Genomic DNA, 72089 nt, shown 5'->3' on the forward strand with positions numbered 1-72089 from the left:
CTCCTTCAGTTGATGTTATTGTTGCTTTGCTTCCACTGCGGAGAAGCTCCCCTTTACCACTGCTTCCACTCTTTCCTCTGAGGGTAAGCTTTTGCCACCACTTTAGGTTAATGTGTTAGCTAGTTTAGGTTAGATTAATCTAGTTAGATTAGGTTATGTTTAAAGTTTAGGATATTAATTTATGAATTTTGTTAGATTAGGATTGATTAGGGTTAATTTGAATTCAATTAGGATTGATTAATGTTAAATTAGGGTTTGTTGTCGAAATAATTTAGACAGATTAATTAGAGTTTTAATATAGGTTAATTAAATTAGCATAGAGTAACTAGATTTAAGATAATTGTTATAATTATTTTATTTAGATTTAATTAGTTTAATTTGTACATTAGGCTCATTGAACTGATTTTTATTTAAAAAAATTATTATAAATTGATGTGGAGTATTGATGAGCGGATATTTTATACGCTTTTTGGGGGTAATTTCATGTAGATTTTAGCATGTTTTAGTTAGTTTTTAGTAAAATATTATTAGTTTTTAGGCAAAAATCATATTTCTGGACTTTACTATGAGTTTGTGTGTTTTTCTGTGATTTCAGGTATTTTCTGGCTGAAATTGAGGGAGCTGAGCAAAAATCTGACTTAGGCTGAAAAAGGACTGCTGATGCTGTTGGATCCTGACCTCCCTGCACTCGAAATGGATTTTCTAGAGCTACAGGAGTCCAATTGGCGCGCTCTCAACGGCGTTGGAAAGTAGACATCCAGGGCTTTCCAGCAATATATAATAGTCCATACTTTGCGCGAGGATAGACGACGTAACTTGGCGTTAAACGCCAAGTTCATGCTGCTGTCTGGAGTTAAACGCCAGAAAAACGTCATGATCCGGAGTTGAACGCCCAAAACACGTCATAACCTGGAGTTTGACGCCAAGAAGGGCCTCTGCACGTGGAAAGCTTTAGTCTCAGCCCCAGCACACACCAAGTGGGCCCCAGAAGTGAATTTCTGCACCAATTATCTTAGTCTATTCATTCTCTGTAAACCTAGGGTACTAGTTTACTATTTAAACAACTTTTACAGACATTTCTTGTACCTCATGACATTTTCAGATCTGAATTACATACTTTGTGACGGCATGAGTTTCTAAACTCCATTGTTGGGGGTGAGGAGCTCTGCAGCGTCTCGATGATTTAATACAATTCCTTTGTTTTCCATTCAAACACGCTTGTTCTTATCTAAGATGTTTATTCGCGCTTAACTGTGGAGAAGGTGATGATCCGTGACACTCATCACCTTCCTCAACCCATGAACGTGTGCCTGACAACCACCTCCGTTCTACATCAGACTGAATGAATATCTCTTAGATTCCCTAACAGAATCTTCGTGGTATAAGCCGGATTGATGGCGGCATTCTTGAGAATCCGGAAAGTCTAAACCTTGTCTGTGGTATTCCGAGTAGGATTCCGGGATTGAATGACTGTGACGTGCTTCAAACTTTAACCTGCTGGGCGTTAGTGACAGACGCAAAAGAGTGATTCTATTCCAGTAGGAGCGGGAACCAACTGGTGATTAGCCGTACTGTGACAGAGTGCATGAGCATAGTTTTCACTGCGAGGATGGGAAGTAGCCACTGACAACGGTGACACCCTACATAGAGCTTGCCATGGAAGGAACCTGCGTGTGAGAAGAGGATTTCAAGGAAGAGTTGAAGTCAAAGGACAAAGCATCTCTAAAACTCCAACATATTCCCCAGTACTGCAAATCAAAGTAACATTGTTCCCTCTTTTATCAAATCCAGTAATTTCACTTTTAATCCAAATAATCCTATTGACATCCTGACTAAGATTAATAGAATAAATATCAATTGCTTCAAACCAATAATCTCTGTGGATTCGACCCTTATTCACGTAAGGTATTACTTGGACGACCCAGTACACTTGCTGGTTAGTTGAACGGAATTGTGAAGTTGATTTTGGACCAGGCTCTATTATCATATTCCATAAAGAGATACAATTTCGTCCACCAAGTTTTTGGCACCGTTGCCGGGGATTATTGAGTTTGGACAATTGAAGGCTTATTTTATTTCTTAGATTAGGAATAATTTATTTTTATTTTTATTGTTATAGAGTCATTAAATCAATATTGATAGGATAGTTTCTTTTCAAAAATTTCTTTTCAAAAATATTATTTCTCTTAATTAGTTGTTAATTTTTCGTGAGTTTTAGTGTCTTGTTCTAAGTTTGGTGTTTTCTTGTTAATCTTTTCATATTTTTCAAAAATTTATTTTGATTTTCTAAAAATTTTAAGTTTGGTGTTCTTCCTTGTGTTCTTGGTGTTCTTGTGAATATTCAAAGTGTTCTTGAGTTTTTCTTGTGTCTTGATCTTAAAATTTTTATGTTTGGTGTTCCTTGGTGTTTTCCCTCCAAAAATTTTCGAAAATTAAGGAGCATTAGATCTAAAAATTTTAAGTCTTGTGTCTTTTCGTGTTTTTCTCTTTCATCATAAAATTCAAAATTCAAAAAAAAATTTATATTTTCCAACTACTTTTTCGAAATTTTTTTTAATTTTTAGATTTTAATTTCATTTTTTTCAAAAAAAAAAAATTTATTTTTAACTTCTTTTTATTTATTCCATTTTTATTTATTCCATTACTATAAAATAAATAATTCTCAACATATAAATTCTCAACTTGTATTCAATCATGGAAGCAAGTAGGAATGAACAGTCCAAGAGGACTCTGGGGTCATATGCTAACCCCACTACTGCTTCATATGGGAATAGTATCTGTATACCCTCCATTGGAGTTAGTAGCTTTGAGCTGAATCCTCAGCTCATTATCATGGTGCAGCAAAACTGCCAGTATTCTGGTCTTCCACATGAAGAACCTACAGAGTTTCTGGCACAATTTCTGCAAATTGCTGATACAGTACATGATAAGGAAGTGGATCAGGATGTCTACAGATTACTACTGTTTCCATTTGCTGTAAAAGATCAAGCTAAGAGGTGGTTAAACAACCAGCCTAAGAACAGCATAAAAACATGGAAACAGCTGTCAGAAAAATTCCTGAATCACTATTTCCCTCCCAAACGGATGACACAGCTAAGGCTAAGCATCCAAGGCTTCAAACAAGGAGATAATGAATCCCTTTATGATGCATGGGAGAGATACAGAGAGATGCTAAGAAAATGCCCCTCTGAAATGTTTTCAGAATGGGTGCAATTAGACATCTTTTACTATGGGCTTATAGAAAAAGCTCAGATTTCTCTAGACCACTCAGCTGGTGGATCTATACACATGAGAAAAACAATTGAAGAAGCTCAAGAGCTTATTGATACAGTTGCCAGAAATCAGCATCTGTATCTGAACAGTGAATCTTCCATGAAAGAAGAAGCTAAAACAGTAACTGCAGAACTCAGTCCGGTGGATCAGGCTAATGAATTTAATCAGCAATTAGACTTTCTAACTCAGCAGCTAGCCGAATTCAAGGAAATGTTACAGGAAACAAGAATGGCTAACAGGAACATGGAAGTGCAATTAAAACAGATAGAAAAGCAACTGTCAAAACAAATAGCAGATGAATGCCAAGCAGTTCAATTAAGAAGTGGGAAAACATTAAATACCTCACTTCAAAGCAGCAAGAAGACAGGAAATGAACAAATAGCTACTAAAAATCCCTCTGAGGACAAGCAGAGCCCAGAAAGGGATAAAGCTGGCGCTGAACGCCCAAACCATGTTCATTCCTGGCGTTCAACGCCAGAAACAAGCATGAATCTGGCGTTGAACGCCCAAAAGGAACATGGTTCTGGCGTTCAAACGCCAGAAACAAGCAGGGAGGTGGCGTTTAACGCCACCCCAGCTTCCACCCCTGGTATTCAAACGCCAGTGGGTGATCAGTCACATACAAGTGCTGATAACAACCCTTCTAAAAAGGCTTCCCAACCCACTTCTGTAGGTAATAAACCTGCAGCAACTAAGGTTGAGGAATACAAAGCCAAAATGCCTTATCCTCAAAAACTCCGCCAAGCGGAACAGGATAAGCAATTTGCCCGCTTTGCAGACTATCTCAGGACTCTTGAAATAAAGATTCCGTTTGCAGAAGCACTTGAGCAAATACCTTCTTATGCTAAGTTCATGAAAGAGATCTTAAGTCATAAGAAGGATTGGAGGGAAACTGAAAAAGTTTACCTCACTGAAGAATGCAGTGCAGTCATTCTGAAAAGCTTACCTGAGAAGCTTAAAGATCCTGGGAGCTTTATGATACCATGCACATTAGAAGGTGTTTGTACCAAGCAAGCTTTATGCGATCTTGGGGCAAGTATCAACCTAATACCTGCATCTACTATCAGAAAGCTTGGTTTGACTGAAGAAATCAAACCAACCAGGATATGTCTTCAACTTGCTGATGGCTCCATTAAATACCCATCAGGCGTGATTGAAGACATGATTGTCAAGGTTGGGCCATTTGCCTTTCCTACTGACTTTGTGGTGCTGGAAATGGAGGAGCACAAGAGTGCAACTCTCATTCTAGGAAGACCTTTCCTAGCAACTGGCCGAACCCTCATTGATGTCCAAAAAGGGGAAGTGACCTTGAGAGTCAATGAGGAGGAGTTCAAGTTGAATGTTGTTAAAGCCATGCAACATCCAGATAACCCAAATGACTGCATGAGTGTTGATATTATTGACTCTCTGGTGAGAGAGGTCAATATGGCTGAAAGTCTCGAATCAGAGCTAGAGGACATCTTCAAAGATGTTCAGCCTGATTTGGAGGAATCAGAGAAGATAATAGAACCTCTGAAAATCCCTCAAGAAGAGGAGAAACTTCCAAAACCCGAGCTCAAACCATTGCCACCATCCCTGAAATATGCATTTCTGGGAGAAGGTGAAACCTTTCCTGTAATTATAAGCTCTACCTTAGAGCCACAGGAAGAGGAAGCACTAATTCAAGTGCTAAGGACGCACAAGACAGCTCTTGGGTGGTCCATTAGTGATCTTAAGGGCATCAGCCCAGCTAGATGCATGCACAAAATCTTGTTGGAGGATGACGCCAAGCCAGTGGTTTAACCACAAAGGCGGCTGAACCCAGCTATGAAAGAAGTAGTGCAAAAAGAGGTCACTAAATTACTAGAGGTTGGGATTATTTATCCTATTTCTGACAGCCCCTGGGTGAGCCCTGTCCAAGTTGTCCCTAAGAAGGGTGGCATGACAGTGGTTCATAATGAAAAAAATGAACTAGTCCCTACAAGGACCGTTACAGGGTGGCGTATGTGCATTGATTACAGAAGGCTCAATACAGCCACCAGAAAGGATCATTTTCCTTTACCATTCATAGACCAGATGCTAGAAAGACTAGCAGGTCATGAATACTACTGCTTCCTGGATGGATATTCAGGTTATAATCAAATTGCAGTAGATCCCCAGGATCAGGAGAAAACGGCCTTCACATGTCCATCTGGGGTATTTGCATACAGAAGGATGCCATTTGGCCTGTGCAATGCACCTGCAACCTTTCAGAGGTGCATGCTCTCAATTTTCTCTGATATGGTGGAAAAATTTCTGGAAGTCTTCATGGATGACTTTTCAGTATTCGGAGACTCATTCAGCTCCTGCCTTAACCATTTAGCACTTGTTCTGAAAAGATGCCAAGAAACTAACCTGGTTTTAAACTGGGAAAAATGTCACTTTATGGTGACTGAAGGAATTGTCCTTGGGCACAAAATTTCGAACAAGGGGATAGAGGTGGACCAAGCTAAGGTAGAAGTAATTGAAAAATTACCACCACCTGCTAATGTTAAGGCAATCAGAAGCTTTCTGGGACATGCAGGGTTCTATAGGAGGTTTATAAAGGATTTTTCAAAAATCGCCAAACCTCTGAGCAACCTGCTAGCTGCAGACACGCCATTCATCTTTGATGAAGAGTGTCTGCAGGCATTTGAGACTCTGAAAGCTAAATTGGTTACAGCACCAATTATCTCTGCACCAGACTGGACATTACCATTTGAACTGATGTGTGATGCTAGTGACCATGCCATTGGTGCAGTGTTGGGACAAAGGCATGACAAGCTTCTGCATGTCATTTACTATGCCAGCCGTGTGCTAAATGATGCACAGAAGAATTATACAACCACAGAAAAAGAGCTGCTTGCAGTGGTTTATGCCATTGACAAATTCAGATCCTACTTGGTAGGATCAAAAGTGATTGTGTACACTGATCATGCTGTTCTTAAATATCTACTCACAAAGCAGGATTCAAAACCCAGACTCATCAGATGGGTGCTGCTTCTGCAAGAGTTTGATATAGAAATAAGAGACAGAAAAGGGACAGAAAATCAAGTGGCAGATCACCTGTCCCGAATAGAACCAGTGGAAGGGGCGTCCCTCCCTTTCACTGAAATTTCTGAAACCTTTCCGGATGAGCAACTACTAGCCGTCCAGGAAGTGCCATGGTTTGCAGACATTGCAAACTACAAGGCAGTAAGATTCATACCCAAAGAGTACAGTAAGGTGCAATCAAAGAAATTAATCACAGATGCAAAGTACTATCTTTGGGATGAACCATATCTCTTTAAGAGATGTGCAGACGGAGTAATCCGTAGATGTGTGCCTAAAGAAGAAGCGCAGAAGATCCTTTGGCATTGCCATGGATCACAGTATGGAGGACATTTTGGAAGTGAACGAACAGCCACAAGAGTCCTCCAAAGTGGCTTCTACTGGCCTACTCTCTATAAAGACTCCCGAGCATTTGTGCTTAACTGTGATAGTTGCCAAAGATCAGGCAACCTGCCTCACAGTTATGCCATGCCTCAACAAGAAATCTTGGAGATTGAGCTGTTTGATGTATGGGGCATTGACTTCATGGGACCTTTCCCACCATCATACTCAAACACCTATATTCTGGTGGCAGTGGATTATGTATCCAAATGGGTGGAGGCTATTGCAACACCCACTAATGACACTAAAACAGTGTTAAAATTCCTCCAGAAACATATCTTCAGCAGATTTGGTATCCCTAGAGTGTTAATCAGTGATGGGGGCACTCATTTCTGTAATAAACAGCTCTACTCTGCTCTAGTACGTTATGGAGTCAACCACAGGGTAGCTACTCCATATCACCCACAAACTAATGGGCAGGCTGAAGTCTCAAATAGAGAACTTAAAAGAATCCTGGAACGGACTGTAATTAACCGTAGAAAGGATTAGGCAAGAAGCTTGGATGATGCTCTGTGGGCATACAGAACAGCATTTAAGACCCCTATAGGGACCTCTCCATACCAGCTTGTGTATGGAAAGGCATGTCACCTGCCAGTGGAACTGGAACACAAGGCCTACTGGGCAACCAGATTCCTGAACCTTGATGCCAAATTAGCTGGAGAAAAACGATTGCTCCAGTTAAATGAGCTAGAGGAGTTTAGACTCAATGCTTTTGAAAATGCGAAAATTTACAAGGAAAAAGCAAAAAGATGGCATGATAAGAAATTGTCATCCAGAGTCTTTAAACCAGGACAAAAAGTTCTGCTATTCAACTCTAGGCTCAGATTATTCCCTGGGAAGTTAAAATCCCGGTGGAGAGGTCCATATGTAATCACAAGTGTATCACCATATGGATACATTGAACTTCAGGATAGTGACTCTAACAAAAAGTTCATTGTCAATGGACAAAGAGTTAAACACTATCTTGAAGATAATTTCGAGCAAGAATGCTCAAGACTGAGATTACATTGAAGATCAGTAACAGTCCAGCTAATGACATTTAAGAAGCGCTTGCTGGGAGGCAACCCAGCCATTTACAAAGTTTATTTACTGATTAAATAAATTTTCTTTTCTTTACAGGTTTAAGTCCAAGTATCTTCAAAGGTGAATTAACAATTGATTGAAGTCCTAAGAGTTACAGAGAAATTTGGAAGCTCACTGGCATGAAAAAGCCAGTAGGAAATACTTTGGGCGTTAAACGCCCAAAAGAAGCACCCACTGGGCGTTCAACGCCAGTAAGGGTAGCCTTCTGGGCGTTAAACGCCAAGAAGAAGCATCTTCTGGGCGTTAAACGCCAGAAAGATGCATCTTCTGGGCGTTTAACGCCAATCTGCTAGCATTCTGGGCGTTTAGAAAAACGCCCAGTAAAGAAGGACCTCCTGGCGTTCAACGCCAGGAAGAAGCATCACATGGGCGTTGAACGCCCAGGAGAAGCAACATGTGGGCGTTAAACGCCCAAACCATGCACCATGTGGGCGTTTAACGCCAGGATGGTGGGAGGAGGTACAATTTCGTTCTTCTTTACATTTTTCCAAAATTTTTATGTTTCAATTCGTGATTTCTTGCATAAACATATTTTAAATTATCACTTTCAATTCCAAAAAAGTTTATCCTAATTTCTAAAATCCAATGATTGCAAATTTTTTAGATTTATCTTAACCCAAAAGAACAAATGGCTTTCCAATTCAATCCATCATCTTTTCAAATTTGTTTCCAACACATCTTTAATTCCTTTTAAAAAACCTTTTCAAAATTAAAATTCAATTCTATCTTTTAAATTTTGATTCATATCTTTTTTTTTTAAATTATATCTTTTTCTGATCATACCTTTTAAAATCATATCTTTTATCTTATCTCTTTCTGATTTTTTTCGAAAATTCCCCACCCCCATCCCTTTATATTATATTCGGCCTCCTCCTCCTCCTCTTCATCCCACACTTGCTCTCCTTCTATCCCTCTTCTTTCTTCTTCTCCTTTGCTTGAGGACAAGCAAAACTCTAAGTTTGGTGTGCTTATCCGTGATCACAAAAACATACTCACTTAAGATCATGGCTCCTAAAGGAAAGCAAACCGCCCCAAGAGGGAAGAAAGAAAGCGCTCCAAAGCCACTTTGGAATCAAGGGAAGTTCTTAACTAAAGAACATTCAGACCATTACTACAAGATAATGAGTCACAGATCAGTGATCCCGGAAGTCAGATTTGATCTGAAAGAAGATGAATATCCGGAGATCCAAGAGCAAATTCGAAACAGGAATTGGGAAATTCTGGCCAATCCTGAAACGAAAGTGGGGAAGAACATGGTTCAGGAATTTTATGCTAATCTATGGCAAACAGAAAGGCAAAGAATCATTGGAGCTGCTATCTTTGACCATAAGACATTGGTCAGAGGAAAAATCATTCATACCAATTCTGACAGGATCAGGGAGATATTCAAGATCCCTCAACTGAAAGATGACCCAGACTCCTTTAATAGGAGAATGATGAGGGTCAATAAAGGGTTGGACAAGGTTCTGGAGGATATATGCATCCCTGGAGCCAAGTGGACTACCAGTACAACTGGCATCCCAGTTCAACTCAAAAGAGAAGATCTAAAACCAGTAGCCAGAGGCTGGCTGGACTTTATTTGTCGTTCCATATTGCCCACCAGCAACCATTCTGAAGTTACCATCAAAAGAGCTGTCATGATTCACTGCATCATGTTGGGAAAAGAAGTGGAAGTCCATCAGCTGATTTCCTGTGAGCTATATAAAATAGCAAACAGGAATTCTAAGGACGCCAAATTGGCTTATCCAAGCCTAGTTTCTATGCTTTGCAAAGATGCTGGAGTAAAGATGGGAATAACTGAATATATCCTAATTGAAAAGCCCATTACTGGAGCATCAATGGTCAGGCAACAACAACAAGAGGATTCTGCCAGAAGGAGAGCACAGGAAGCCCTCCCAGAACTGCCCCAATTCGAATATTGGGAACAGCTTGAGGCTTCTGTTTCCAGATTGCAAGAAGCTATGGATCAAATAAAGGAAGAACAGAATAATCAAGGTAGCATGATTTGCAAACTGCTCAAGGAACAGGAGGAGCAAGGGCGTGATCTAAGGGAGCTGAAGCGCCAAAAATTAATCCTTGAACCACACCCCAAAGAATTAGAGGAGCATCTACTCCTCAGAACAACAGGTTGCTGAGTTCCAATTTTTCTGTTTTAACTTAGGGATAATTATTCCTTTTAGAAATTGACCTTAGAAGATATTTAGTAGTAATTAGGATGTCTATTTTGATTTTATTTCCAATTAAGCTATAATTTATTTTTCTCATCATCATTAGGCATGAATAAAGTAGTAGATTTTCTTTTAGAATAAAGAAGTAATTTATATTTTTCGAGTTCTTAATAATAAAATCTATAATTAATTATATGTGGTGGCAATACTTTTTGTTCTCTGAATGAATGCTTGAACAGTGCATAATATGTACTTTGAATTTGATGAATATTGGCTCCTGAAAGAATGAGGAACACGAAAAATATTGTTGATTATCTGAAAAATTATGAAATTGATTCTTGAAGCAAGAAAAAGCAGTTCAAAAAAAAAAATAACACAATATTCACAAGCCATGGGCACTAGCCAAGAGTAAAAAAAAGGGATCCAAGGCTTTGAGCATCAATGGATAGGAGGGCCCAAGGAAATAAAATCCAGGCCTAAGCGGCTAAACCAAGCTGTCCCTAACCATGTGCTTGTGTCATGAAGGTCCAAGTGAAAAGCTTGAGACTGAGTGGTTAAAGTCGTGATCCAAAGCAAAAGAGTGTGCTTAAGAGCTCTGGACACCACTGACTGGGGACTCTAGCAAAGCTGAGTCATAATCTGAAAAGGTTCACCCAGTTATGTGTCTGTGGCATTTATGTATCCGGTGGTAATACTGGAAGACAAAGTGCTTAGGGCCACAGCCAAGACTCATAAAATGACTGTGTTCAAGAATCAACATACTACACTAGGAGAGTCAACAATACTATCTGAATTCTGAGTTCCTAAGGATGCCAATCATTCTGAAAATTTAAAGATACAGGGAGATGCCAAAACTATTCAGAGACAAAAAGCTACAAGCCCCGCTCATCTAATAAGAATCTGAGCCTCATTTAGAACTCGAGAATATTATTATTTCTTTATTTCTGTTAGAACCTATTTTATTCATCTAGTTGCTTGAGGACAAGCAACAGTTTAAGTTTGGTGTTGTGATGAGCGGATATTTTATACGCTTTTTGGGGGTAATTTCATGTAGATTTTAGCATGTTTTAGTTAGTTTTTAGTAAAATATTATTAGTTTTTAGGCAAAAATCATATTTCTGGACTTTACTATGAGTTTGTGTGTTTTTCTGTGATTTCAGGTATTTTCTGGCTGAAATTGAGGGAGCTGAGCAAAAATCTGACTTAGGCTGAAAAAGGACTGCTGATGTTGTTGGATCCTGACCTCCCTGCACTCAAAATGGATTTTCTGGAGCTACAGGAGTCCAATTGGCGCGCTCTCAACGGCGTTGGAAAGTAGACATCCAGGGCTTTCCAGCAATATATAATAGTCCATACTTTGCGCGAGGATAGACGACGTAACTTGGCGTTAAACGCCAAGTTCATGCTGCTGTCTGGAGTTAAACGCCAGAAAAACGTCATGATCCGGAGTTGAATGCCCAAAACATGTCATAACCTGGAGTTTGACGCCAAGAAGGGCCTCTGCACGTGGAAAGCTTTAGTCTCAGCCCCAGCACACACCAAGTGGGCCCCAGAAGTAGATTTCTGCACCAATTATCTTAGTCTATTCATTCTCTGTAAACCTAGGGTACTAGTTTACTATTTAAACAACTTTTACAGACATTTCTTGTACCTCATGACATTTTCAGATCTGAATTACATACTTTGTGACGGCATGAGTTTCTAAACTCCATTGTTGGGGGTGAGGAGCTCTGCAGCGTCTCGATGATTTAATACAATTCCTTTGTTTTCCATTCAAACACGCTTGTTCTTATCTAAGATGTTTATTCGCGCTTAACTGTGGAGAAGGTGATGATCCGTGACACTCATCACCTTCCTCAACCCATGAACGTGTGCCTGACAACCACCTCCGTTCTACATCAGACTGAATGAATATCTCTTAGATTCCCTAACAGAATCTTCGTGGTATAAGCCGGATTGATGGCGGCATTCTTGAGAATCCGGAAAGTCTAAACCTTGTCTGTGGTATTCCGAGTAGGATTCCGGGATTGAATGACTGTGACGTGCTTCAAACTTTAACCTGCTGGGCGTTAGTGACAGACGCAAAAGAGTGATTCTATTCCAGTAGGAGCGGGAACCAACCGGTGATTAGCCGTACTGTGACAGAGTGCGTGAGCATAGTTTTCACTGCGAGGATGGGAAGTAGCCACTGACAACGGTGACACCCTACATAGAGCTTGCCATGGAAGGAACCTGCGTGTGAGAAGAGGATTTCAAGGAAGAGTTGAAGTCAAAGGACAAAGCATCTCCAAAACTCCAACATATTCCCCAGTACTGCAAATCAAAGTAACATTGTTCCCTCTTTTATCAAATCCAGTAATTTCACTTTTAATCCAAATAATCCTATTGACATCCTGACTAAGATTAATAGAATAAATATCAATTGCTTCAAACCAATAATCTCTATGGATTCGACCCTTACTCACGTAAGGTATTACTTGGACGACCCAGTACACTTGCTGGTTAGTTGAACGGAATTGTGAAGTTGATTTTGGACCAGGCTCTATTATCATATTCCATAAAGAGATACAATTTCGTCCACCAAGTATATACTTTTGTGATTGTGCAAATCTTATGAATCGATTATGTATGGAATGTATTGGAGAAGAGATTGGACTAACTAAACAATAGCAAGATTCAAATTAAGTAAAATTGCTTTAGAAATAATGATTGAAGTTTTTTGGTGGGTGGATTAGAATTTATGAATATCTTGCTTTTTAATTGAAAATATGAGTTGTGATGAGAATGCTAGAACTTGAGAAGGGGGTTGAATCAAGTTAATTTTAAAACTAAAGTTCTTTTACCAGTTTTTAAGGAAGAAAATTATGTAGGAGATTTTTTTCGTTTTGTCTCTAAAACCATAACAGAACCAAACAGAGAAGGAGAGAATCACACAAGCATATATCCTTTAGTTTTTATGTGCAATAAAACCTACATCTAGTCTCCACCACAACCATGGTGGACTTTCAACTATAATGAAACCAATTATATGTACCAATACCAATGAATTACAACCTAATTCATCTAGTCTAGTATCAACCGCTAAGTTTCTAATTAAGCCTAGTAACCACCAAGTGCTATCCCAACTTGACAAAGGGGACTCCAACTTGGTTCAATAGTCACCAAGTACTATCCCAACTTAGTAAAGAAAACCCAACTGGTTTAATGACCATCAAGTGCTATCCCAACTTGGCAAGAAAAACTAATTCTAGTTCAATAATAACCAAATACACAAAAAAAAATTTTTGACTTTTTCAATATATTTCTCTGGCCTCTCTTTTCTCATGACTTTTTCATTTTTTACTTTACTATGATTTGCTTTTTCTCAATTATAGAAAGATAAACATTAGATAGCCATAACACTAAAATCTAAAATGAAGCTCAAAGATGAAGAAAAATAATTTTACATATATGAGATGATGCTATGAAATTTTCACTCTATTTTTCTTGTCTTCAAATATTGTTAAGAGCCAATTATATGAGAAGCTTGCTTCTTCAAATTGTTTCACTACCTCTTCATTTTTCTTGTTGATTCTGCCCATTGTAGCTGTCCCTTTCCTGGCATGCTTTCTTTTCCATTTTGCGCCATTACATATGCTGCTATTACACTGTATTTTTATTTTGCTCTACCAAATTCTGCTAATGATCTTCTGCAGTTTGATCTTGTGTTGTCCTTGCTGTCTCTCATTCTTCATAGTGTTGCCAATTATTCCTTTTGCTTTTTCTTCCTTAAAAATTCATGTAATGCTGAACCATCTCTCTAGGTATAATGATTCTGATTTTTGTACTCACCATCACCATTGGGTTGAAGCTTTGATTTGAGCATTGTGGAGTATTTGCTAAACCTTCATTATGTGGACTGAGATGAATATATTGGGCAATACTTATAAATCTATTAGTACATTTTTGGACTTTTAACCTAATAACAATATTTGTCATCATAAATCATACACAAAATTAGTTCTAACTCAACAAGTTGTGATTATTTAATTGCTTGGACCATGGGATAAATGTTATAGACATTAGTAGTGTGAATTAAGCCTTCAGCCCTAGGGCCAGCCCTAAGTCCTCTTTAATTTTTTTGGCCTTTAGCCCAATTTTTTTTTGCTAGGCCTGACCCCAAAAAGGCCTAAAAATCAAAGGTTAAAATAGAGTCAGTCCATTCAGCCCTAATACCCACCTAAACAAACAAAAATCCTATAACTTCTATTTTTCTCTGGTCTTTATAGCCTTAATTCACATGTTGCACTCTCCTCTCTTTTCATTGAAACCCCTAACTTCTACTCTACTATGGTCTCTGCCATCGCCGTCCACCCTATCAACCGCCTTTGTTCTCAGGCTCTTTCCCGACACTGTTCTAAGTCTCTCTCTCTGCGCCATTTTTTCTTAGCATCTCTCTTTGCATCTTTTGTTCTCAGCCTTAGAGAATTATCATTCTTTCTGCCATCGCCATGGTGTACCCACATTATTCCATCGTTGTTCAGCATCATCGTGCTCACTGATCAGTGCCGTTGTTCTCACTCCTCAGCGGTGTCGTCCTTAGGAGACAACAATGGTGTGGTTCTCAGTGAGTTAGCATCGTCATCATTATCAACGCCATATTGCCATGGTGCTCCAACTCTCCCCTTCATCGCTGTCGTCATTGTTTGGTTTTTTTGGTTCTGTTTGTGGGATTAAACATTTTTTAATTCCATTTTTTGGAAGTTTCAAATTCTGTTTTTAATTTATTACTGACTTACTGTAGTTTGAGTTTTTTAGTTTGTTTGTAAATTTGGTAGTTAGTACTGTGATTCTGTTTACAAATTTAGTGGTCAGTGGTCATTACTATTTGTTGGTTAGTTTTGATTATTTGATTATAAATTCTAATTAATTGGTGCTAATTTTTTTACAGTTTGATATTAGCTCCAGTGACAACATTGGTGATACAGAGGGAACAACGGAATTTTTTTGAATTAACTGAAAAATTGAAGGTTTGGTTGGTTTCGGTTAAAAGATTGAACCAAACCAAATCGAAGAATTCATATAAAATTGCTTCGGATGATTTTTTCATAAATAAAAAGAACTGATCCGCACTGTGAATACCTCTAGTTGTTGAGACAGAGATGGAAAGAGTAACGTAAAAAAAATAGAATAAGGTGGCCCCACATGGTTGGCCCTAAGGCCTTTGGGCTATGACTAGATGATTAAGAAGATCTTTTGTCACTGCATGGCAAAACGTCTTCAGCAGATGTTAGAGGATGTGCAGATAAGGAGGAACCATCTAACGCAGTGGCTTTGACCCGACATTAAAAAGGCCCTGTATATGTACTAGGAGATGGATGAGAGCCTCAAACGTTGTCAGGCCAGGGTGTCGAGGTGCATAAGGGGTTCGACCACGATTATGAAGACAAAAGCCAAGATGGTATGACTTCTTTACATATGCTTATCTCGTTTCATCTTTGTTTCTTTATTTAGTTGTCAGTTTTTGTAATATGCATATCCAACATATGCAGACAAAGACCTTGAAGCATCCTGTTTCAATGCAGGAGGTCTTCAAGCAAACTCACATGCTCAAGGAGAATAGGGAGAGGTTTGCTAATCAGTGGTCAACAAACTTTTTTGTAAGTTATTTACTTCTTATAGAATTTAATAACACACTATCATATCAGCTGTTATATTTACATTCACATCAAACTTGTTAGGATTTATACACCTAAAACTTGGAGGCCGCGATATAGGAATCTCAACAGATGGTTGACGATGGCGATCCCTCGAGCACATCCGGCGTGGTGGATCCTGATATTGTGTGATGTGCCAGACGACATTTGAGCGGCATATTTGAAGTCGTGTCATTCTTCACCAACAGCCTTGGTGCACGAAATTGTGATCATCAACAATGGCGTCAAAAACTTGGTAGCGGTCTCAAACGTGAATCACACTTTGTCACAACTCCGCACAACTAACCAGCAAGTGTATTGGGTCGTCCAAGTAATACCTTACGTGAGTAAGGGTCGATCCCACAGAGATTGTTGGTATGAAGCAAGCTATGGTCATCTTGTAAATCCCAGTCAGGCGGATTTAAATGGATTAAGAGATTATTGGTTTAAATAATGATAATAAAATAAATAGAAAATAAAGATAAAGTTACTCATGTAATTCAACAGTGGGAATTTCAGATAAGTGTATGGAGGTGCTGTGTTCCTTCCGAATCTTTGCTTTTCTACTTCTTCCGTCTAGTTTTTTATCACTCCTTTCTATGGCAAGCTGTATGTAGGGCATCACCGTTGTCAATGGCTACATCCCATCCTCTCAGTGAAAATGGTCCAAATGCTCTGTCACAGCACGACTAATCATCTGTCGGTTCTCAATCAGGTTGGAATAGAATCCCGTGATTCTTTTGCGTCTGTTACTAACGCCCAGCCTTCAGGAGTTTGAAACTCGTCACAGTCATTCAATCCCAGAATCCTACTCGGAATACCACAGACAAGGTTAGACTTTTCGGATTCCCATGAATGCCGCCATCAATTCTAGCTTATACCACGAAGATTCTGATTAAGGAATCCAAGAGATATGCGCCCGGTCTAAGGTAGAACGGAAGTGGTTGTCAGTCACGCGTTCATAGGTGAGAATGATGATCACAGGATCAAAAATACAATCCAGGATGAAAATATAATAGTAAAAAGTCCTATTTATACTAGACTAGCTACTAGGGTTTACAGAAGTAAGTAATTGATGCAGAAATCCACTTCTAGGTCCCACTTGGCGTGTGCTTGGGCTGAGCTTGATCTATCCATGAGCTGAGGCTTCTCTTGGAGTTGAACACCAAGTTGTAACATGTTTTGGGCGTTCAACTCTGGTTCGTGACGTGTTTCTGGCGTTTAACTCCAAAATGTAGCATGGAACTGGCGTTGAGTGCCAGTTTACGTCATCTAATCTCGAATAAAGTATAGACTATTATATATTGATAAAAAGATCTGGATGTCTACTTTTCAACGCCGTTAAGATCATGCCATTTGGAGTTTTGTATCTTCAGAAAATCTATTTTGAGTGCAGGGAGGTCAGATTCCAACAGCATCAGCAGTCCTTTGTCAGCCATCTATCAGAGTTTTGCTCAGGTCCCTCAATTTTAGCCAGAAAATACCTGAAATCACAAAAAAATACACAAACTCATAGTAAAGTCTAGAAATGTGGATTTAGCATAAAAACTAATGAAAACATCCCTAAAAGTGACTAGATCATACTAAAAACTACCTAAAAACAATGCTAAAAAGCGTATAAATTATTCGCTCATCACAACACCAAACTTAAATTGTTGCTTGTCCCCAAGCAAATGAAAATCAATTAGGATAAAAAGAAGAGAATATACTATAAATTCTAAAATATCAATGAATATTAATTCTAATTAGATGAGTGGAACTTGTAGCTTTTTGCTTCTGAACAGTTTTGGCATCTCACTTTCTCCTTTGAAGTTTAGAATGATTGGCATCTATAGGAACTTAGAATTTCAGATAGTGTTATTGATTCTCCTAGTTAAGTTTGTTGATTCTTGAACACAGCTACTATTATGAGTCTTGGCCGTGGCCCTAAGCATTTTATTTTCCAATATTACCACCGGATACATAAATGCCACAGACACATGACTGGGTGAACCTTTTCAGATTGTGGCTCAGCTTTGCTAAAGTCCCCAGTTAGAGGTGTCCAGAGCTCTTAAGCACACTCTTTTTGCTTTCGATCACGACTTTAACCACTCAGTCTCAAGCTTTTCACTTGGACCTACATGCCACAAGCACATGGTTAGGGACAGCTTGATTTAGCCGCTTAGGCCTGTATTTTATTTCCTTGGGCCCTCCTATCCATTGATGCTCAAAGCCTTGGATCCTTTTTACCCTTGCCTTTTGGTTTTAAGGGCTATTGGCTTTTTTTTGCTTGCTTTTTCTTTTTCTAACACATTTTTTTTGCCATTTTTTTAAGTCGCAAGCTTTTGCTATTCACTGCTTTTTCTTGCTTCAAGAATCAATTTTATGATTTTTCAGATTGTCAATAACATTTCTCTTTGTTCATCATTCTTTCAAGAGCCAACAATTTTAACATTCATAAACAACAAGATCAAAAATATGCATTGTTTAAGCATTCATTCAGAAAACAAAAAGTATTGTCACCACATCAATATAATTAAATTAAATTCAAGGACAATTTCGAAATTCATGTACTTCTTGTTCTTTTGAATTAAAAACATTTTTCATTTAAGAGAGGTGAAGGATTTATGGAATTTATTCATAGCTTTAAGACATAGTTACTAAATACTAATGATCATGAAGTAGAGACACAAAATATAGATAAACATATAACATAAAAACCGAAAAGCAGAGAAAATAAGAACAAGGAATGAGTCCACCTTAGTGAGGGTGGCGCCTTCTTGAAGGACCAATGGTGTTCTTTGAGCTCCTCTATGTTTCTTCCTTGCTTCTGTTGCATGATCCCTAGTGATTTTGGTGCTCCTATCCTTAGTTGCTCCCAATAATTATGTGGAAGAAAATTTATCCCCTGAGGTATCTCAGGGATCTCTTGATGAATCTCTCCATCTCTTATGACTCAGAGGTGGAAGCTTTTATCTTCCCTTTCCTCTTTCTATAGGTTTCTCTGGCCTTAGGTGCCATCAATGGTTATGGAAAAACAAAAAGCTATGCTTTTACCACACCAAACTTAAAATGTTGGTCGCCCTCGAGCAAAAGAAGAAAGAATGGAAGAAGATATGGAGGAGAGGGAGAGATGTGTATGTTTCGGCCATATAGGTGGGATTGGGTGGGGAAGAGATAGATGGATGTGAGTGGTGAAGGGGTGATGGGGAAGAGAGATTGAGGTGATTGGTGAAGAAGAGAGAAGGTGAGTTGAGGTGGGTGGAGATCCTGTGGGGTCCACAGATCCTGGGGTGTCAAGGATTTACATCCCTGCACCCATTAGGCATGTATAATGCCTTAGCATACAATTCTGGCATTTAAACGCCGAAGTGATGCATGTTCTGGGCGTTCAACGCCCATGTGCAGCATGTTTCTGGCGTTGAACGCCAGTTCCATGCTTGTTTCTGGCGTTCAGTGCATGCATGTTCACGCTTATTGAACGCCGGAATGTTGCTTGTTTCTTGCGTTCAGCGCCAGATCCATGCTCTGTTCTGGCGTTGAACGCCAGCCAAATGCTCCTTACTGGCGTTTAAACGCTAGTAAGTCCTTCCTCCAGGGTGTATTTTTCTTCTGCTGTTTTTGATTCTATTTTTAATTTTAATATTTTTTTTCGTGACTCCACATGATCATGAACCTAATAAAACATAAAAGAACAATAAAATAAAATAAGATTAGATAAATAAAAATTGGGTTGCCTCTCAATAAGCGCTTCTTTAATGTCAATAGCTTGACAGTGGGCTCTCATGGAGCCACACAGGTGATCAGGTCAATGTTGTATAGTCCCAACACCAAACTTAGAGTTTGGTTGTGGGGATTCAACACCAAACTTAGAGTTTGGTGGTGGCCTCCCAACACCAAACTTAGAGTTTGACTGTGGGGGCTCTGTTTGACTCTGTACTGAGAGAAGCTCTGCATGCTTACTCTCTCTTGTTACAAAAGGATGGCCGTGTGCCTTAAACACAAGGTAGTCCCCATTCAATTGAAGGACTAATTCTCCACTGTTAACATCTATCACAACTTCTGCTGTGGCTAGGAAAGGTCTTCCAAGGATGATGCATTCATCCTCCTCCTTTCTGGTGTCTAAAATTATGAAATCAACAGGGATGTAAAGGCCTTTAACCTTTACTAACACGTCCTCTACTAATCCATAAGCTTGTCTTACTGACTTGTCTGCCAATTGTAATGAGAATAAGGCAGGCTGTACCTCAATGATCCCCAGCTTCTCCATTACAGAGAGTGGCATAAGATTTATGCCTGACCCTAGGTCACACAGAGCTTTTTCAAAGGTCATGGTGCCTATGGTATAGGGTATTAAGAATTTCCCAGGATCTTGTTTCTTTTGAGGTAAAGTTTGCTGAACCCATGTATCAAGTTCACTAATGAGCAAGGGAGGTTCACCTTCCCAAGTCTCATTACCAAATAACTTGGCATTCAGCTTCATGATGGCTCCTAGATGTTGAGCAACTTGCTCTCCAGTTACATCTTCATCCTCTTTAAAGGAAGAATAATCTCCAGAGCTCATGAATGGCAAAAGGAGATTTAATGGAATCTCTATGGTCTCTATATGAGCCTCAGATTCCTTTGAATCCTCAATAGGGAACTCCTTCCTGCTTGAGAGACGTCCCATGAGATCTTCCTCATTGGGATTCGCGTCCTCTCCCTCCTCCTTGCATTCGGCCATATTGATTATATCAATGGCCTTGCACTCTCTTTTTGGATTTTCTTCAGTATTGCTTGGGAGAGTACTAGGAGGGGTTTCAGTGATTTTCTTACTCAGTTGGCCTACTTGTGCCTCCAAATTTCTGATGGAGGACCTTGTTTCACTCATGAAACTTAAAGTGGCCTTAGACAGATCAGAGACTATATTTGCTAAATTAGAGGAGTTCTACTCAGAATTCTCTATCTGTTGCTGAGAAGATGATGGAAAAGGCTTGCTATTGCTAAACCTGTTTCTTCCACCATTATTAAAGCCTTGTTGAGGCTTTTGTTGATCCTTTCATGAGAAATTTGGATGATTTCTCCATGATGAATTGTAGGTATTTCCATAAGGTTCACTTATGTAATTAACCTCTGCCATTGCAGGGTTTTCAGGATCATAAGCTTCTTCTGAAGCTGTCTCTTTAGTACTGTTGGATGCATTTTGTCATCCATTCAGACTTTGAAAAATCATGTTGACTTGCTAAGTCAACACTTTGTTCTGAGCCAATATGGCATTCAAAGCATCAATTTCAAGAACTCCCTTCTTCTGAGGCGTCCTACTATTCACGGAATTCCTCTCAGAAGTGTACATGAATTGGTTATTTGCAACCATGTCAATAAGTTCTTGAGATTCTGCAGAGGTTTTCTTTAGGTGAATGGATCCACCTGCAAAATGGTCCAATGACATCTTGAAAAACTCAGATAGACCATAATAGAATATATCTAATATGGTCCATTCTGAAAATATGTCAGAAGGACACTTTTTGGTCATCTGCTTGTATCTTTCCCAAGCTTCATAGAGGGATTCACCATCTTTTTGCTTGAAGGTCTGAACATCCACTCTAAGCTTGCTCAGCTTTTGAGGAGGAAAGAAGTTATCCAAGAAGGCCGTGACCAGCTTATCCCAGGAGTCCAGGCTATCTTTAGGTTGTGAGTCCAACCATGTTCTAGCTCTGTCTCTTACAGCAAAAGGGAAAAGCATGAGCCTGTAGACTTCAGGATCTATTCCATTTGTCTTGACAGTCTCACAAATCTACAAGAACTTAGTTAAAAACTGATAAGGATCTTCAGATGGAAGTCCATGAAACTTGCAGTTCTGTTGCATCAAAGCAACTAATTGAGGTTTCAGCTCAAAATTGTTTGCTCCAATGGCAGGAATTGAGATGCTTCTTCCATCAAACTTGGACGTTGGTTTAGTAAAATCACCAAGCATCCTCCTTGCATTATTGTTGTTAGGTTTGGCTGCCATCTCCTTCTCTTGTTCAAAAATTTCAGAAAGGTTGCCTCTAGATTGTTGTAATTTAGCTTCGAACACAGAGGAGAAGAGGGGGTTCGAATTTTAAGATGAAGAGGAGTGTTAGTAGATAATTAAAATAAATAGAAGAAGAGGAGAGGGGAAGAATTTCGAAAATTAATTTTGAAAAGGAGTTAATGATTTTCGAAAATTAAAGATGAGATTGAATTAAAATTAAAATTTAAATCAATTAGTTAATTTAAAAAGAATTTTGAAAAAGGGATGAGATATTTTCAAAAAATTAGAGAGAGAAAAGTAGTTAGGTGGTTTTGAAAAAGATAAGAAACAAACAAAAAGTCAAATAGTTAGTTGAAAAAGATTTGAAAATCAAATTTGAAAAGATAAGAAGATAAGAAGTTAGATAAGATATTTTCAAATTGAAAATTTGACTTGACTTGTAAGAAACAACTAATTTTAAAATTTTTTGACTAAGTCAACTCAAATTTTCGAAAATTATGAGAAAATTAAGGAAAAGATATTTTTTTTATTTTTGAATTTTTAATGATGAGAGAGAAAAACATAAAAATGACCCAAAACATAAAAATTTTTGGATCAAAACACAAGATACATGCAAGAACACTATGAATGTCAAGATGAACACCAAGAACACTTTGAAGATCATGATGAACATTAAAAACATATTTTTGAAAAATTTTTGATGCAAAGAAAACATGCAAGACACCAAACTTAGAAATCTTTAATGCATGGACTCTAACAAACGAAAAATGCATATGAAAAACAACAAAAGGTACAAAACAAGAAAATATCAAGATCAAACAAGAAGACTTACCAAGAACAACTTGAAGATCATGAAGAACACTATTAATGCATGAATTTTCAAAAAATGCAAGAATTTTTTTTTAAGCATGCAATTGACACCAAACTTAAAAATTGACTCAAGACTCAAACAGGAAACACAATATTTTTGATTTTTATGATTTTATGAATTTTTTTGTATTTTTATTTTTTTTCGAGAATTATGTTTTTGAAAAACAAAAATAAAGAAAAATTTTTTCGAAAGAATTTTGAAAACTTTTTTTTGAAAAGAAAATAAAAATAAAATTACCTAATCTGAGCAACAAGATGAACCGTCAGTTGTCCAAACTCGAACAATCCCCAGCAACGGCACCAAAAACTTGGTGTTGTTGCTGGATCAGAAAAACTTGGCGCTGTTGTTGCACGTAATTGTGATTCAAAGAATCCCCGGCAACGGCGCCAAAAACTTGGTGCACGGAATTGTGATCATCAACAATGGTGCCAAAAACTTGGTAGCGCTCTCAAACGTGAATTACACTTTGTCACAACTCCACACAACTAACCAACAAGTGTACTAGGTCGTCCAAGTAATACCTTATGTGAGTAAGGGTCGATCCCACAGAGATTGTTGGTATGAAGCAAGATATGGTCATCTTGTAAATCCTAGTCAGGTGGATTTAAATGGATTAAGAGATTATTGGTTTAAATAATGATAATAAAATAAATAGAAAATAAAGATAAAGTTACTCATGTAATTCAATGGTGGAAATTTCAGATAGGTGTATGAAGGTGCTGTGTTCCTTCTAAATCTTTGCTTTTCTACTTCTTCCTTCTAGTTTTTTATCACTCCTTTCTATGGCAAGCTGTATGTAGGGCATCACCATTGTCAATGGCTACATCCCATCCTCTCAGTGAAAATGGTCCAAATGATCTGTCACAGCACGGCTAATCATCTGTCGGTTCTCAATCAAGTTGGAATAGAATCCTGTGATTCTTTTGCGTCTGTCACTAACGCCCAGCCTTCAGGAGTTTGAAGCTCGTCACAGTCATTCAATCCTGAAATCCTACTCGGAATACCACAGACAAGGTTAGACTTTCCGGATTCCCATGAATGCCGCCATCAATTCTAGCTTATACCACGAAGATTCTGATTAAGGAATCCAAGAGATATGCGCCCGGTCTAAGGTAGAACAGAAGTGGTTGTCAGTCACGCGTTCATAGGTGAGAATGATGATGAGTGTCACGGATCATCACATTCATCATGTTGAAGTGCGACGAATATCTTAGAATAGGAATAAGTCGAATTGAATAGAAAATAGTAGTACTTGCATTGAAACTTGAGGTACAGCAGAGCTCCACACCCTTAATCTATGGTGTGTAGAAACTCCACTATTGAAAATACATAAGTGATGAAGGTCCAGGCATGGCCGAATGGCCAGCCCCCAAAATGTGATCACAGGATCAAAAATACAATCCAGGATGAAAATATAATAGTAAAAAGTCCTATTTATACTAGACTAGCTACTAGGGTTTACAGAAGTAAGTAATTGATGCAGAAATCCACTTCCAGTGCCCACTTGGTGTGTGCTTGGGCTGAGCTTGATCTATCCACGAGCTGAGGCTTCTCTTGGAGTTGAACGCCAAGTTGTAACGTGTTTTGGGCGTTCAACTCTGGTTCGTGACATGTTTCTGGCGTTTAACTCCAGAATGTAGCATGGAACTGGCGTTGAGCGCCAGTTTACGTCATCTAATCTCAAATAAAGTATGGACTATTATATATTTCTGGAAAGCTCTGGATGTCTACTTTCCAAAGCCGTTGAGAGCACGCCATTTGGAGTTCTGTAGCTCCAGAAAATCAATTTCGAGTGCAGGGAGGTCAGATTCCAATAGCATCAGCAGTCCTTTGTCAGCCTTCTATCAGAGTTTTGCTCAGGTCCCTCAATTTCAGCCGGAAAATACCTGAAATCACAGAAAAATACACAAACTCATAGTAAAGTCTAGAAATGTGGATTTATCATAAAAACTAATGAAAATATCCCTAAAAGTAACTAGATCATACTAAAAACTACCTAAAAATAATGCCAAAAAGCGTATAAATTATCCGCTCATCAAGCCTACACATGTCCACTTTCAGGCCTTCCTCGACCATGGCCACTGTTCATACCCTAACCGAGCTCCTCCAACTCGGCAAATTCATAAAAGGTCCGACCTCGTCCTAAGGCTCACGCCTACAGGTCGGACCTCGGACAAATAAAGAAAGGAAGGCCCATCAAAAGGAACGCAGCCCAAAACCCAAAGGCCGAAAAGGCCTAGAAAGGGCGGTTCCACAAAGATAGAGATAAAACTCCCAAAGATAAGATAAGATAAGAATATCTTATCCAGGGAAGATCACGGCCAACTACTATAAATACACTGGAGCACCCAGGTATGGCATTCATTCCACATTCTACACATATCTGCTTAGACCCATGCTAACTTAAGCATCGGAGTGTCATTGCAGGTACAACCACCAATCACTCAACATATCAAGCTCGGGTCCCAGGACCCCCACCTCGGGCCTTTCCAGACGACCGAGCTACACGTTTCAGGTAACCCTCGGAACATTGGCGCCGTTGCCGGGGACCTGGAAGTCATCCCTCTACCATGGCGGACAATCCTCACAACAATGATCGCGCTGCATCTGAACAAGAGGATGAAATTGACACTGGAGAACGACCGGACAGCCCTCTATCACTACGCACTCCAGGAGGAAACAAACAGAATCGCCCAAAGACATCACGCCCAAACAAAGATCCACAAATTTCCGAAAAAGAGAAGAGCTCGGAAATTCTAGAAGCAGTCCGGGCACAACAAAACCGGCTGAAACAACTCGAAGAGGACATAAAAAAGCAGAAAGAAACTGAACAAGATCTGAGAAGGGAGACTCGAAAACGCAGAGAATTAGAAGAAAAGCTGCGGAAAATAGAGGCCAACCTGAAAGACCGGACAGAACGCGGCACCACCCCCGAAGATAACCATGATCCCTTCACGCAAGAGATCATGAAGGAGAAGGTACCGCGGAACTTCAAACCACCCGATATGGATCTCTACGATGGCACCACCGATCCAAGTCACCACCTCAGCAACTTCAGAAGCAGAATGTACCTAGTCGACGCCTCCGACGCGATTCGGTGCAAAGCCTTCCCCACCACTCTCACCAAGTCAGCCATGAAGTGGTTCGACAACCTGCCACCAAGATCAATCACCAGCTTCGAAGACCTAACCAAAAAATTTCTGACAAGGTTCTCTATTCAAAAGGACAAGACAAAACATGCCCCCAGTCTACTCGGGATCAAACAAGGTAACCAAGAAACTCTCCGAGAATACATGGAGCGATTCAACAAAGCCTGCCTGGACATACAACACTTGCCCACTGAAGCAGCCATCATGGGACTAGCAAACGGCCTAAAAGAGGGACCGTTTAGCCAGTCCCTATCCAAACGATACCCGACCTCCCTATGCGAGGTGCAGGAGCGGGCAGAAAAATACATCAACATGGAGGAAACCTCCCAGCTAAGAGACTCTTCTAGGAAGGAATCAACCTACCCACCCCGAGATCGAGATCGGGAACAGAGGAAGAAAGAAGAACCCAACTCGGACAAGCCGCGGAAGTACCACAGCTACACCCCCCTCCGAATCTCCCTGGTAGACATCTACAGAGAAGTATGCCACACCGAAAAGATCCCACCGCCCCGACCGCTAAAACACAAGAGGGCAGGGAGAGATCGGTCCGAATACTGTGAATATCACAAGCTCTACGGTCATTCTACTAACGACTGCTACGACCTAAAAAATGTTATAGAAAAACTAGCCAGAGAAGGAAAACTCGACAGATATATAGCAGAGAAAGGAGAAGAGACCAGGAAGAGAAGGCGGGGAGATAACGAAGATCGGGCCGAACAAACCCCGCGAACCCCTGAAAGACACGTTCACATGATAAATGGAGGTTTTGCAGGCGGAGGAACATCCAGATCCTCGCGAAAAAGACACCTCAAAGAAGTCTATCACGTCCGAGAAGACGGTCCCCTGCCCGAATTACCTACCATCTCATTTACCCGAGAAGATGCTCAAGGGATAATACCCGGGCACGACGATCCAATGGTAATCACCATTATCCTAGCAAACGCCAACCTACACCGAACCCTGATTGACCAGGGAAGCTCAGCAGATATCTTGTTCAAAACGGCCTTCGACAAACTCGGACTTGAGGAAAAAGAACTAAAGGCCTATCCCACCGACCTATTTGGGCTAGGGGATGCCCCGATCCATCCCTTAGGATACATCTCGCTACACACTACCTTTGGAAGAGGCGAGCAATCTAAAACATTAAGCATCGACTACATTATAGTCGACGTCACTTCAGCATACAATGCCCTCATTGGGCGACCAACCCTAAACAGACTGGCAGCTATAGTCTCGACCCCACACCTCTGTATGAAGTTCCCTACCACAAAAGGAATCGCTACCCTAAAAGGCGACCAAAAGCTAGCGCGGCGATGCTACAACGAAAGCTTGAGCCTAAAAGGGAAAGAGGTCAACACAATAGAACTCGGACGAGTTCAATCCCGAGAAGATCTTCGGCCACAACCAGAGGGAGAAACCGAAAAAATCCAGATCGGGAACACACCCGAAAAAATAACAAACATAGGAGCAAACCTCGAAACGGGCCTAAAAGAGGAACTCACAACCCTCTTAAGGGAGAATTCCGACCTCTTCGCCTGGAAAGCCTCCGACATGCCAGGCATAAGTCCCGACCTGATGTGCCATAAGCTATCAGTTTACCCGGGATCCCGACCTATCCAACAAAGACGCCGAAAGCTCGGACCCGAGCGCATGCAAGCAATAGAAGAACAAGTACAAGCACTGCTAGATGCAGGGTTCATTAGGGAAGTAAAATACCCCCTATGGCTCGCAAACGTGGTCCTGGTAAAAAAGCCCAACGGAAAATGGAGGATGTGCGTCGATTACACGGATCTCAACAAAGCCTGCCCCAAAGACCCATACCCTCTACCAAACATCGACGCCTTAGTAGACGCAGCCTCGGGCTATAGATATCTCTCCTTCATGGACGCATACTCGGGATACAATCAAATCCCGATGTACGGACCCGACCAAGAAAAGACCTCGTTCATAACCCCAAGGGCAAACTACTGCTACGTAGTAATGCCCTTCGGGCTGAAGAACGCAGGGGCAACCTACCAGAGGCTAATGAACAAAGTGTTCTTAGAACACATCGGACTACAGCTGGAGGTGTACGTCGACGACATGCTGGTAAAGACACAAGAAGACAGAAACTTGCTGACCGACCTCACCAGCGTCTTCGGCACCCTCAGAAAACACAACATGAGACTTAACCCGACAAAGTGCACCTTCGCCGCAGAAGCCGGAAAGTTCTTAGGCTTCATGCTGACCCAAAGGGGCATCGAAGCGAACCCGGACAAATGCCAAGCAATACTCAATATGAAAAGCCCGACGTGTGTCAAAGAAGTACAACAACTGAATGGAAGGCTAGCCGCCCTATCAAGATTCTTGGCAGGATCAGCAATAAAATCACTACCTCTCTACTCACTCCTAAAGAAAGGAAAACCCTTTTCATGGACCCCGGAGTGCGAAAAAGCCTTTCAAGAATTCAAGGAATTCCTCGGGCAGCCACCAATCCTAACCCGACCTTTAAAGGGAGAAGAACTCGTACTATACCTCTCGGTTGGACATCGAGCAGTCGCTTCAGCGTTAATACGAGAAAATGACCAAGGACAACACCCCATATACTTTGTAAGCAAGGCACTACAAGGGGCCGAATTAAATTATCAGAAGATAGAAAAATTCGCCTACGCCCTAGTGTTCACAGCTCGGAGGCTCCGTCCCTACTTTCAAGCCCACACCATCAAAGTCCGGACAAACCAACCCATGAGACACATCCTGCAAAAAACAGACCTGGCAGGACGAATACTACAATGGGCGGTGGAACTGTCCGAGTTCGACCTCCACTATGAAGCCCGAACTGCCATAAAATCTCAGTATCTAGCCGACTTCATCGCAGAATACACTGAGACCCCTGGAACCCCACTCTCATGGAACCTGTATGTCGATGGGTCCTCAAACAAGACTGGAAGCGGAGCCGGGGTTATACTCGAAAGCGACCAAGGAACGCGGATAGAACTATCCCTAAAATTCGAGTTCCTGGCTTCGAACAACCAAGCCGAATACGAGGCCCTACTAGCAGGTCTAAAACTAGCCGAAGAGGTCGGAGCCCGGAAAATCATGATCTTCAGCGACTCCCAGGTCGTCACATCACAAGTAAATGGAAGCTACCAGGCCAAAGACTCCACCATGAAAAAATACCTGGACCAAACACAGGTACAACTACGCCACTTTTCAGAGATACAGATTCAGCACATACCTCGGGAACAAAACGCCCGGGCAGACGCCCTCTCAAAGCTCGCCAGCACCAAGCCCGGAGGCAACAACAGAAGTCTCCTCCAGGAAACCTTACAATCTCCCTCCGTGCTAAGAAAGGAAGAAACGCTAAATATATCCAACCAACAGCAGGGATGGATGACCCCCATACTCAACTACCTGAAGTCGGGAACTCTCCCCGCCGAAAGAAAGGAAGCTAAAAGACTCACGAAAGACGCCCAGAATTATACACTAATTCACGACGTATTATACAGAAGAGGATTCTCAAACCCCCTCCTTAGGTGCGTCCCGACCTCAGAAACAAAGAGCGTCCTCGAAGAAGTCCACGGAGGCATGTGCGGAAACCATCTCGGAGCTCGGGCATTATCCAAGAAAGTAGTCCGAGCCGGGTTCTACTGGCCGACCTTGCAAAGAGACGCAACGGAATTTGTGAAAATATGCCCCCCTGCCAAAAACACGCCAATTTTCACAAGGCACCACCCGAAGACCTTATCAGCATCACCGCACCATGGCCCTTCGCCAAATGGGGACTTGACCTACTCGGCCCGTTCCCCCAAGGACCGGGGCAAGTCAAATACCTCATAGTAGGGGTCGATTACTTCACAAAGTGGATCGAAGCTGAACCCTTAGCCACCATTACGGCTCAAAAAAGCCGCAAATTCCTATACAAAAACATTGTCACAAGGTTCGGAGTCCCCTACTCCATCACAACGGACAATGGAACACAGTTCACGGACACAAGTTTCCAGAACTTGGTGGCCGAACTAAAAATCAAATAGCAATTCACCTCGGTCGAGCACCCACAAGCCAATGGACAAGCAGAGGCTGCAAATAAAGTCATCTTGGCCGGGTTAAAACGAAGACTCCAAGAGGCCAAAGGGGCATGGGCCGAGGAGCTCCCCCAGGTGCTATGGGCATATCGGACAACTCCGTACTCTACAACAGGAGAATCGCCATTCCGACTAGCTTACGGGATGGAGGCAATGATTCCTATTGAAATAGATGAAGGGTCACCTAGAACCATCTTCTACAACGAAAAAGGTAACCCGCAGGCACAAAGGGAGGAACTCGACCTCCTCCCCGAGGTCCGAGAAAGAGCTCGGATCCGAGAAGAAGCCTTAAAACGGCGAACGGCCCTCAGATACAATCAGAAAGTAATAAAGCGAAGCTTCTCCATTCACGACCTGATCCTAATCCGAAATGACATCGGAACACAAAAGTCGGGAGAAGGAAAGCTAGCTGCAAATTGGAAAGGACCCTACAAAGTAACAGAAGTCTTAGGAACAGGCTATTACAAAATATCCGACCTAGAAGGCAATGAACTGCCCAGGGCCTGGCACGCCTGTAATCTAAGACGGTACTACAGCTAGAAAAATTTGACCCGAGGTGTACTCTTTTTCCCTACAAGGGTTTTTTAATGAGACACCCGGTCAAATAAGACACCCGACCTAGTCAAGGGTAAACACTCTGTAAATATTCTTTCTTTTTTTTTTAATACTAATCAAATTTTTCTATTTTCCTCGTGTTGAAACAAATCCTGAAAAGTACCCCCCCAAGGCGCATTAATTTATGCTCGACAAAACGCAAAAAATCATTTGCCAAGAGACCACACAAGGTCGGCAAAGATAAAGCGACGAGGTTCAAATTAATGTGAGAAGTTATAAAGCAACTCTGAAAAGGCTCAAAAAGCCAAATAAAAAGAGATTACAAAAATAACTTAAAAGGCCGACCAACGACAAGGTCGGACCCAACAAAGGGAGGTACTCGAACGCCCGAGGTCCGAGAAAAAGCCCGGATCCAAGAAAGAAGCCTTAAAACGGCGAAAGCAAAGATTTCGAAAACGCTTACTAAAAAGTTGTTATACAAAAACAACTAAAAAGTACAAGCGAAAAAACGAAATCAAAAAGAAAGGGTAAAACAAAAGTTTCAAGCGCTAGCTAAAAGGTTGTTATCCAAAAACAACTAAAAAGCATAAAAGCGGAAACAAAAAGTCAAAACGCAAACAAAACACCGCATAATAAGCTAAAAAGTTACTACAAGTAGCTAAAAAGCAAAAAGGTGTCCAAAGCGTCCAACAGAAACCATCCAAAAAGAGCCCACAGGCCGGGCAAAAAACCAAAAATAAAAGAGTTACAGAGGATCAAGGTCCTTTCCGGACTCCACATCAACAAAAGGCTGCGGAGGAAACATAGAAATCGGGACTGCATCGACGGCACCGTCATCCCGGTTTGAAACCTCCACACCAGATCCATCCCCGGCCAAAGGTGAAGTCGGGTTCGCAACCGGAACTTTAGGGTCGGACACCGGAACCTCATCCTCGTTGGGAGCAGGAACAATCTTTCCCTCCACAACAACGTTATCCGTACTAAATAAGCTCAGATCCAGGTCAGGAGCAAGAACCCGGACCTGAGCCTTCAAATTTTCAAACATAGCATCCATACCCTTGGCCACATGACCTTCTAGCTCGTAAAAATCATCCTGAGCGGATTGCAACCTCTCCTTTGTCTCCACAAGCTCGGCATATATCCGAGTATAATTCTCCGTCGCCGCCTTCACCATCTCCTCAGATGCCTTCGCTGCCGCCACAGCCGCGGTAGCTTTAGTTTTCTCTTTCTCCAAAGAGGCCTCCAGCTCAGTAATCCTAGCAGCCTTCAGCTCACTAAACCTCTCGAACTCAGACTGAGCCTTCTCAAGTCGGGAGCTGGTCGCACCAATGGGGATTTCTTGAATTCCCGGGCAATAGCAGCGTGAAGACTGGCCATCCGGACACAGCTCCGCGCCATATACTGAAAATGGTGCTCCATAGACACATCATCAGTAGAAATAAAAGTCTGAGGGAGAATATGCTGTTCAATCCAACCAAGAGCATCGAAATCCTTATCGTTAAAACCCGCAAGCTCTTGAGAGGTCTTCTGCTTCTTGGAAGGAGGACCCGAGGACAGAGGAGGAGAAGAGGTAGTAGGTCCAGAAGTCGGAGGATCTTGATTTATAGCTCGGAACTGGGGAGTCGGAATGGTCTTCGACCGAGTAGTAACACCCACAATGGTCTTCTGCGGAGAAGATCGGGCAGAAGCCTCCCCAGCCTCGATATTCCGAGCAGCCACAGACTTCTTCGTCCGACGAAGGAACTTCATGGAATCCGCCTGAGAAGACATCTCTGCAGAAATAAAAGAAAGAGGATTACCACAACAGAAATTCCACCAAAACAAGCAAAACCAAAATACTAAAAAAGATGAATCTCGGAGAGGTCGGGAACTACCTAACTCGGAACGGAGAAGGCTTGGATCCCCCAACATTTTCTTCGTGTCCAAGTGAGGTGCCCGACCCCATAAACTGCTCACCACACCCACAAAAGCCTGCTCCACCTCATCTAGACTCTCAAAGGTATACTTAGCAGACACTACATTCTCCTGCCAACAAAGAGAAAAAGAAAACAAACATAGAGCCACACAAAGAACAGAAGCATATGTGCACAAGAAAAGAGAAACATGGGAACAAACCTGGAAAAAAGAAACGAGGACGGCGAGCTCCGCAGCAAGGAGAACGAAACGACGGCACAGAGGGAACCCCGGAAAGACACACGAAGAGATTCGGGGAAGGAGAGCAAAGAGAAAGAAGAAGCAGTGCTCGAAAGGGATGAAGAAAAACAAAAACGCAGAAAAAAGGAGGAAAGGGGCAAATAAATAAAGCCTTCACAGAGCCCGAACGGAAATCGAGGAAAAACGGTAAAATGCAATAAATGCAGGAACGGCCATGTTTGAAATTTGAAAAACTACTATGCCCGAGCTCGACCTCCCAAAAAGGACGAACTCGGGCAGGGGCACTGTTCATACCCTAACCGAGCTCCTCCAACTCGGCAAATTCATAAAAGGTCCGACCTCGTCCTAAGGCTCACGCCTACAGGTCGGACCTCGAACAAATAAAGAAAGGAAGGCCCATCAAAAGGAACGCAGCCCAAAACCCAAAGGCCGAAAAGGCCTAGAAAGGGCGGTTCCACAAAGATAGAGATAAAACTCCCAAAGATAAGATAAGATAAGAATATCTTATCCAGGGAAGATCACGGCCAACTACTATAAATACACTGGAGCACCCAGGTATGGCATTCATTCCACATTCTACACATATCTGCTTGGACCCATGCTAACTTAAGCATCGGAGTGTCATTGCAGGTACAACCACCAATCACTCAACATATCAAGCTCGGGTCCCAGGACCCCCTCCTCGGGCCTTTCCAGACGACCGAGCTACACGTTTCAGGTAACCCTCGGAACAGCCACCAACCCTGAAAATCCACAAGACATAGTGGATTTGCATGAGCAGGTTTATAGACTAACCCAGAGCCTGCAGAATCAAGACAATAGCTCCATTTAGCTAATTAGAGGTACTAGGAGCTGCTTGCATGCATGGCAGCAAAAGATGTTGAGGATACGGAGATGGATTCCCTGAGGCGAGAGCTCAGACAGGAGCTGGAGCATATACGGCACATGCAGTGGTAGATAAACATCTACTATGAGAAGATGCTCGCATGGGTCAACGATGCTGGAGGCAGCTGGTGCACGAAATTGTGATCTCAATGGCATCAACAACTTGGTACGCACAATTGTAATATCACTCTTTTTCATAACTTCGCACAACTAACCAGCAAGTGTACTGGGTCGTCCAACTAATAAACCTTACGTGAGTAAGGGTCGATCCCACGGAGATTGTCGGCTTGAAGCAAGCTCTGGTCACCTTGTAAATCTCAGTCAGGCGGGTTCAAATGGTTATGGAGTTTTAATAATTAAAAAATAAATAAAACATAAATTAAAGATAGAGATACTTATGTAAATCATTGGTGGGAATTTCAGATAAGTGTATGGAGATGCTTTATCCCTTTTGAATCTCTGCTTTCCTACTGCCTTCATCCAATCCTTCATACTCCTTTCCATGGCAAGCTGTATGTAGGGTGTCACAGTTGTCAATGGCTACTTCCCATCCTCTCAGTGAAAAAGGTCCTATACGGTTTCCCGCATGGCTAATCAGCTGTTGGTTCTCGATCATGTAGGAATAGGATTTACTATCTTTTTGCGTCTGTCACCACGCCCTACAGTCGCGAGTTTGAAACTTGTCACAGTCATCCCATCCCAGATCCTACTCGGAACACCACAGACAAGGTTTAGACTTTCCGGATCTCAAGAATGCTGCCAATGGATTCTAGCTTATACCATGAAGACTCTGGTCTCACGGAATGAAAGGCTCTGTTGTCAGAAGAGGCAAGCATGCGTCGTGGACCAAGAATCCAAGAGATACACACTCTAGCTTTCACAGGTAGAACAGAAGTGTTTGTCAGGCACGCGTTCATCAGTGAGAATGGTGATCACATTCATCAAGTTGAAGTGCGAATGAATATCTTAGAATAAGAATAAGCATGAATTGAATAGAAAACAGTAGTATGTTGTATTAATACTCGAGGAACAGCAGAGCTCCACACCTTTAATCTATGGTGTGTAAAAACTCCACCGTTGAAAATACATAAGTGATAAAGGTCCAAGCATGGCTGTGAGGCCATCCCCCAATGTCTAAGATCGCATAAACTGATCAAAGATAGATACTAAGATTAAAGTACAATAATAAAAAGTCCTATTTATACTAGACTAGTTACTAGGGTTACAGAAATGAGTAAATGATGCAGAAATTCACTTTCGGGCCCACTTGGTGTGTGCTTGGGTTGAGCATTGAAGCTTTCATGTGTAGAGGTCTTCCTTGGAGTTAAACGCTAGTTTGTAACTTGTTTCTGGCGTTTAACTCTGGTTTGCAACTTGTTTCTGGCGTTTAACTCTGGTTTGCAACTTGTTTCTGGCGTTTAACGCCAGAATAGAGTAGAAAGCTGGCGTTAAACGCCAGTTTGTATCATCTAAACTCGGAAAAAGTATAGACTATTATATATTGCTAGAAAGTTCTAGATGTCTACTTTTCAAAGCAATTGAGAGTGCGCCATTTGGACTTCTGTATCTCCAAAAAGTCCATTTTGAGTGCAGGGAGGTCAGAATCCAACAGTATCAACAGTCCTTTGTCAGCCTCTGAATCAGATTTTTGCTCAGGTCCCTCAATTTCAGCCAGAAAATATTTGAAATCACAAAAAAACACACAAACTCATAGTAAATTCTAGAAATGTGAATTTTTCTTAAAAACTAATAGAAATATACTAAAAACTAATTAAAACATACTAAAAACTATGTAAAAACAATGCCAAAAAGCGTATAAATTATCCGCTCATCAGCGGCTCCTCCTCATCTGCACTTGCACCAACACCCACAGCATCGCTGCATCAAGACCAGCAACGAAACCATTAGGACGAGGACGACGACGATGATTATGATGACTTGTAGGGTATAATGTTTTATTTTGTATATTCACACATCATTATCTGTTATTTCATTGTGTAAGACCCAGAATATTTGAAAAAGTCTTATTATGATCAAGTCTCAAATCCTATGGTTATTTATAGCCTTAATTTCAGAGATTATTTTATTAAAGATAATTAAGGCAAGTTTTGATTTATTGGATTTGAGATAAGTTATGATTTTTATCCAATTTCACAATTGTTGGATTATTTTCTATATTCAAATTTATAAAGTTGGTAGTCATGAAATAATAAGGATTTTATATGATTTGGATTAAATAAGTAATATTTTAAATATTATTACTGCTATTTTGGAAAATGAAGAAATTAAGTATACCATTTCTAATTTTTAGATTTGGGCATTTTATTGAAAATAATTTGTGAAATTGATGAGCAAATAGTATTTTCTATGTACAAATAGTGTTGGATTTAATTTGAGTTTCAATTACTATATTATTCCTAATTTTATGTGAAATTACCATAATGCCCTTAGCCCTAATTTTCAAAAATGAAACCCTAACCTTGGAAACCCTAACCCGACCCGGTTTCCCCCAACTGCTGCCGCCCCTCTCTTCTAACAGCAGCAGCAACACTTCTCCTTCCTCAAACCAACACACTCAACAGTAGCAGATTTTCCCCTTTCCCCAACAGCTTGCAACACTCATGGCTTCCCATTGCCATGAAAGAAACCGAAATTAGAAGCAGAGGATGGAGAGGGAGTCAGAGTCGCGCGTCAGGGGAAGAGAAGAGGGAGAGGCGAGCCAGCAGCGGTGGGCCTCGCCGTCGCCGCCCTGCTGCTTGCCGTTCGCCACCAACGTCGAAGAAGAAGGAGATCAGAATCGGAAGTGAAGAGGGTCGCGTTTCACGCCGTGCAGTCGCGTTGCCCTCACCGCGTCGTGTCGCCGCGCCGCCAATCGTCCTCACCGCACCCCACAACGAGCTGCGTTCCCTAGCCACCCGTTGCATCCTCCCTGTGCCGTTCTTCACGCCATCGCATTCCTTCGTCGCCGCCGCCGTTGACAGAAGAGGGAGTTTGATCCGAGAGCGCAGTGAGGGAAGGGCGTCGCCGGAGGAGAGCCTGGCACCGCCGCCGCCACTGTTCGCCGCGCCGTCATCTCTAGCCTGCGCCGTTGCTAGTCGCGCGAGGGGGAGACGCGCCGTGAGGGAGATCCGTCACGTTTCTGCCGTCGCCGATTCACACGCCGCCGTTGTGCTCCTTGCCGCAGCGCCGCTGCTGGAAGAGGAGAGCTCGCCAGTTCTGTCTCTCACTACCGTCTCCGTCGGAGCTGCCGCCACGGTCGCCGGAGCTTCTGGCCGAGCCTCAACCGCCGGGAAACCGTTACTGGAGCCTGTGTCATTTGGATTTCATCGCGAGTTACCTCCACCAGAAACCACCGTTGTGATTCTGATCACCGGGGACGACTCTGTGACTTTCGGGATCACCGCTGAAGCTCCAGGCAGAGTTTCTGCCGCTTGAGACCTTGCTGTTGTCGCCGGAAAATTTTGCCGGTAAGCGTTTTAAGTTTGATTTCAGTTCTTTTGGAATTTCGAGAAGGTTTGATGCTGTGTGGTTTTTATAGTTGATCCACCGGAGCTTCTGGCCGCCGCCGGAGCTGTGCCGGGGCCGGTTCGAATCCGCAGCTGCTTCGTGTTGATTTTCCGGTAAGAAATTATGTTTCGAAAGCCCTACGTTAGTGTTCCGTACGTGTATTAAAGCCTTATGGTATTAATGTTCCTAGAGTTAGTAACTGAGGTTGCTTGTTGTAATTTAGAGTTGTTTATGCTGCTGCGAAAATGTGTGGGGCTGTGCTTTGAAGCTGCCTTTGATTTTGAGTTGAGGCGGAAAGGACTTGATGATACGTTTGGGTTATGGAATTTTGCGTTTTGAGGTAGGGGCGCTTTCCAAAAAACTATGTTTTGTGTATTGGAATTATTACATATGGATACTGATGTGAGATATTGTGTATTTAGTGATTGTATCTGCCTTATGTATTATTTGATTGACTCGAACGATTATGGATGTTGGTTTGGCTGAATTTGTTGTGCGGCTTGTGAAATGTAATGTTTGAAGTTGATTCTTTAAAGATTTGAATCTGAGTTTAATCCGTTGAGGATTGATTTGATTTGAGCCAATTATTTTAATGATGTGAAAAGTCGAATGCACTTTTGAATTCAGCACGGTTTATTTTAATTGATTTGGTTTTGGACAAATGATTTGTTATTGAGCCGTTTCTTTAAAGCTTTGGAAATGAGTTATATCGATTGATATTGAGTTGATTTGAAATGGTATCCTTGAGATACGCCACTGAGGCGATTGTTGGATTTAGCTTGCTTTAAATTGATTTCTGGTTTTGAGCTGTTGAAAAGGAATGAGAAATGGTTTAGTTGGGACCTGAACCGGGTGGCAAAAGTCCAAGTTTTAGGGGAGGTGCTGCCGAAATTTCTATAAAATCCTACACTTGTTTGTAAGGTTATTTAAAAAGGGTTGGATTTGAGAAATTGTATTATTTGATTTATTAAAAGGATATTTATGTTTTCAAGCTTAATTTATTTGATGAACCTTATACGTTGAGTTCGGCTTATTTAAAACTGAACTATTTTTACCGTTTGAATCACTGAAGGAAAGAATGATGCTTTAATATTGATTTCAATATAAAAAGGAGTTTTTAGTGATTTCAAAGGAACCTAGACTTTTGATTGATTAATCAAGTTTGAGGCATTTTGGAAGAGTTAGAACAATGGGTTCTAAAAAGAAACTTGAAAGTGGTTTGATTCAAATGAACCGGTTTCGTTTCAAATGAGTTGATTTTTGGACCGGGTTGGAACTTGTGATTTTGTATGGCCGGTTTTATAGTAAATTCAGTTTTATTTACTTGAACCGAGAAATCTATGATTTTAAGAGTTTCAATGAATTTTAAGGAATTTATATAAGTTGACCTTCCCTAAAGACTTGGGACTCTGCCGAGAAACTTTTGTTATAAAATCCCATTGTTGGATGGGTGATTTTGAATGCTTTGAAATAAATCCTTAACTTGCCATGGTTTTGGAAGTTTTGGAAAGAGAATGCCGAGAGTGGCTTTGTTTTAAAAAGGGAACTCACTTTGAGTAAAATTTGGCTTATGAGCCTGAGATGATTTGAGAAATGAGATCTTCAAAGCCAAGGCTGAAAAGAGTTAAAAATTTGATTTCAAAGTGAAATGGCTTGAGAAAAGTGAGTTATGGCTTAAATGCCGGTTTTATGAATTTGATGATGTTGAATGATGGAAGTACTGTTTTTGTTATGGGCCGGAATGGCTGTGTGTGATATTGACTTATGGCTGATTGCCGAATGAGTTATAAGCCGTATGGCTGGCTATGAATTATGAATTTAAGCCGAAGGACTGTATTTATTGATAAATTGGTTGGTTCTGAATTGAACCGTGAGCCGGATGGCTGAGATGGATGGTGATCCATGATTGAATATAAATGCATGTATGCAATTGAATGATTTGTGGATTTAAGCCGAATGGCTGAGATGAAAGTTGTAAGCGAGTATGCTTGTGTTTTTCTCTCTGTTGTAAGGGTGACAGGGCACCGATACCCTCTAATGGCGACAGGGCGCATATACCCTCTAATGGCGACAGGGCGCATATACCCTCTAATGGCGACAAGGCGCAGATACCCTCTAATGATAATAATGCGCAACAGAGAGACTGTGTCCGGGTTAGCTACCGGACACGTCGGGTTGGCTTGGTAACCGACAGATGATATCATCAGCCACTAGGGACAGACATGCATCATATGCATCTATGTGACATTGTTTGGGTGTGCATATTGTACTTGGTTTGCCTATGTGATTACTTGTGATTACCTGCTACTTGTTCTACTTGCTGTAACTGTTTGTTTGTGTTTGCATCTAGTACTCTGTTGGATTGTGGTGGATTGGTTGTGGTTGGACTGTTTGGGCCTAGGGCCGTGGTTGGAATGAGATAAACCGATGGTTGATTTCGGTTTTGTGTTTCTGGTTTGGAGTAAAATATGAAAGGCTATTTTGGTTCAGTTTAGATAAACCTTTTTGAAAGGCTTTTGATGTTTTGAAAATTGAACGGTTCCTCTTTCAGAAAGGATTTTTGACTTTACTTTATTTATAAACTGTTGTTTTTGAAAAGAGGCATAAGATGGTTATTAATCACTGGTACGGTTTATCTTCATGTATCCTATTACAGTAATTCCCAAAAACCCTCTACTGAGAACCCTTTCGAGGATGATGTTCTCACCCCTTATATTTTTCCCCTTTCAGGATTTGGGCGCAGAAGTTAAGAAGAGTTTAATTATTTATTATTGAGATGCTCTGTATTGCTTTAGATTATTATTATTATTGTACCCTCGCCTTTATCTTGATATATTTTGTAAGAGGGATAGGAATTGTATTGGTTAATGTCGGTAATATTATTTATATATATATGTATGTATATATATGGATGTACTCTTTATGAGTTTTTGTAAGTTGTATGGTTCCTATGGATGTACGTTATCGAACAAAAGCATTTTTGGGGACGGTATTTGCGGTTTAAAGTTTTTAAACAGGCTCATATTTTAGTATTAAATAGTATAAGTGTCGTCGTAATGTCCGAGCTATCAGAGTTGCGCAGCCGGAAGCGTGAGCTTTGGTAGTTAGGGTGTTACATTATGGTATCAGAGCAGTTCTTCCTGTAGAGCCTGAGGAATGGACTGATTATGCTTCAATTGCATACTCTGAGTGTTTGTCATGTATTAGGTCTTGTCGAATGACGAGAATTAGAGCTTTATGCACATGACGATCTATTGATGTAACGCTGTTAGTCTTGCATTGCATAATTCCTGATATTAAGTTTGGCCGGCTTAATACTAGTGAATTTTGTATATGAAAGTACTAATGAGTTATCATAGATGAAATCCGAGTTTTGAGTTAAACGAATCGCGGGTTTCGGGAACGTTGGAAACTATTTCTCGAGGCTATTCAGTTGTGTGTTTTGGATTTTGTTCGAGTCGACCTGTTCTTTCATGTCCTGACTTGAAATTCTTGTTTGCTACTCCTTTTGAAAAGTAGTTTGATATTTCTACTCTATTCCCTTATTCATATGCATTCTTGTTTGATCCTAAGTTTATATGCTTGTTTGAGATCCTTGTTGCATCTGTCTTTCTCTGTTTGAGTCCTTCTTGATTCCAATATTCCTTGACATAGCTTTGAACTTGTCTTGACGTGCTGTGACTTTTAACTCCGGGTTCTGATTTCATTCTTTGAGAAATTGTTGATTCAGTTTTTCTCTTACTTGACAGTGATCACAGCCAATTTTGAGATTTTATAAATTGCTGTTGATTAGATATATACTTTTCTATATATGAGACTTTGAAATTATTTATACAGTTTAACAACTATTTCTTGCTAATACCTCGCTTGTGTTTTTACTGGTTTATGGAACTGCATTTACCTTAAATTACAATTTGATTTTCTAGTAATTTTACTATAGTTCCAATGCACAACTTCATTTGATTATGTATTTGGATATTTTTCGAAATTCTGGAAAGGAAGTATTTTTTCTCGCTTTTATCCCGGTCGAGTTTTGTTTGATAAACTTTACTTAATTCATTTTTATTTGAGTCTGATTTAGCATACTACATGGTTTATGCCACTGTTGTTCTTTTGAAAATGTTGGACTCATAGCTTTCTTCTTATGAACGGACTAAATTCTTTGTTAAACCTATCATCTCTATGAATGTCATACTTGATTTTGTTTTTAACTAATTTCTTACATCTTGTGAGCATTACCATTGATCTTGGGTTATCCAATCTTGTAAATTTCATCCTTATGTGAGTCAGTTTGATTCGTTTCAAATTACTGCATCGTTTATCTTCTCATTGTCTCTAACAGAGTTTTTAGTCAAAGATTTATCCTTGAGAAGTTACTAATGATTAAGTTGTCTTTTTCTATGATTTTTGTATTCTTTTGAGTCAATTGAAAGCTGGTTTGATGTGTCACGCCTAGTGGATCTTGTTTTAACTATTTTGAATTGAGATTCTTTCTTTTATGGCTTGACTCCTTTTAAGTACATTCTAATCTCCTTGAATGTCCTTCTGAGATGGTGATTTCAAGAACACTTTGGAGTTGTTTTGAACTTTTAAAGAAGTTTTGAAGTCTCTTTGAAGAAATTCTAAATGAAATTTAGTTTCTGTTGCTTGATTGGGATTGAAACCATTATTCAATTTTTGACAAAATTGTTTTAAAGTTGACATGCGCTATTTTAAATGAGGTTTTGAAAAGTTTTCTTGTTTAATGGAAACCTGTTCGTTTGTAACACACCGCTTGTTTCCTTACCAACTGTAAGCAAATTTTTACCTCGGATTTTCTTTTCTAAAGAGAATTTAACTTCCTCTTTCGTCCTTGCCATAAATGCTACACATACTTGTTTGAATATGAATTTTGGGAAATTTTGAACAAGCATTTGATTTCTCTTCTGAGTTTTATGATTGCTTTTGGTTAAGTTGTGCACCTAATTATCTTTCTAAAATGTTTTGAGGAAATATTTTAGCTTTTAGCCAAACGTGTGAGCACCTTGTTTTTAAAACTCTGCATAATCTACTTCAACACGAGATTGTATTAAAGCAAAGCCACGTTTATGTTTTTGTTACTCTTTTGAAGGATGTTTGTTGCTTAACCTTCTTTTAAACTGCGAGGTGACTTTCTTGCAAGTTTTCGATTCTCTTAAAAAAAAAAACAACGTATTCAAAAGTATTTGTAATCGTGCTCTTGAGTTCTGTAAGCTTTGTCTTGAGTTTGAAATATTCTCTTCTGTAAACCGCATACTTCATCGACTTAGTTTGAGTTTGTTTCAAACTGATGCGTTGGTTTTCTTGTTGATCCTATTGAACTTCTTTGACCCAAGGGTTATCTTTGAAGTTGTCAATTGATTTATTTCTAGCAAACTTCATTGCTTGAGCATCCTTGTTTGTCTGGAATTGGATATATTCTTTCTAATCTATGAGTACTATCCTTGACATTTGACTCTCCTTTTAAATCTTGTATCCTTCTGAGTAGACTCGAGAATTATTTTGATATCACGTGCGACTTATAGACGTAGTGACGCGATGCGTTAGTTCTTTAAGACGTGATATGTGTATATGGAAGTTGAAACGGTAGGTGTGCAGCGTTACAAGTGATGGGTGTTTTGTTCCTTGCGAACGGGTTTGTGGTTGTCAGGCTTGTGATCGAAATTTGGGATTGTAAAGTGCTTGATGGAATTGGAAGGTTGAAACTTTGAGGTTGGTATGAGATTAGTGTGCGGAGGATAAACACGTCGTTTTAACTCCATTCTGTTTGATAGCCTTTGATGCCTTGCCCTTCTATCGCATGATTGACCCATGTTATCTTTTGCATTGAGCCTACCTTGTAATGTTTGCTTTGCAATCACACTCCTACCTTTGTATCTTTATGCATACGACCATCCAAGTATTTGAAAACCGTATATATGTTTATATGTTAAGATAATTTTTACTTTTTCCTTAAATGTGTTTAAGGGTGAACTGTTATGAAATTCCTTTCGTTTTGTATCAATTTTCGAGGGCGAAAATTTTTATAAGGTGGGTAGAATGTAAGACCCAGAATATTTGAAAAAGTCTTATTATGATCAAGTCTCAAATCCTATGGTTATTTATAGCCTTAATTTCAGAGATTATTTTATTAAAGATAATTAAGGCAAGTTTTGATTTATTGGATTTGAGATAAGTTATGATTTTTATCCAATTTCACAATTGTTGGATTATTTTCTATATTCAAATTTATAAAGTTGGTAGTCATGAAATAATAAGGATTTTATATGATTTGGATTAAATAAGTAATATTTTAAATATTATTACTGCTATTTTGGAAAATGAAGAAATTAAGTATACCATTTCTAATTTTTAGATTTGGGCATTTTATTGAAAATAATTTGTGAAATTGATGAGCAAATAGTATTTTCTATGTACAAATAGTGTTGGATTTAATTTGAGTTTCAATTACTATATTATTCCTAATTTTATGTGAAATTACCATAATGCCCTTAGCCCTAATTTTCAAAAATGAAACCCTAACCTTGGAAACCCTAACCCGACCCGGTTTCCCCCAACTGCTGCCGCCCCTCTCTTCTAACAGCAGCAGCAACACTTCTCCTTCCTCAAACCAACACACTCAACAGCAGCAGATTTTCCCCTTTCCCCAACAGCTTGCAACACTCATGGCTTCCCATTGCCATGAAAGAAACCGAAATTAGAAGCAGAGGATGGAGAGGGAGTCAGAGTCGCGCGTCAGGGGAAGAGAAGAGGGAGAGGCGAGCCAGCAGCGGTGGGCCTCACCGTCGCCGCCCTGCTGCTTGCCGTTCGCCACCAACGTCGAAGAAGAAGGAGATCAGAATCGGAAGTGAAGAGGGTCGCGTTTCACGCCGTGCAGTCGCGTTGCCCTCACCGCGTCGTGTCGCCGCGCCGCCAATCATCCTCACCGCACCCCACAACGAGCTGCGTTCCCTAGCCACCCGTTGCATCCTCCCTGTGCCGTTCTTCACGCCATCGCATTCCTTCGTCGCCGCCGCCGTTGACAGAAGAGGGAGTTTGATCCGAGAGCGCAGTGAGGGAAGGGCGTCGCCGGAGGAGAGCCTGGCACCGCCGCCGCCACTGTTCGCCGCGCCGTCATCTCTAGCCTGCGCCGTTGCTAGTCGCGCGAGGGGGAGACGCGCCGTGAGGGAGATCCGTCACGTTTCTGCCGTCGCCGATTCACACGCCGCCGTTGTGCTCCTTGCCGCAGCGCCGCTGCTGGAAGAGGAGAGCTCGCCAGTTCTGTCTCTCACTACCGTCTCCGTCGGAGCTGCCGCCACGGTCGCCGGAGCTTCTGGCCGAGCCTCAACCGCCGGGAAACCGTTACTGGAGCCTGTGTCATTTGGATTTCATCGCGAGTTACCTCCACCAGAAACCACCGCTGTGATTCTGATCACCGGGGACGACTCTGTGACTTTCGGGATCACCGCTGAAGCTCCAGGCAGAGTTTCTGCCGCTTGAGACCTTGCTGTTGTCGCCGGAAAATTTTGCCGGTAAGCGTTTTAAGTTTGATTTCAGTTCTTTTGGAATTTCGAGAAGGTTTGATGCTGTGTGGTTTTTATAGTTGATCCACCGGAGCTTCTGGCCGCCGCCGGAGCTGTGCCGGGGCCGGTTCGAATCCGCAGCTGCTTCGTGTTGATTTTCCGGTAAGAAATTATGTTTCGAAAGCCCTACGTTAGTGTTCCGTACGTGTATTAAAGCCTTATGGTATTAATGTTCCTAGAGTTAGTAACTGAGGTTGCTTGTTGTAATTTAGAGTTGTTTATGCTGCTGCGAAAATGTGTGGGGCTGTGCTTTGAAGCTGCCTTTGATTTTGAGTTGAGGCGGAAAGGACTTGATGATACGTTTGGGTTATGGAATTTTGCGTTTTGAGGTAGGGGCGCTTTCCAAAAAACTATGTTTTGTGTATTGGAATTATTACATATGGATACTGATGTGAGATATTGTGTATTTAGTGATTGTATCTGCCTTATGTATTATTTGATTGACTCGAACGATTATGGATGTTGGTTTGGCTGAATTTGTTGTGCGGCTTGTGAAATGTAATGTTTGAAGTTGATTCTTTAAAGATTTGAATCTGAGTTTAATCCGTTGAGGATTGATTTGATTTGAGCCAATTATTTTAATGATGTGAAAAGTCGAATGCACTTTTGAATTCAGCACGGTTTATTTTAATTGATTTGGTTTTGGACAAATGATTTGTTATTGAGCCGTTTCTTTAAAGCTTTGGAAATGAGTTATATCGATTGATATTGAGTTGATTTGAAATGGTATCCTTGAGATACGCCACTGAGGCGATTGTTGGATTTAGCTTGCTTTAAATTGATTTCTGGTTTTGAGCTGTTGAAAAGGAATGAGAAATGGTTTAGTTGGGACCCGAACCGGGTGGCAAAAGTCCAAGTTTTAGGGGAGGTGCTGCCGAAATTTCTATAAAATCCTACACTTGTTTGTAAGGTTATTTAAAAAGGGTTGGATTTGAGAAATTGTATTATTTGATTTATTAAAAGGATATTTATGTTTTCAAGCTTAATTTATTTGATGAACCTTATACGTTGAGTTCGGCTTATTTAAAACTGAACTATTTTTACCGTTTGAATCACTGAAGGAAAGAATGATGCTTTAATATTGATTTCAATATAAAAAGGAGTTTTTAGTGATTTCAAAGGAACCTAGACTTTTGATTGATTAATCAAGTTTGAGGCATTTTGGAAGAGTTAGAACAATGGGTTCTAAAAAGAAACTTGAAAGTGGTTTGATTCAAATGAACCGGTTTCGTTTCAAATGAGTTGATTTTTGGACCGGGTTGGAACTTGTGATTTTGTATGGCCGGTTTTATAGTAAATTCAGTTTTATTTACTTGAACCGAGAAATCTATGATTTTAAGAGTTTCAATGAATTTTAAGGAATTTATATAAGTTGACCTTCCCTAAAGACTTGGGACTCTGCCGAGAAACTTTTGTTATAAAATCCCATTGTTGGATGGGTGATTTTGAATGCTTTGAAATAAATCCTTAACTTGCCATGGTTTTGGAAGTTTTGGAAAGAGAATGCCGAGAGTGGCTTTGTTTTAAAAAGGGAACTCACTTTGAGTAAAATTTGGCTTATGAGCCTGAGATGATTTGAGAAATGAGATCTTCAAAGCCAAGGCTGAAAAGAGTTAAAAATTTGATTTCAAAGTGAAATGGCTTGAGAAAAGTGAGTTATGGCTTAAATGCCGGTTTTATGAATTTGATGATGTTGAATGATGGAAGTACTGTTTTTGTTATGGGCCGGAATGGCTGTGTGTGATATTGACTTATGGCTGATTGCCGAATGAGTTATAAGCCGTATGGCTGGCTATGAATTATGAATTTAAGCCGAAGGACTGTATTTATTGATAAATTGGTTGGTTCTGAATTGAACCGTGAGCCGGATGGCTGAGATGGATGGTGATCCATGATTGAATATAAATGCATGTATGCAATTGAATGATTTGTGGATTTAAGCCGAATGGCTGAGATGAAAGTTGTAAGCGAGTATGCTTGTGTTTTTCTCTCTGTTGTAAGGGTGACAGGGCACCGATACCCTCTAATGGCGACAGGGCGCATATACCCTCTAATGGCGACAGGGCGCATATACCCTCTAATGGCGACAAGGCGCAGATACCCTCTAATGATAATAATGCGCAACAGAGAGACTGTGTCCGGGTTAGCTACCGGACACGTCGGGTTGGCTTGGTAACCGACAGATGATATCATCAGCCACTAGGGACAGACATGCATCATATGCATCTATGTGACATTGTTTGGGTGTGCATATTGTACTTGGTTTGCCTATGTGATTACTTGTGATTACCTGCTACTTGTTCTACTTGCTGTAACTGTTTGTTTGTGTTTGCATCTAGTACTCTGTTGGATTGTGGTGGATTGGTTGTGGTTGGACTGTTTGGGCCTAGGGCCGTGGTTGGAATGAGATAAACCGATGGTTGATTTCGGTTTTGTGTTTCTGGTTTGGAGTAAAATATGAAAGGCTATTTTGGTTCAGTTTAGATAAACCTTTTTGAAAGGCTTTTGATGTTTTGAAAATTGAACGGTTCCTCTTTCAGAAAGGATTTTTGACTTTACTTTATTTATAAACTGTTGTTTTTGAAAAGAGGCATAAGATGGTTATTAATCACTGGTACGGTTTATCTTCATGTATCCTATTACAGTAATTCCCAAAAACCCTCTACTGAGAACCCTTTCGAGGATGATGTTCTCACCCCTTATATTTTTCCCCTTTCAGGATTTGGGCGCAGAAGTTAAGAAGAGTTTAATTATTTATTATTGAGATGCTCTGTATTGCTTTAGATTATTATTATTATTGTACCCTCGCCTTTATCTTGATATATTTTGTAAGAGGGATAGGAATTGTATTGGTTAATGTCGGTAATATTATTTATATATATATGTATGTATATATATGGATGTACTCTTTATGAGTTTTTGTAAGTTGTATGGTTCCTATGGATGTACGTTATCGAACAAAAGCATTTTTGGGGACGGTATTTGCGGTTTAAAGTTTTTAAACAGGCTCATATTTTAGTATTAAATAGTATAAGTGTCGTCGTAATGTCCGAGCTATCAGAGTTGCGCAGCCGGAAGCGTGAGCTTTGGTAGTTAGGGTGTTACATTATGGTATCAGAGCAGTTCTTCCTGTAGAGCCTGAGGAATGGACTGATTATGCTTCAATTGCATACTCTGAGTGTTTGTCATGTATTAGGTCTTGTCGAATGACGAGAATTAGAGCTTTATGCACATGACGATCTATTGATGTAACGCTGTTAGTCTTGCATTGCATAATTCCTGATATTAAGTTTGGCCGGCTTAATACTAGTGAATTTTGTATATGAAGTACTAATGAGTTATCATAGATGAAATCCGAGTTTTGAGTTAAACGAATCGCGGGTTTCGGGAACGTTGGAACTATTTCTCGAGGCTATTCAGTTGTGTGTTTTGGATTTTGTTCGAGTCGACCTGTTCTTTCATGTCCTGACTTGAAATTCTTGTTTGCTACTCCTTTTGAAAAGTAGTTTGATATTTCTACTCTATTCCCTTATTCATATGCATTCTTGTTTGATCCTAAGTTTATATGCTTGTTTGAGATCCTTGTTGCATCTGTCTTTCTCTGTTTGAGTCCTTCTTGATTCCAATATTCCTTGACATAGCTTTGAACTTGTCTTGACGTGCTGTGACTTTTAACTCCGGGTTCTGATTTCATTCTTTGAGAAATTGTTGATTCAGTTTTTCTCTTACTTGACAGTGATCACAGCCAATTTTGAGATTTTATAAATTGCTGTTGATTAGATATATACTTTTCTATATATGAGACTTTGAAATTATTTATACAGTTTAACAACTATTTCTTGCTAATACCTCGCTTGTGTTTTTACTGGTTTATGGAACTGCATTTACCTTAAATTACAATTTGATTTTCTAGTAATTTTACTATAGTTCCAATGCACAACTTCATTTGATTATGTATTTGGATATTTTTCGAAATTCTGGAAAGGAAGTATTTTTTCTCGCTTTTATCCCGGTCGAGTTTTGTTTGATAAACTTTACTTAATTCATTTTTATTTGAGTCTGATTTAGCATACTACATGGTTTATGCCACTGTTGTTCTTTTGAAAATGTTGGACTCATAGCTTTCTTCTTATGAACGGACTAAATTCTTTGTTAAACCTATCATCTCTATGAATGTCATACTTGATTTTGTTTTTAACTAATTTCTTACATCTTGTGAGCATTACCATTGATCTTGGGTTATCCAATCTTGTAAATTTCATCCTTATGTGAGTCAGTTTGATTCGTTTCAAATTACTGCATCGTTTATCTTCTCATTGTCTCTAACAGAGTTTTTAGTCAAAGATTTATCCTTGAGAAGTTACTAATGATTAAGTTGTCTTTTTCTATGATTTTTGTATTCTTTTGAGTCAATTGAAAGCTGGTTTGATGTGTCACGCCTAGTGGATCTTGTTTTAACTATTTTGAATTGAGATTCTTTCTTTTATGGCTTGACTCCTTTTAAGTACATTCTAATCTCCTTGAATGTCCTTCTGAGATGGTGATTTCAAGAACACTTTGGAGTTGTTTTGAACTTTTAAAGAAGTTTTGAAGTCTCTTTGAAGAAATTCTAAATGAAATTTAGTTTCTGTTGCTTGATTGGGATTGAAACCATTATTCAATTTTTGACAAAATTGTTTTAAAGTTGACATGCGCTATTTTAAATGAGGTTTTGAAAAGTTTTCTTGTTTAATGGAAACCTGTTCGTTTGTAACACACCGCTTGTTTCCTTACCAACTGTAAGCAAATTTTTACCTCGGATTTTCTTTTCTAAAGAGAATTTAACTTCCTCTTTCGTCCTTGCCATAAATGCTACACATACTTGTTTGAATATGAATTTTGGGAAATTTTGAACAAGCATTTGATTTCTCTTCTGAGTTTTATGATTGCTTTTGGTTAAGTTGTGCACCTAATTATCTTTCTAAAATGTTTTGAGGAAATATTTTAGCTTTTAGCCAAACGTGTGAGCACCTTGTTTTTAAAACTCTGCATAATCTACTTCAACACGAGATTGTATTAAAGCAAAGCCACGTTTATGTTTTTGTTACTCTTTTGAAGGATGTTTGTTGCTTAACCTTCTTTTAAACTGCGAGGTGACTTTCTTGCAAGTTTTCGATTCTCTTAAAAAAAAAAACAACGTATTCAAAAGTATTTGTAATCGTGCTCTTGAGTTCTGTAAGCTTTGTCTTGAGTTTGAAATATTCTCTTCTGTAAACCGCATACTTCATCGACTTAGTTTGAGTTTGTTTCAAACTGATGCGTTGGTTTTCTTGTTGATCCTATTGAACTTCTTTGACCCAAGGGTTATCTTTGAAGTTGTCAATTGATTTATTTCTAGCAAACTTCATTGCTTGAGCATCCTTGTTTGTCTGGAATTGGATATATTCTTTCTAATCTATGAGTACTATCCTTGACATTTGACTCTCCTTTTAAATCTTGTATCCTTCTGAGTAGACTCGAGAATTATTTTGATATCACGTGCGACTTATAGACGTAGTGACGCGATGCGTTAGTTCTTTAAGACGTGATATGTGTATATGGAAGTTGAAACGGTAGGTGTGCAGCGTTACAAGTGATGGGTGTTTTGTTCCTTGCGAACGGGTTTGTGGTTGTCAGGCTTGTGATCGAAATTTGGGATTGTAAAGTGCTTGATGGAATTGGAAGGTTGAAACTTTGAGGTTGGTATGAGATTAGTGTGCGGAGGATAAACACGTCGTTTTAACTCCATCCTGTTTGATAGCCTTTGATGCCTTGCCCTTCTATCGCATGATTGACCCATGTTATCTTTTGCATTGAGCCTACCTTGTAATGTTTGCTTTGCAATCACACTCCTACCTTTGTATCTTTATGCATACGACCATCCAAGTATTTGAAAACCGTATATATGTTTATATGTTAAGATAATTTTTACTTTTTCCTTAAATGTGTTTAAGGGTGAACTGTTATGAAATTCCTTTCGTTTTGTATCAATTTTCGAGGGCGAAAATTTTTATAAGGTGGGTAGAATGTAAGACCCAGAATATTTGAAAAAGTCTTATTATGATCAAGTCTCAAATCCTATGGTTATTTATAGCCTTAATTTCAGAGATTATTTTATTAAAGATAATTAAGGCAAGTTTTGATTTATTGGATTTGAGATAAGTTATGATTTTTATCCAATTTCACAATTGTTGGATTATTTTCTATATTCAAATTTACCAGCAAGTGTACTGGGTCGTCCAAGTAATAAACCTTACGCGAGTAAGGGTCGATCCCACAGAGATTGTTGGTATGAAGCAAGCTATGGTCACCTTGTAAATCTTAGTCAGGCAAACTCAAGTGGTTATGAATGATGAATAAAACATAAAGATAAAGATAGAGATACTTATGTAATTCATTGGTGGGAATTTCAGATAAGCGTATGAAGATGCTTGGTCCCTTCCGTCTCTCTGCTTTCCTACTGTCTTCATCCAATCCTTCTTACTCCTTTCCATGGCAAGCTGTATACAAGGGTTTCACCGTTGTCAGTGGCTACCTCCCATCCTCTCAGTGGAAATGTTCAACGCACCCTATCACGGCACGGCTATCCAGCTGTCGGTTCTCGATCATGTCGGAATAGAATCTAGTGATTCTTTTGCGTCTGTCACTAACGCCCCACAATCGCAAGTTTGAAACTCGTCACAGTCATTCAATCATTGAATCCTACTCAGAATACCACAGACAAGGTTTAGACCTTCCGGATTCTCTTGAATGCCGCCATCAGGTCTAGCTTATACCACGAAGATTCCGGTTAAAGAATCCAAGAGATATCCACCCAATCTAAGGTAGAACGGAGGTGGTTGTCAGGCACACGTTCATAGGTGAGAATGATGATGAGTGTCACGGATCATCACATTCATCAAGTTGAAGAACAAGTGATATCTTGGAATAAGAACAAGCGGAATTGAATAGAAGAACAATAGTAATTGCATTAATACTCGAGGTACAGCAGAGCTCCACACCTTAATCTATGGTGTGTAGAAACTCCACCGTTGAAAATACATAAGAACAAGGTCTAGGCATGGCCGAATGGCCAGCCTCCCAAAGAGGGTTCAATCATAAAAACATGATCAAAAGATGAAAATACAATACTAAAAGGTCCTACTTATAGAGAACTAGTAGCCTAGGGTTTACAGAGATGAGTAAATGACATAAAAATCCACTTCCGGGCCCACTTGGTGTGTGCTTGGGCTGAGCATTGAAGCAATTTCGTGTAGAGACTCTTCTTGGAGTTAAACGCCAGCTTTGGTGCTAGTTTGGGCGTTTAACTCCCATCCTTGTGCCAGTTCCGGCGTTTAACGCTGGGAATTCTGATGGTGACTTTGAACGCCGGTTTGGGCCATCAAATCTTGGGCAAAGTATGGACTATCATATATTGCTGGAAAGCCCAGGATGGCTACTTTCCAACGCTTTTGAGAGAGCGCCAATTGGGGTTCTGTAGCTCCAGAAAATCTACTTCGAGTGTAGGGAGGTCAGAATCCAACAGCATCTGCAGTCCTTTTTAGTCTCTGAATCAGATTTTTGCTCAGGTCCCTCAATTTCAGCCAGAAAATACCTGAAATCACAGAAAAACACACAAACTCGTAGTAAAGTCCAGAAAAGTGAATTTTAACTAAAAACTAATAAAAATATACTAAAACCAACTAGATCATACTAAAAACATACTAAAAACAATGCCAAAAAGCGTACAAATTATCCGCTCATCACAACACCAAACTTAAATTGTTGCTTGTCCTCAAGCAACTGAAAATCAAATAAGATAAAAAGAAGAGAATATGCAATGAATTCCAAAAACATCTATGAAGATCAGTATTAATTAGATGAGCGGGGCTTTTAGCTTTTTGCCACTGAACAGCTTTTGCATCTCACTCTATCCTTTGAAATTCAGAATGATTGGCTTCTTTAGGAACTTAGAATCCAGATAGTGTCATTGATTCTCCTAGTTAAGTATGATGATTCTTGAACACAACTACTTATTGAGTCTTGGCCGTGACCCAAAGCACTCTGTCTTCCAGTATTACCACCGGATACATACATGCCACAGACACATAATTGGGTGAACCTTTTCAGATTGTGGCTCAGCTTTGCTAGAGTCCCCAATTAGAGGTGTCCAGGGTTCTTAAGCACACTCTTTTTGCCTTGGATCACACTTTTATTTCTTTCTTTTTCTTTCTTTTTCTCTTTCTCCTTTTTTTTGTTTTTCTCCTTCTCTCTTTTTTTTTGTATTCACTGCTTTTTCTTGCTTCAAGAATCATTTTTATGATTTTTCAGATCCTCAGTAACATGTCTCCTTTTTCATCATTCTTTCAAGAGCCAACATTCATGAACCACAAATTCAAAAGACATATGCACTGTTTAAGCATACATTCAGAGAACAAAAATATTGCCACCACACCAAAATAATTAATCTGTTATAAAATTCTAAATTCATGCAATTCTTCTCTTTTTCAATTAAGAACATTTTTCATTCAAGAAAGGTGATGGATTCATAGGACATTCATAACTTTAAGGCATAGACACTAATGATCACAAGACACAAACATAGATAAACATAAGCATGATTTTTTTCGAAAAACAGAAAATAAAGAACAAGGAAATTAAAGAACGGGTCCACCTTAGTGATGGCGGCTTGTTCTTCCTCTTGAAGATCCTATGGAGTGCTTGAGCTCCTCAATGTCTCTTCCTTGTCTTTGTTGTTCCTCTCTCATGATTCTTTGATCTTCTCTTATTTCATGGAGGAGGATGGAATGTTCTTGGTGCTCCACCCTTAGTTGTCCCATGTTGGAACTCAATTCTCCTAGGGAGGTGTTTAGTTGCTCCCAATAGTTTTGTGGAGAAAAGTGCATCCCTTGAGGCATCTCAGGGATTTGATGATGAGAGGGGTCTCTTGTTTGCTCCATCCTCTTCTTAGTGATGGGCTTGTCCTCATCAATGGGGATGTCTCCCTCTATGTCAACTCCAACTGAATAACAGAGGTGACAAATGAGATGAGGAAAGGCTAACCTTGCCAAGGTAGAGGACTTGTCCGCCACCTTATAAAGTTCTTGGGATATAACCTCATGAACTTCTATTTCTTCTCCAATCATGATGCTATGAATCATGATGGCCTGGTCTATAGTAACTTTGGACCGGTTGCTAGTGGGAATGATTGAGCGTTGGATAAACTCCAACCATCCCCTAGCCACGGGTTTGAGGTCATGCCTTCTCAATTGAACCGGCTTTCCTCTTGAATCTCTCTTCCATTGGGCGCCCTCTTCACAAATGTCTATGAGGACTTGGTCCAACCTTTGATCAAAGTTGACCCTTCTAGTGTAAGGGTGTTCATCTCCTTGCATCATGGGCAAGTTGAATGCCAACCTTACATTTTCCATACTAAAATCCAAGTATTTCCCCCGAACCATAGTAAGCCAATTCTTTGGATCCGGGTTCACAATTTGATCATGGTTCTTGGTGATTCATGCATTGGCATAGAACTCTTGAACCATTAAGATTTCGACTTGTTGAATGGGGTTGGTAAGAACTTCCCAACCTCTCCTTCGGATCTCATGTCGGATCTCCGGATATTCACTCTTTTTGAGTTTGAAAGGGACCTCGGGGATCACCTTCTTCAAGGCCACAACTTCATAGAAGTGGTCTTGATGCACCCTTGAGATGAATCTCTCCATCTCCCATGGCTCGGAAGTGAAAGCTTTTGCCTTCCCTTTCTTCTTTCTAGAGGTTTCTCCGGCCTTGGATGCCATGAATGGTTATGGAAAAACAAAAAGCAATGCTTTTACCACACCAAACTTAAAAGGTTTGCTCGTCCTCGAGCAAAAGAAGAAAGAAGAGAGTAGAAGAAGAAGAAATAGAGGAGATGGAGATGGCCTTGTGGTTCGGCAAAAGGGGGAGAATGAGTGTTTAGGTTGTGTGAAAATGAAGGAGTGAAGAGGGGTTTATATAGGGGTGAAGAGAGGTGTAAGGTTCGGTTATGGGAGGGTGGGTTTGGGAAGGAAAGTGTTTTGAATTTGAATGGTGGGGTAGGTGGGGTTTTATGAAGGATGGATGTGAATGGTGAAGAGAAAGATGGGATTTGATAGGTGAAGGGTTTTTGGGGAAGAGGTGTTGAGGTGATTGGTGAATGGGTGAAGAAGAGAGAGAGAGTGGTGGGGTAGGTAGGGATCCTGTGGGGTCCACAGATCCTGAGGTGTCAAGGAAAAGTCATCCCTGCACCAAGTGGCGAGCAAAATTGCTCTTTGTGCCAATTATGGCGTTAAACGCCGGGCTGGTGACCATTTCTGGCGTTTAACGCCAACTTCTTGCCCTTTTCTGGCGTTTAACGCCAGTCTGGTGCCCCTTTCTGGCGTTAAAAGCCCAGAATGGTGCCAGACTGGGCGTTAAACGCCCATCTGCTAGCCTTACTGGCGTTTAAACGCCAGCAGGTTCTTCCTCCAGGGTGTGCTATTTTTCTTTCTATTTTTCTTTCTGTTTTTGCTTTTTTAATTGATTTTGTGACTTCTCATGATCATCAACCTACAGAAAACATAAAATAACAAAGAAAAATAGATAAAATATAACATTGGGTTGCCTCCCAACAAGCGCTTCTTTATTGTCAGTAGCTTGACAGAGGGCTCTCATGGAGCCTCACAGATGCTCAGAGCACTGTTGGAACCTCCCAACACCAAACTTAGAGTTTGAATGTGGGGGTTCAACACCAAACTCAGAAGTTGTTTGTGGCCTCCCAACACCAAACTTAAAGAAGCTCTTCATGCTTCCTCTCCCTGGTGACAGAGGGATATCCTTGAGCCTTAAACAAAAAGGATTCTTCATTTACTTGAATAATCAATTCTCCTCTATCAACATCAATCACAGCCTTTGCTGTGGCTAGGAAGGGTCTGCCAAGGATGATGGATACATCCATGCACTTCCCAGTCTCTAGGACTATGAAATCAGCAGGGATGTAATGGTCTTCAACCTTTACCAAAACATCCTCTACAAGTCCATGAGCTTGTTTTCTTGAATTGTCTGCCATCTCTAGTGAGATTTTTGCAGCTTGCACCTCAAAGATCCCTAGCTTCTCCATTACAGAGAGAGGCATGAGGTTTACACTTGACCCTAGGTCACACAAGGCCTTCTTGAAGGTCATGGTGCCTATGGTACAAGGTATTGAAAACTTCCCAGGATCCTGTCTCTTTTGAGGCAGTTTCTGCCTAGACAAGTCATCTAGTTCTTTGGTGAGCAAAGGGGGTTCATCCTCCCAAGTCTCATTTCCAAATAACTTGTCATTTAGCTTCATGATTGCTCCAAGGTATTTAGCAACTTGCTCTTCAGTGACATACTCATCCTCTTCAGAGGAAGAATACTCATCAAAGCTCATGAATGGCAGAAGTAAGTCCAATGGAATCTCTATGGTCTCATTTTGAGCCTCAGATTCCCATGGTTCCTCATTGGGGAACTCATTGGAGGCCAGTGAATGTCCATTGAGGTCTTCCTCAGTGGTGTTCACTGCCTCTTCCTCCTCTCCAAATTCGGCCATGTTGATGGCTTTGCACTCTCCTTTTGGATTTTCTTCTGTATTGCTTGGAAGAGTACTAGGAGGGAGTTCAGTAATTTTCTTGCTCAGCTGACCCACTTGTCCCTCCAAGTTTCTAATGGAGGACCTTGTTTCAGTCATGAAACTTTGAGTGGTTTTGATTAGATCAGAGACCATGGTTGCTAAGTCAGAGTTGTTCTGCTTAGAACTCTCTGTCTGTTGCTGAGAAGATGATGGAAAAGGCTTGCTATTGCTAAACCTATTTCTTCCACCATTATTATTGTTGAAACCTTGTTGAGGTCTCTGTTGATCCTTCCATGAAAGATTTGGATGATTTCTCCATGAAGGATTGTAGGTGTTTCCATAGGGTTCTCCCATGTAATTCACCTCTTCCATTGAAGGGTTCTCAGGATCATAAGCTTCTTCTTCAGATGAAGCTTCCTTAGTACTGCCTGGTGCATTTTGCATTCCAGACAGACTTTGAGAAATCATATTGACTTGCTGAGTCAATATTTTGTTCTGAGCCAATATGGCATTCAGAGTGTCAATCTCAAGAACTCCTTTCTTCTGATTTGTCCCATTGTTCACAGGATTTCTTTCAGAAGTGTACATGAATTGGTTATTTGCAACCATTTCAATTAGTTCTTGAGCTTCTGTAGGCGTCTTCTTCAGATGAAGAGATCCTCCAGCAGAGCCATCCAAAGACATCTTGGATAGTTCAGAGAGAGACCATCATAGAAAATACCTATGATGCTCCATTCAGAAAGCATATCAGAGGGACACTTTCTGATTAATTGTTTGTATCTTTCCCAAGCTTCATAGAGGGATTCTCCTTCCTTCTGTTTGAAGGTTTGGACTTCCACTCTAAGCTTACTCAATTTTTGAGGTGGAAAGAACTTTGCCAAGAAGGCATTGACTAGCTTTTCCCAAGAGTTCAGGCTTTCTTTAGGTTGTGAGTCCAACCATATCCTAGCTCTGTCTCTTACAGCAAAAGGGAATAACATAAGTCTGTAGACCTCAAGGTCAACCCCATTAGTCTTGACAGTGTCACAGATTTGCAAGAACTCAGCTAAAAACTATGAGGATCTTCTAATGGAAGTCCATGGAACTTGCAATTCTGTTGCATTAGAGAAACCAATTGAGGCTTAAGCTCAAAGTTGTTTGCTCCAATCGCAGGGATAGAGATGCTTCTCCCATAGAAGTCGGGAGTAGGTGCAGTAAAGTCACCCAGCACCTTCCTTGCATTGTTGGCATTGTTGTTGTTTTTGGCTGCCATGTTTTCTTATTCTTTGAAGATTTCTGTTAGGTCCTCTACAGAGAGTTGTGCCTTAGCTTCTCTTAGCTTTCGCTTCAAGGTCCTTTCAGGTTTAGGGTCAGCCTCAACAAGAATGCTTTTGTCTTTGCTTCTGCTCATATGAAAGAGAAGAGAACAAGAAAATATGGAATCCTCTATGTCATAGTATAGAGATTCCTTGAGGTGTCAGAGGAAAAGAAAAAATGGAAGGAAGAGGTAGAAAATTCGAACTTATCAAGAAAGATGGGGTTTGAATTGTGCATTAAGGAATAGTGTTAGTCCATAAATAGAAGGATGTGAGAAGATGGGAAGAAATTTTCGAAAATAATATAAAAAGATTTTAAAAACATTTTGAAAAACTTTAATTGATTTTCGAAAACCAAGATTGAGAAAGAAGTAAAGTGATTTTTGAAAAAGATTTTAAAATTAGAAATTAAAAAGATATGATTGAAAACTATTTTGAAAAAGATGTGATTAGGAAGATATGATTGGTTTTAAAAAGATGTGATTGAGAAGATATGATTTGAAAAACATTTTAGAAAAGATTTGATTTTGAAAATTAATGACTTGGCTATCAAGAAAAGATATGATTCAAACATTAAACCTTTCTCAACAGAAAAGGCAACATACTTGAAATGTTGAATCAAATCATTAATTGATAGCAAGTATCTTTGAAAATAGAAAGAAATTGATTTTGAAAAAGATTTGATAGAAAAAATTTGATTTGAAAAAGATTTGATTTTGAAAAGATTTTGAAAACTAAAAAAATTTGATTTGAAAACAAAATCTTCCCTCTTGTGCCACACATTCTGGCGTTTAACGCCCAAACTACTACCCTTTTGGGCGTTAAACGCCCAGCCAAGCACCCTGGCTGGCGTTTAAACGCCAGTTTGCCTTCCTTACTGGCGTTCTGAACGCCCAACTTTTTCTGTGCAATTCCTCTGTTGAATGTTCTGAATCTTCAATCCTCTGTATTATTGACTTGAAAAGACACAAATTAAAAATATTTTTGGATTTTTAATAATAAGGAATAATCAAAATGCAACTAAAATCAAATAACAATGCATGCAAGACACCAAACTTAGCAGTTTGTATACTGCTGACACTAAAAATGAGAATGCATATGAGACACATAAACACTCAAGTCAAGGGAATTTAAAAATCAGAGCAATGTAATCATCAAGAACAACTTGAAGATTAATGAAGACACATGTATGAAGGCAAAAAGAACAGAAACATGCAATTGACACCAAACTTAACATTAGACTCTAGACTCAACAAGAAACATACAATATTTTTGGTTTTTATGATTTTGTAATTTTTTTGGTTTTTTCGAAAATTAAATGAAGAGGAAAAATAAAAATATCAAAATTCTTAATGAGAATTCCAAGAATCATGCAATGTTAGTCTAAAGCTTCAGTCTAAAGAAATTAGACATGGCTGAACAAGCTTCAGCAGGACATTGCATTCAAGAGCTAAATTGATGAAAATCAATCAGCTTTGGTGATGATAAGAACATCACCTTGAAACACTAGAATTCATTCTTAAGAACTCTGAAGAAAAATACCTAATCTAAGCAACAAAATAAACCGTCAGTTGTCCATACTCGAACAATCCCCGGCAACGGCGCCAAAAACTTGGTGCACGAAATTGTGATCATCAATGGTGCCATCAACATGGTACGCTCAATTGCAATCTCAACTTTTTATCACAACTTCGCACAACTAACCAGCAAGTGTACTGGGTCGTCCAAGTAATAAACCTTACGCGAGTAAGGGTCGATCCCATAGAGATTGTTGGTATGAAGCAAGCTATGGTCACCTTGTAAATCTTAGTCAGGCAAACTCAAATGGTTATGAATGATGAATAAAACATAAAGATAAAGATAGAGATACTTATGTAATTCATTGGTGGGAATTTCAGATAAGCGTATGAAGATACTTGGTCCCTTCCGTCTCTCTGCTTTCCTACTATCTTCATCCAATCCTTCTTACTCCTTTCCATGGCAAGCTGTATGCAAGGGTTTCACCGTTGTCAGTGGCTACCTCCCATCCTCTCAGTGGAAATGTTCAACGCACCCTGTCACGACACGGCTATCCAGCTGTCGGTTCTCGATCATGTCGGAATAGAATCCAGTGATTCTTTTGCGTCTGTCACTAATGCCCCACAATCGCGAGTTTGAAGCTCGTCACAGTCATTCAATCATTGAATCCTATTCAGAATACCACAGACAAGGTTTAGACCTTCCGGATTCTCTTGAATGCCGCCATCAGTTCTAGCTTATACCACGAAGATTCCGGTTAAAGAATCCAAGAGATATCCACCCAATCTAAGGTAGAACGGAGGTAGTTGTCAGGCACACGTTCATAGGTGAGAATGATGATGAGTGTCACGGATCATCACATTCATCAAGTTGAAGAACAAGTGATATCTTGGAATAAGAACAAGCGGAATTGAATAGAAGAACAATAGTAATTGCATTAATACTCGAGGTACAGCAGAGCTCCACACCTTAATCTATGGTGTGTAGAAACTCCACCGTTGAAAATACATAAGAACAAGGTCTAGGCATGGCCGAATGGCCAGCCTCCCAAAGAGGGTTCAATCATAAAAACATGATCAAAAGATGAAAATACAATAGTAAAAGGTCCTACTTATAAAGAACTAATAGCCTAGGGTTTACAGAGATGAGTAAATGACATAAAAATCCACTTCCGGGCCCACTTGGTGTGTGCTTGGGCTGAGCATTGAAGCAATTTCGTGTAGAGACTCTTCTTGGAGTTAAACGCCAGCTTTGGTGCCAGTTTGGGCGTTTAACTCCCATCCTTGTGCCAGTTCCGGCGTTTAACGCTGGGAATTCTGATGGTGACTTTGAACGCCGGTTTGGGCCATCAAATCTTGCGCAAAGTATGGACTATCATATATTGCTGGAAAGCCCAGGATGTCTACTTTCCAACGCTTTTAAGAGAACGCCAATTGGAGTTCTGTAGCTCCAGAAAATCCACTTCGAGTGCAGGGAGGTCAGAATCCAACAGCATCTGCAGTCCTTTTTAGTCTCTGAATCAGATTTTTGCTCAGGTCCCTCAATTTCAGCCAGAAAATACCTGAAATCATAGAAAAACGCACAAACTCATAGTAAAGTCCAGAAAAGTGAATTTTAACTAAAAACTAATAAAAATATACTAAAAACCAACTAGATCATACTAAAAACAATACCAAAAAGCGTACAAATTATCCGCTCATCATGCACCAAGTTTTTGGCGCCGTTGCCGAGGATTGTTGAGTTTGGACAACTGACGGTTCATCTTGTTGCTTAGATTAGGTCTTTTTCTTCAGAGTTCCTAAAAAAATGAATTCTAATGTTTCAAGGTGATGTTCTTATCATCACCAAAGCTGATTGATCTCCATCAATTTAGCTCTTGAATGCAATGTTCTGCTGAAGCTTGGCTAGCCATGTCTAATTTCTTTAGACTGAAGCTTTAGACTAACATTGCATGATTCCTGGAATTCTCATTAAGAATTTTGATACCTTTATTTTCTTTTCCACTTAATTTTCGAAAAATCCAAAAAAAATTACAAAATCATAAAAACCAAAAATATTTTATGTTTCTTGTTGAGTCTAGAGTCTCATGTTAAGTTTGGTGTCAATTGCATGTTTTTGTTCTTCTTGCACTCATGCATGTGTCTTCATTAATCTTCAAGTTGTTCTTGATGATTTCATTGCTCTGATCTTTGAATTCTATTGACTTGAGTGTTTATGTGTCTCATATGCATTCTCATTTTGTTAGTGTCAGTAGTATACAAACTGCTAAGTTTGGTGTCTTGCATGCATTGTTATTTGATTTTAGTTGCATGTTGATTATTCCTCATTATTAAAAACCCAAAAATATTTTTTAATTTGTGTCTTTTCAAGTCAATAATACAGAGAATTGAAGATTCAGAACATACAGCAGAGGAACTACACAGAAAAAGCTGGGCGTTCAAAATGCCCAGTGAAGAAGACAGATTGGCGTTTAAACGCCAGCCAGGGTGCCTGGCTGGGCGTTTAACGCCCAAAAAGGTAGTGGTTTGGGCGTTAAACGCCAGAATGTGCACCATTCTGGGCGTTTAACGCCAGGATGGCATAAGAGGGAAGATTTTGTTTTTAATGCAATTTTTTTCAAGTTTTCAAAGTTTTTCAAAATCAAATCTTTTTCAAATCAAATCTTTTCAATCAAATCTTTTTCAAAATCAATTTCTTTCCATTTTCAAAGATGCTTGCTATTAATTAATGATTTGATTCAACAATTCAAGTATGTTGCCTTTTCTGTTGAGAAAGGTTTAATGTTTGAATCATATCCTTTCTTGTTAGCCAAGTTATTAATTTTTAAAATCAAATCTTTTTAAAATGTTTTTCAAATCATATCTTCTCAATCACATCTTTTTAAAACCAATCATATCTTTTTAATCACATCTTTTTCAAAATAGTTTTCAATCATATCTTTTTTTTATTTTCTAATTTCAAAATCTTTTTCAAAAATCACTTAATTTCTTTTCCACTCTTATTTTCGAAAATCAATTAGTGTTTTTCAAAATGTTTTTAAAATCTTTTCGAAAATTTCTTCCCCTCTTCTCATATCCTTCTATTTATGGACTAACACTATTTCTTAATGCACAATTCGAACTCCATCTTTCTTGATAAGTTCGAATTTTCTACCTCTGCCTTCTATTTTTCTTTTCCTCTGACACCTCAAGGAATCTCTATACTGTGACATAGAGGATTCCATATCTCCTTGTTTTCTTCTCTTTCATATGAGCAGGAGCAAAGACAAAAGCATTCTTGTTGAGGCTGACCCTGAACCTGAAAGGACCTTGAAGCGAAAGCTAAGAGAAGCTAAGGCACAACTCTCTGTAGAGGACCTAACAGAAATCTTCAAAGAAGAAGAACCCATGGCAGCCGAAAACAACAACAATGCCAACAATGCAAGGAAGGTGCTGGGTGACTTTACTGCACCTACTCCCGACTTCTATGGGAGAAGCATCTCTATCCCTGCCATTGGAGCAAACAACTTTGAGCTTAAGCCTCAATTAGTTTCTCTAATGCAACAGAATTGCAAGTTCCATGGACTTCTATTGGAAGATCCTCATCAGTTTTTAGCTGAATTCTTGCAAATCTGTGACACTGTCAAGACTAACGGGGTTGACCCTGAGGTCTACAGACTTATGATATTCCCTTTTGCTGTAAGAGACAGAGCTAGAATATGGTTGGACTCACAACCTAAAGAAAGCCTGAACTCTTGAGAAAAGCTAGTCAATGCCTTCTTGGCAAAGTTCTTTCCACCTCAAAAATTGAGTAAGCTTAGAGTGGAAGTCCAAACCTTCAGACAGAAGGAAGGAGAATCCCTCTATGAAGCTTGGAAAAGATACAAACAATTAATCAGAAAGTGCCCCTCTGACATGCTTTCTGAATGGAGCATCATAGGTATTTTCTATGATGGTCTCTCTGAACTGTCCAAGATATCTTTGGATAGTTCTGCTGAAGGATCTCTTCATCTGAAGAAGACGCCTACAGAAGCTCAAGAACTAATTGAAATGGTTGCAAATAACCAATTCATGTACACTTCTGAAAGGAATCCTGTGAACAATGGGACAAATCAGAAGAAAGGAGTTCTTGAGATTGATGCTCTGAATGCCATATTGGCTCAGAACAAAATATTGACTCAGCAAGTCAATATGATTTCTAAAAGTCTGTCTGGAATGCAAAATGCACCAAGCAGTACTAAGGAAGTTTCATCTGAAGAAAAAGCTTATGATCCTGAGAACCCTTCAATGGAAGAGGTGAATTACATGGGAGAACCCTATGGAAACACCTATAATCCTTCATGGAGAAATCATCCAAATCTTTCATGGAAGGATCAACAGAGACCTCAACAAGGTTTCAACAACAATAATGGTGGAAGAAACAGGTTTAACAATGGCAAGCCTTTTCCATCATCTTCTCAGCAACAGACAGAGAGTTCTAAGCAGAACAACTCTGACTTAGCAACCATGGTCTCTGATCTAATCAAAACCACTCAAAGTTTCATGACTGAAACAAGGTCCTCCATTAGAAACTTGGAGGGACAAGTGGGTCAGCTGAGCAAGAAAATTACTGAACTCCCTCCTAGTACTCTTCCAAGCAATACGGAAGAAAATCCAAAAGGAGAGTGCAAAGCCATCAACATCGCCGAATATGGAGAGGAGGAAAAGGCAGTGAACGCCACTGAGGAAGACCTCCATGGACGTCCACTGGCCTCCAATGAGTTCCCCAATGAGGAACCATGGGAATCTGAGGCTCAAAATGAGACCATAGAGATTCCATTGGACTTGCTTCTGCCATTCATGAGCTCTGATGAGTATTCTTCCTCTGAAGAGGATGAGTATGTCACTAAAGAGCAAATTGCTAAATACCTTGGAGCAATCATGAAGCTAAATGACAAGTTATTTGGAAATGAGACTTGGGATGATGAACCTCCTCTGCTCACCAAAGAACTGGATGACTTGTCTAGGCAGAAACTACCTCAAAAGAGACAGGATCCTGGGAAGTTTTCAATACCTTGTGCCATAGGCACCATGACCTTCAAGAAGGCCTTGTGTGACCTAGGGTCAAGTTTAAACCTCATGCCTCTCTCTGTAATGGAGAAGCTAGGGATCTTTGAGATGCAAGCTGCAAAAATCTCACTAGAAATGGCAGACAACTCAAGAAAACAAGCTTATGGACTTGTAGAGGATGTTCTGGTAAAAGTTGAAGACCATTACATCCCTGCTGATTTCATAGTCCTAGAGACTGGGAAGTGCATGGATGAATCCATCATCCTTGGCAGACCCTTCCTAGCCACAGCAAAGGCTGTGATTGATGTTGATAGAGAAGAATTGATCATTCAAGTGAATGAAGAATCCTTGGTGTTTAAGGCTCAAGGATATCCCTCTGTCACCATGGAGAGGAAGCATAAAGAGCTTCTCTCAAAACAGAGCCAAACAGAACCCCCACAGTCAAACTCTAAGTTTGGTGTTGGGAGGCCACAACCAACTTCTAAGTTTGGAGTTGAACCCCCACATTCAAACTCTAAGTTTGGTGTTGGGAGGTTCCAACATTGCTCTGAGCATCTGTGAGGCTCCATGAGAGCCCTCTGTCAAGCTACTGACATTAAAGAAGCGCTTGTTGGGAGGCAACCCAATATTATATTTTATCTATTTTTTTTGTTATTTTATGTTTTCTGTAGGTTGATGATCATGAGAAGTTACAAAATCAATTGAAAAAGAAAAAATAGAAAGAAAAACAGAAAGAAAAATAGCACACCCTGGAGGAAGATCCTCCTGGTGTTTAAACGCCAGTAAGGCTAGCAGATGGGCGTTTAACGCCCAGTCTGGCACCATTCTGGGCGTTTAACGCCAGAAAGGGGCACCAGACTGGCGTTAAACGCCAGAAAAGGGCAAGAAGTTGGCGTTAAACGCCAGAAATGGTCACCAGCCCGGCGTTTAACGCCATAATTGGCATGAAGAGCAATTTTGCTCGCCACTTGGTGCAGGGATGACTTTTCCTTGACACCTCAGGATCTGTGGACCCCACAGGATCCCTACCTACCCCACCACTCTCTCTCTTCTTCACCCATTCACCAATCACCTCAACACCTCTTCCCCAAAAACCCTTCACCTATCAAATCTCATCTTTCTCTTTACCACTCACATCCATCCTTCATAAAACCCCACCTACCCCACCATTCAAATTCAAAAAACTTTCCCTCCCAAACCCACCCTCCCATGACCGAACCCTACCCCTCTCTCCACTCCTATATAAACCCATCTTCACTCCTTCTTTTTCACACAACCTAAACACTACTTCTCCCCCTTTGGCCGAACCACAAAGCCATCTCCATCTCCTTCATTTCTTCTTCTTCTACTCTCTTCTTTCTTCTTTTGCTCGAGGACGAGCAACCTTTTAAGTTTGGTGTGGTAAAAGCATTGCTTTTTGTTTTTCCATAACCGTTTATGGCATCCAAGGCCGGAGAAACCTCTAGAAAGAGGAAAGGGAAGGCAAAAGCTTTCACCTCCGAGTCATGTGAGATGGAGAGATTCATCTCAAGGGTGCATCAAGACCACTTCTATGAAGTTGTGGCCTTGAAGAAGGTGATCCTCGAGGTCCCTTTTAAACTCAAAAAGAGTGAATATCCGGAGATCCGACATGAGATCCGAAGAAGAGGTTGGGAAGTTCTTACCAACCCCATTCAACAAGTCGGAATCTTAATGGTTCAAGAGTTCTATGCTAATGCATGGATCACCAAGAACCATGATCAAAGTGTGAACCCGGACCCAAAGAATTGGCTTACTATGGTTCGGGGGAAATACTTGGATTTTAGTCCGGAAAATGTAAGGTTGGCATTCAACTTGCCCATGATGCAAGGAGATGAACATCCTTACACTAGAAGGGTCAACTTTGATCAAAGGTTGGACCAAGTCCTCACAGTCATTTGTGAAGAGGGCGCCCAATGGAAGAGAGATTCAAGAGGGAAGCCGGTTCAACTGAGAAGGCATGACCTCAAGCCTGTGGCTAGGGGATGGTTGGAGTTTATCCAACGCTCAATCATTCCCACTAGCAACCGGTCCGAAGTTACTATAGACCGGGCCATCATAATCCATAGCATCATGATTGGAGAAGAAATAGAAGTTCATGAGGTGATATCCCAAGAACTTTATAAGGTGGCGGACAAGTCCTCTACCTTGGCAAAGTTAGCCTTTCCTCATCTCATTTGTCACCTCTGTTATTCAGTTGGAGTTGACATAGAGGAAGATATCCCCATTGATGAGGACAAGCCCATCACTAAGAAGAGGATGGAGCAAACAAGATACCCCTCTCATCATCAAATCCCTGAGATACCTCAAGGGATGCACTTTCCTCCACAAAACTATTGGGAGCAACTAAACACCTCCCTAGGAGAATTGAGTTCCAACATGGGACAACTAAGGGTGGAGCACCAAGAACATTCCATTCTCCTCCATGAAATTAGAGAAGATCAAAGAATCATGAGAGAGGAGCAACAAAGACAAGGAAGAGACATTGAGGAGCTCAAGCACTCCATAGGATCTTCAAGAGAAAGAACAAGCCGCCATCACTAAGGTGGACCCGTTCTTTAATCTCCTTGTTCTTTATTTTTCTGTTTTTCGAAAAAATCATGCTTATGTTTATCTATGTTTGTGTCTTGTGATCATTAGTGTCTTAGTGTCTATGCCTTAAAGTTATGAATGTCCTATGAATCCATCACCTTTCTTGAATGAAAAATGTTCTTAATTGAAAAAGAGAAGAATTTCATGAATTTTGAATTTTATAACAGATTAATTATTTTGATGTGGTGGCAATACTTTTGTTTTCTGAATGTATGCTTAAACAGTGCATATGTCTTTTGAATTTGTGGTTCATGAATGTTGGCTCTTGAAAGAATGATGAAAAAGGAGACATGTTACTGAGGATCTGAAAAATCATAAAAATGATTCTTGAAGCAAGAAAAAGCAGTGAATACAAAAAAAAAGAAGGAGAAAAACGAAAAAAAAGAGAGAAAAGAAAATGAAAAAAAAGAGAGAAAAGAAAAAAATAAAGTTGTGATCCAAGGCAAAAAGAGTGTGCTTAAGAACCCTGGACACCTCTAATTGGAGACTCTAGCAAAGCTGAGTCACAATCTGAAAAGGTTCACCCAATTATGTGTCTGTGGCATGTATGTATCCGGTGGTAATACTGGAAGACAGAGTGCTTTGGGCCACGGCCAAGACTCAATAAGTAGCTTTGTTCAAGAATCATCATACTTAACTAGGAGAATCAATGACACTATCTGGATTCTGAGTTCCTAAAGAAGCCAATCATTCTGAATTTCAAAGGATAGAGTGAGATGCCAAAACTATTCAGAGGCAAAAAGCTAAAAGCCCCGCTCATCTAATTAATACTGATCTTCATAGATGTTTTTGGAATTCATTGTATATTCTCTTCTTTTTATCTTATTTGATTTTCAGTTGCTTGGGGACAAGCAACAATTTAAGTTTGGTGTTGTGATGAGCGGATAATTTGTACGCTTTTTGGCATTGTTTTTAGTATGTTTTTAGTATGATCTAGTTAGTTTTTAGTATATTTTTATTAGTTTTTAGTTAAAATTCACTTTTCTGGACTTTACTATGAGTTTGTGTGTTTTTCTGTGATTTCAGGTATTTTCTGGCTGAAATTGAGGGACCTGAGCAAAAATCTGATTCAGAGACTAAAAAGGACTGCAGATGCTGTTGGATTCTGACCTCCCTGCACTCGAAGTGGCTTTTCTGGAGCTACAGAAGCCCAATTGGCGCGCTCTTAACAGAGTTGGAAAGTAGATATCCTGGGCTTTCCAGCAATATATGATAGTCCATACTTTGCCCAAGATTTGATGGCCCAAACCGGCGTTCAAAGTCACCATCAGAATTCCCAGCGTTAAACGCCGGAACTGGCACAAGGATGGGAGTTAAATGCCCAAACTGGCATAAAAGCTGGCGTTTAACTCCAAGAAGAGTCTCTACACGAAAATGCTTCAATGCTCAGCCCAAGCACACACCAAGTGGGCCCGGAAGTGGATTTTTATGTCATTTACTCATCTCTGTAAACCCTAGGCTACTAGTTCTCTATAAGTAGGACCTTTTTGCTATTGTATTTGAATCTTGGTTCTTTTGGTTCCCTCTTTGGGGGCCGAAGCCAATGATCACTTTTGTTCTTATGTATTTTCAACGGTGGAGTTTCTACACACCATAGATTAAGGTGTGGAGCTCTGCTGTACCTCGAGTATTAATGCAATTACTACTGTTCTTCTATTCAATTCCGCTTGTTCTTGTTCTAAGATATCACTTGTTCTTCAACTTGATGAATGTGATGATCCGTGACACTCATCATCATTCTCACCCATGAACGTGTGCCTGACAACCACCTCCGTTCTACCTTAGATTGGGTGGATATCTCTTGGATTCTTTAACCGGAATCTTCGTGGTATAAGCTAGAATTGATGGCGGCATTCAAGAGAATCCGGAAGGTCTAAACCTTGTCTGTGGTATTCTGAGTAGGATTCAATGATTGAATGACTGTGACGAGCTTCAAACTCCTGAAGGCTGGGCGCTAGTGACAGACGCAAAAGAATCACTGGATTCTATTCCAACATGATTGAGAACCGACAGATGAATAGCCGTGCCGTGACAGGGTGCGTTGAACATTTTCACTGAGAGGATGGGAGGTAGCTGGTGCACAAAATTGCAATCACACTTTTGCAATCCCGCACAACTAACCAGCAAGTGCACTGGGTCGTCCAAGTAATACCTTACGTGAGTAAGGGTCGATCCCACGGAGATTGTCGGCTTGAAGCAAGCTATGGTTATCTTGTAAATCTTAGTTAGGATATCAGAAATTATCAGGATTGATTATGAAAAGTAAAAGAACATGAAATAAGTACTTGTTTCGCAGTGATGGAGAATAGGCTGAGATTTTGGAGATGATCCATCTTCTGAATCTCTGCTTTCCTACTGTCTTCTTCTTCAAGCACGCAAGGCTCCTTCCATGGCAAGCTGTATGCAAGGGTTTCACCGTTGTCAGTGGCTACCTCCCATCCTCTCAGTGGAAATGTTCAACGCACCCTATCACGGCACGGCTATCCATCTGTCGGTTCTCGATCAGGCCGGAATAGAATCCAGTGATTCTTTTGCGTCTGTCACTAACGCCCCGCCTTCAGTAGTTTGAAGCTCGTCACAGTCATTCAGTCATTGAATCCTACTCAGAATACCACAGACAAGGTTTAGACCTTCCGGATTCTCTTGAATGCCGCCATCAGTTCTAGCTTATACCACGAAGATTCTGATTAAAGAATCCAAGAGATATCTACTTAATCTAAGGTAGAACGGAGGTGGTTGTCAGGCACACGTTCATAGTTGAGAATGATGATGAGTGTCACGGATCATCACATTCATCCGGTTTAAGCACAAGTAATATCTTAGAATGGAAGCAAGCATGATTGAATAAGAAACAGTAGTAATTGCATTAATCTATCAAGACACAACAGAGCTCCTCACCCCCAACCATGGGGTTTAGAGACTCATGCTGTGGAAGGTACACAAAGAAACGTGTAAAAATGTCATGAGGTACAGATACAATGTCAAAAGATCCTATTAATAGTAAGCTAGTAACCTAGGGTATACAGAGATGAGTAAATGACGTAAAAATCCACTTTCGGCGCCCACTTGGTGTGTGCTTGGGTTGAGCATTGATACGTTTCGTGTAGAGACCTTTTCTGGAGTTAAACGCCAGCTTTGGTGCCAATTTGGGCGTTTAACTCCAAGATTTATGCCAGTTCCAGCGTTAAACGCTGGAATTTCTGAGGCTGATTTGCCACGCCGGTTTGGGCCATCAAATCTCGGGCAAAGTATGGACTATTATACATTTCTGGAAAGCCCAGGATGTCTACTTTCCAATGCCGTTAAGAGCGCGCTAATTGGGCTTCTGTAGCTCCAGAAAATCCACTTCGAGTGCAGGGAGGTCAGAATCCAACAGCATCTGCAGTCCTTTTCAGTCTCTGAATCAGATTTTTGCTCAGGACCCTCAATTTCAGCCAGAAAATACCTGAAATCACAGAAAAACACACAAACTCATAGTAAAGTCCATAAAAGTGAATTTTAACTAAAAACTAATAAAAATATACTAAAAACTAACTAGATCATACTAAAAACATACTAAAAATAATGCCAAAAAGCGTATAAATTATCCGCTCATCACAACACCAAACTTAAATTGTTGCTTGTCCCCAAGCAACTGAAAATCAAAATAGGATAAAAAGAAGAGAATATACTATAGACTCCAAAATATCAAGGAAACTTAGCTCCAATTAGATGAGCGGGACTAGTGGCTTTTTGCCTCCGAACAGTTTTGGCATCTCACTCTATCCTTTGAAGTTCAGAATGATTGGCATCTATAAGAACTTAGAACTCAGATAGTGTTATTGGTTCTCCTAGTTGAGTATAATGATTCTTGAACATAGCTAATGTATGAGTCTTGGCTGTGGCCCAAAGCACTCTGTCTTCCAGTATTACCACCGGATACATACATGCCACAGACACATAATTGGGTGAACCTTTTCAGATTGTGACTCAGCTTTGCTAGAGTCCCCAATGAAAGGTGTCCAGGGTTCTTAAGCACACTCTTTTTGCCTTGGATCACAACTTTATTTCTTTCTTTTTCTTTTTTCTTTCTCTCTTTTTTTTCGAATTTTTTTTTTTGCTTTTTCTTGCTTCAAGAATCAATCTGATGATTTTTTTAGATCCTCAATAACAGTTCTCTTTTTCCCTCATTCTTTCAAGAGCCAACAATTTTAACATTCTCAAAACAACAAATTCAAAAGACATATGCACTGTTCAAGCATTCATTCAGAAAACAAAAAGTATTGTCACCACATCAAACTAATTCAACTAGTTTCAAGGATAAATTTCGAAATCCTGTACTTCTTGTTCTTTTGTGATTAAAGCATTTTTTTCATTTAAGAGAGGTGATGGATTCATAGGACATTCATAGCTTTAAGACATGAATTTTAAATTTTATTAATTATGAATTAAGAACAAGACTCAAAAATAGATATAAGATGAGACTAGAAAATAAAAATAGAAAACAAAAAATTTAAATAGGCTCCTAATGATAGAGGTTTTCACAGAGTTAGGACTCAACAACCTTGATTTTGAGAAGTGGATGCTCCCTCAACTTGAGAAGAGAGCTTTTGGCGTTTCAACTCTTGGAGTTCACGCCCCTGCTTCTCTTGTTCCTTCAACAATTTGCAGAGCATGCAGTTCTGATTCTGCTGTTCTTCCTTCAGTTGCTCCATAGTCTCTTGCAACTTGGTGATAGCTGCTTCTAGGCTGGCCCAGTAGCCAATTTCAGGGAATTCAGGGAGGAACTCCTGCACCCTCCTTTTGATAGAGTTGTCTTGCATTTGTCGTTCCATTGACTTCTTGGTGATTGGATGTTCAATGGGTATGAATTCATCTACTCCCATCTTTACCCCAGCCTCTTTACAGAGCAAGGAGATCAAGCTTGGGTAAGCTAGTTTGGCTTCAGTGGAATTCTTATTTGCAATTGTGTAGATCTCACAAGCAATCACATGATGAACCTCCACTTCTTTTCCAAGCATAATGCAATGAATCATCACTGCTCTCTTGATAGTGACCTCAGAACGGTTGCTAGTGGGTAGTATGGAACGCCCAATAAAGTCTAGCCAACCTCTTGCAATTGGTTTGAGGTCTCCCCTCTTGAGTTGGTTTGGGACACCCTTAGAATTGGTTATCCACTTAGTTCCAGGGAGGCATATGTCCTCTAGAACTTGATCCAACCCTTTATCTGCTCTCACCATTCTCCTATTAAAGGATTCAGGATCATCTTGCAGTTGAGGTAATTTGAAGATTTCTCTTATTTTGTCCAGATGGAAGTACATAACTTTCCCTCTGACCATGGTTCTGTAGGTATGGTAAGCAGTTCCAGTCATTCTCTGCTTATCTGTTAGCCACAGATTTGAGTAGAATTCCTGAACCATATTCCTTCCAACCTTTATTTCAGGATTGGTTAGAACTTCCCATCCTCTGTTTCGAATTTGCTCTTGGATCCCCAGATATTCATCTTCTTTCAGATCAAATTTAACTTCCGGGCTCACTGACCTCAGGCCCATTATTTTGTGATAATGGTCTTCATGTTCTTTGGTTAAGAACTTCTCTTGATTCTAAAGATTCTTTGGATTATTTTCTTTCTTTCCTCTTAAATTGGTTTGTTTTCCCTTAGGGGCCATGATCTTGATGAATCTTGGCTTAGTGATCACGGAAAAG

The 72089-nt window shown here is 40.1% G+C and overlaps 2 protein-coding genes and 2 non-coding genes across 6 annotated transcripts; all 4 read left to right on the top strand.

Annotated features, from left to right (window-relative positions):
- Window positions 1-21093: 21093 nt before the first annotated feature.
- On the top strand, window positions 21094-21197 carry LOC112798847 (small nucleolar RNA R71). The gene has a single exon (XR_003200444.1). It is a non-coding gene; the product is annotated as a small nucleolar RNA R71 (small nucleolar RNA).
- A 14552-nt stretch (window positions 21198-35749) lies between these two features.
- Window positions 35750-39814, top strand: LOC112796557 (uncharacterized). 2 transcript variants are annotated; one of them, XM_072235396.1, is made up of 4 exons: window positions 35750-36744; window positions 36816-36897; window positions 37008-37124; window positions 39515-39814. In XM_072235396.1, the coding sequence occupies exon 1, from the start codon at window positions 35915-35917 to the stop codon at window positions 36710-36712; it is 798 nt and encodes a 265-aa protein (XP_072091497.1). In that variant the 5' UTR covers window positions 35750-35914; the 3' UTR covers window positions 36713-36744; window positions 36816-36897; window positions 37008-37124; window positions 39515-39814. The 2 variants fall into 2 exon arrangements, with proteins under 2 accessions (XP_072091497.1, XP_025694843.1); XM_025839058.3 differs by lacking the exon at window positions 39515-39814 and having other exon boundaries at window positions 37008-37271.
- Window positions 39815-43304: 3490 nt separating this feature from the next.
- Window positions 43305-47244, top strand: LOC112796558 (uncharacterized). 2 transcript variants are annotated; one of them, XM_072235397.1, is made up of 4 exons: window positions 43305-44313; window positions 44385-44466; window positions 44577-44693; window positions 47084-47244. In XM_072235397.1, the coding sequence occupies exon 1, from the start codon at window positions 43484-43486 to the stop codon at window positions 44279-44281; it is 798 nt and encodes a 265-aa protein (XP_072091498.1). In that variant the 5' UTR covers window positions 43305-43483; the 3' UTR covers window positions 44282-44313; window positions 44385-44466; window positions 44577-44693; window positions 47084-47244. The 2 variants fall into 2 exon arrangements, with proteins under 2 accessions (XP_072091498.1, XP_029153655.1); XM_029297822.2 differs by lacking the exon at window positions 47084-47244 and having other exon boundaries at window positions 44577-44840.
- Window positions 47245-56694: 9450 nt separating this feature from the next.
- LOC112799500 (small nucleolar RNA R71) lies at window positions 56695-56802 on the top strand. The gene has a single exon (XR_003201077.1). It is a non-coding gene; the product is annotated as a small nucleolar RNA R71 (small nucleolar RNA).
- Window positions 56803-72089: the final 15287 nt, after the last annotated feature.

This window comes from Arachis hypogaea, chromosome 4 (genome assembly GCF_003086295.3).
Source record: "Arachis hypogaea cultivar Tifrunner chromosome 4, arahy.Tifrunner.gnm2.J5K5, whole genome shotgun sequence".
Lineage (NCBI taxonomy): Eukaryota > Viridiplantae > Streptophyta > Magnoliopsida > Fabales > Fabaceae > Arachis > Arachis hypogaea.

Bases quoted from the DNA above. Each gene is read 5' to 3' on its own strand.
- LOC112796557 (XM_072235396.1), top strand. From the start codon at position 35,915: ATGAAAGAAACCGAAATTAGAAGCAGAGGATGGAGAGGGAGTCAGAGT.
- LOC112796558 (XM_072235397.1), top strand. From the start codon at position 43,484: ATGAAAGAAACCGAAATTAGAAGCAGAGGATGGAGAGGGAGTCAGAGT.